Here is a 72,089-nt window from a genome sequence, read left to right on the forward strand (position 1 = left end):
TTGGTGGCGCTCCTACCAGTCGTTTTGCCAAAGTTTGGAAGGCCCGTATTCCCCCTAAGATAAAAATTTTCTTGTGGCATGCCTTTCGAGGCCGGCTGCCCTCGGCTGATCAGATTCGTAAGAGAAACGGGTCGGGTTCCCAGTTTTGTGCTCTGTGTGGTGAGGTAGAGGACTCGGATCATATCTTTTTTCACTGTCACCTGGCTAAGCTTATTTGGAGTTGTGTGCGGGACTGGCTTCATGTGTCCTGGGCCCCTGCCTCCTTTGCTGAGTTGCGCAGACTGGCATCCAACCTTTTCGGTGTTTCTAGACGGATCTTTTGGGTGGGCTTGGGGGCTTTATGCTGGTCTCTGTGGACTACTAGGAACAAATTTACTATCGAGCACGTGTTTCCGGCTAAACCGGCTGACTGCTTATTTAAATCGTGTGCTTTCCTGCAGCAGTGGAAATCATTGACTAAAGCCGATGACCAAGAGGCGCTATCTATGCTGATCGACAAAATCCGGACCACGGCGTCTCAGTTATGCAGACAAGAGCACGTTGATTGAGGGATTCTTTTGGGCCTGAGTCTTTAGCTTAGTTGGTTCTTTCTAATCTGGCCTGCGTGCCGTGTACTAGCGTGGGAGCCATGTACCATGACTTTATTCGCGTTGTCCTGCCCAACGTTGGGGCCTGGGTGTGTTTGATACGTTTCGGTGTTGTTCTTGCTACCTGCCTCATGGCTTTATCTATAAAGTCGGGCGTATGCTTTTCCTCTAAAAAGTGACATAACATATAAGAGAGAAAAAAACTAAAAATAATAATTACACGAATCTTAATGTATGATCTCAGAGATATAGCATCAACTGAGACTTCGTTTATTAGCAATGGACTGTTCAGGATGTGATCAAATCGAACTGAAAACAAGGTCATCCGATGCCTTATCTTAACAAGACAGTGTAGGCCTTAGCAAGAAGATGAGCCCTAATCCCAACAGAATTCCTTATCCAGTCTCTAGTCCGTCGGTGATTAGTTTCTCCGATCCGCATCCACGGGCATCATATGCCTATATATACGCTCTCTTGCTGGTAGTACATCCGAAGTTTCGGTACGTACACATTGTTCTGATCTGTTCAACTCTGTTCCATTCACGATGGCGAGAGCACTCCTGGAGTCCTCGGGCGGCGCGGCGGCAGCGGCGTGGGGCTTCCTGCCGCCGTGGCTCGCGGCGCTCGGCATGGTAGTGGCGTCGGTCTGGGTCGTCTCGTTCGCGGTGTTCCTCTGCGGCCGCAGCAGCTCGCACGACGACGTCGACGTCCCCAAGAGGAAACCCGCCGCTGCTGCCACGGCGGTGAAGGCTAGCAGGCCGGCGAGCGTCGCGCCCACCAAGGTGAGGTCGTCGAGGTCCGGGGGCTCGGCGGTTGGCGCGACGGGGTTGCATGGAGCCGCGTACGCCTCCGGTGGATGCCATGGCCACGGACACGGCCACGGCGGCGGTGGTGGCGGCGGCGGCTGCGGTGGAGGAGGAGGTGGTGGTGGTGGCGGCGGCGGTGGCTGCGGCGGAGGCGGCGGCGGAGGCTGCTGAAGTTGGCGGGTTGATTCATTCGGTCTTGTGTTGGCATGCATGCACGGCGTAGTAATGGCTGCATGCATGCGTGGTCATCTTAGTTAAGTCAGTCTAGTGGTGTTAATTTCAGGATTATGTGTGTTACGACCATGGTGTTCTTTTAGCGATACAACCATTGTGTTGGTTAGCTGCGGATCAGTGTTTCGATTAGTACGTCTTCCTAGATTATCTCCTTCGGAGAGTTATTTGTTCTTGATTTTCTTATTTCAGCGCCTCGAATGTCGACGACAAAATGTAATTCAACAAATGTGTTTGTTGTTATGAATGTTTTTTGTTGCGTGAAAGGTATGTTCGCGGTAGTTGGCCAAGATTCTAGTTTATTTGAATCTTCTACTATAATCTAGTACTCTCTCTGTAAAGAAACATAGTAATCTAAATGCTCTTATATTTATTTACAGTAGTGCTCTAAACGCTCTTATGTTTCTTACAGAGGAAGTAGTAATATTTATTCTTCTCATTCTCAACGCAGATTCATCGGATGATCACATCAACGTAATTAGATGTAGAAAAAATTTCATTTAGATATAGTCTAATCTAATCATTCTTTTTTCATGAATACGCCGAAGTTTACCATTCTATTAATAAAGGGTAGAAAGTACAGGGTGGCGTTGTAGTGATGTGTAAGGTAGAGGGGGAGAGGGGGGGGGGGGGCTCAGCTCCATACAATTAGGGTGTCCAGTTACAGGAATTAATTGTGCCTAGCCTTCTAGCACCGACACCCTAATCTTTCTTCTCGTCATAGAACGGTCATGTCAGACTTAGACATACAAAAACCAACCATAGACAACATAGGAGAACCAAAGTCTTCATGAAGAATAGGCTAGCCCATCTTTTAAAGTGAGATTGACTACCGAAACCAAGCAGAAGTGACCTTGTCAAATGTGTTTGGCGTGCACCGGGTTATCTCAAACCAAACACACCCTGAAACTCTAGAACAACGGTGTTAAGGTGTTCTTTTTGTTAACATACCGTTCAACTTAGAAATGTTTGACCTATTAAAAATGCTAAAAGGACTTGTATTTTGGATTGGAAAAGTGCTAGTCATTTTCTTCTTGTCCGGGGATATCTCACCACCTCTTTTGTAAGCCCTCACAACTGAATATGGCCATTGATTTGATTAACTTCTAGCTCCATCACTAGCAATACGGGATATATAAATCGATACATTCTTTGTGGGTTAAATGTTGAACCTTTTATCTAACCTTCGTCAAGCTAAAGTTTTCATAGATTAGCCATTGGTGTTCTGTATATTATTATACAAAAAGGTCGAGTGCTATGGCAGAGCAATATTTTTACTCCGCTCCAAACATATTATTCTAGCTTGCACATCTTTTTTTCTATGGTGTATTCGGTTGAGGAAATGAGGTGGAATGTAAATGAATGCTTCAAATTTTGGGAATATTTAGGTGTTTGGTTGTGGTAGTACAATTGAACAAGTTCGGATTGGGCGAGTTGTTTCTCTCGAAAGTTCTTATGAAAAGGTATTGCAAAGAACTTTTCAGAGAAATGACTGTACATGGTTGTATGGATTGGAATGAACATCAATTAGGTGTTTTTGGATGACTTGTATAGTTGTGTGCATTGAATATTGATACCTTATGAAAACAACATTGTAAAGTTTCTGATATGTAATATCGTATATTTGTTACGCTTGTGAGTGTACATTATCAATTGTTTTTGTGCTGCAAATGCAAATAGAACGCCGCTGAACATTTGAATAACATGTTGCTAAGAACACAAAGAGCTATGATGATTGAGACTATACACCATATACATATAAGAGGTAATCTCATCATTCATGTGCAACACATGGGCTAAGATATGTTCCATTTCATCTCTCCAACCAAACGCTAAAACAAACCATTTAAATCCCTTATACCGACTCCAACGAAACACAAGCATGTGGTACCAAGCCGGTATGCCTTGAATGGAAAGTCATGGTTCCATTCCAACTTGGTATTGGTTCCGTTCTTGCATCTAGGGAGTCAAAAAAATGGAATGGAATAATTTCGCTTTGGTGTTAGGCTAGAGAGATGGAATCGGACGAATTTGATTCAGATCACCTATAGGAATGGTGAGTTTACCCCCATATACACATGATGGGTAATCTGGACAAGTATAGTTCTTTGCATTTTGTGGAAACATGTTATTCAAATTTTCCACAACATTTCATTTGTATTTGTAGCATAACATGTTTTTCAATACCTTTTCATAAGATAGTAGTAATGAGCATATACAACACACGTCACCCAAAACCAACCAAGTTCATTATAGCCCATACAATCATGAATTGGTGCAACATACAGAGAGAATCTTTACAAAGCTTGTGTTTGGATCGGTTGGATCACCCACTTCTTCCTCGGTGCCGATGCCAGTGATTTTGATGTAGTTTGCAATGTATATATTTCACTTGAGTTACCCGCTCAATTTCAACTAACAATGCATGAGGACGAAGTTTCTCTTCTCCACCTTCAAGAAGAAGTTGCACGCACGGAAGGGCTGCAAATAAAAACATTGTTAACAAGTCGTATATCCGGCCAATTGACCAACACATAGAGCATATCTGGCCAAATCACCAACACATATAACAACTTGCTTTCTCGGTGATTTGCGCACCACTTGGCCACCGACCGATTAGTTGTTTCAAATAGCCGCAATACTTGCTCATGGCCTCTTGGATGGTGTACCATCGATTGTTGAGCAACTTTGTCTCATGATTGCAGATGAGTTAGTTGCCATAGGGCTCGAACTTCTTGTGCTCATGGAACCAAGTACTAATGTTGGCCCCAAATGTTGTGCGCTTTCATTCTCCATGGACCAGATCGATGCTAATGGCCAACCACGCATCGCACAACAACTCGTCCTCCCGCATGTTGAAGCTTTCTCCTCTACCCTCTTCTTTGGATCGGCCGCAAATTCGTCTGGATCAAGGTCGTCGTCGTCGTTGTCCTGCTCCGACTGGCGGTGTACGTGCCAGGCTGCTGGGTGTGCACATCCGGATCCGAGTCATCCACATGCCCGTTCTCGAAGCCCTTCGCCTCCCCCTCCGTCGTGCATCATGTCCATCGATCATCTCCTTGTCCGTGTTGTCGTACAAGGCTCGCCCAGTTGGGACATACCCCTAACAGAGAGCAGGCACCGAGCTGCTCCACGACCGGCGTTCCTGACCGGACATGTTGTGGCGATGGAGACTTGAAGAAAAGGAGCGGTGCCACGTTGACGTCGACACAATAAGGCACGTGCCAGAAGGCGGATGTTGAGGACTATCTGCCGAGCTGCTGGGAGGCGTAGAAGTAGGGAGGCTTGTATTGTCTTGGCCATGACGATGTGTGCATGGATGGCGACGGCGGCAAGGCCCGCGTCCCAGGCCTCAACCGCCCCCTGCACCTCATCCGCCGCCACGCCTGCTTCCCCTCTTTTTGAGCAAGGCCTCCTTTGCTTTCCTTTTGGGGCAGTGGGCTTGCGGTGTCACTGAGTTGATTTTTTGGGCGGCCGCCTTCGTCGGACTTCCACCTCCGCCGTCTCCAGCAGTTTTTCATATGGGTCCATGCGACGGGGGCGAAAAAGGGCGAAAATTGAGGTGGAGAGGGGCGAGATGATAGCTAAGAGGGCTGAGAAAGGAAGGTTTTAAGGATCAGCTTTGGAAATGCTCTAATGTTACGACATGGTTCCACCTTCCACATCTAGAATAGAAAGTCTCCTCCGTGGTGGAACCAACTCGTTCCATTCTACGCTCCAACCAAACACGCGGATGACTGTCAAATGTGGAACCGACACCTCACATTTCACCACGTGGGCTCAACCAAACACGGACCTGATTTGTCAATCAAGCACACCCTTAACCAGGAAGAACATATGAACGTGGACCATCTGTGTTTCTGTACATAGTCCTTCTTATATAGAATTATAAAAATTGCTGTGAGGATTTCTCTACTGCTTTCGCCAAAAAGAAGAATGTGCGTTTCGCCGGCGTCTCACCTCCACTTTTTCTCCTGTTCGAGGTTTTCCGTCCCCCAAGCTTCTCCAGCTGCCTCCCCGTGTTTGATTTTGCCTTTCTCAGGAGAGAATTCGGTGCACCTGCGGAGGGAGACGGACGGCAGCCGGTCAAGGTTGAGGACCGGCGCGAGAAAGTCCAGCCCGCTGGCTGCTGCCGGGCCGATGACCACACTCTCCTCACACAGTCGCGCTCCGTGACAAGCCTTCCGTGACGGCCGCTGCAATGCCATGCGCAAAAACAACCATTCATCTCCCTTGCTTAATTGTTAAGTAAACGGCGCTGATCGCCATCGTTTCACGAGCAAGTAAACCAAAACTAAAACTAGCGCGACGACGACGTCAAAAAAGGACCATCTTTTAAGAGGAACGTACAGTAGTATATATTTTTAGAAGTACCACAGATTATATAGAAGGCAGTAATTTCTTTATATTAGAGGTTAATAATAATCCGGTGGCACGCGGTATGTCAGGTCGGTTAGAGCATCTCTAGCAGACCCCGTATAACGCGCGAACCCGTATAATTCCAGCAAGTATACAGGCTCGGCCCAATTTTCTGGCCAGAACAGAACCCGTATACTCGTCCGGACTGTAATTTTTTTCGCGGCCCGCAAACCTTACCCCTGAAGCCGTATAACTAAGGGTTTGCGGGGCAGATACGGGTCGAAACCATATCCCTCCGCCGCCGCGTTTCCCCGCGATTCCCCACTCTCCTCGTCGCATTTCTCGCCGCCGGTGAGCTCAGTTCCGCCTCCAGACGCCGTGTGGGGCCGTATGTGGAGCTCCGACCGCAGCTCTGGCGGGGGCGACGACCCCGAGCGCCAGCGGTGTGTCCGCGCGGACGGCGTGAGGAAGCGCGCGGCCAAGAAGTACACCAACCAAGGCCTCCAGCCGCCGGTGTCGCTCCTCCGTCGCGAGACGGAGGAGTACGACCGCCGGCACGGGCGGACGCCCTCCTCGGCCGCGGGCTCTTCCTTTGCCGCGGGCTCACCTCCGGCGCGGGGGGGAGGGGGGCCTTCCGACGAGGCGCTTCACCCCGTGAAGAGGGAGCCGACGGAGCTCGTCACCGTCAAGCAGGAGCCGGAGGAGGGCGAGCTCGTCGTCGTCGAGCGGGAGCCGGAGGAGATCCCGCGCCGAGGCGTCATCGGTCCCGAAGATTACGTCGGCGACGATGTCGAGGCGGTCGAGGCCGCGGTTGCCGCACGGAGCTTGCGAGAGGAGGAGGAGCGCCGCCGCCGCCGCCGCGACGAGGAGATCGAGGAGCTCCTTTTCAAGCAGGCGGTCGAGGCCAACCTCGCCGCGAAGGACGAGGATGATGAGTGGCGGCGCGTCCGCGAGGAGCAGAAGAAGAAGTACATCAACCTCGCCAGCTCCGACGAGGAGGACTGGCCAACGACTGAGCTCCTGCACCGCGTCGGCCTCGCCACCGAAAGTTTTTTTTGTAAATTATACAGTTTCATATACGGGGTCTACTCTGCAGCGCACGATTTCGTCCCGCGAGACATATCTTTTTCAAACTGTAAACGCGTTATGCGGGTCGACATTATACAGGGTCTGCCAAAGTTGCTCTTAGCTTAGCCCGAACGCCCAACCACCAGGTACGTACTGCTAGCACCAAAGCAATCTTCGGCGTGTCCACGTCGCCGTACTAAATCGTTGCGGCAAGAGCGTCACGGGGCTTGACTTGGCCAGCAATGGCACACTCGATACTGTGTAAATATAATGGTGCGCCATTGATTAGTCCCGCAGAAACGCGAGGATGGATAGGCCCGCCAGTAGGATACGTGAGGCGACGTGGCCTCGCGCGAAAAACTGGACCGGTTCTTCCACGGGGGCGCCCACAGGTTGGGTTGGCACGTAGCCCAGCCGATCGTACCCCTCCGCGCTAAGCAAAACCACCCCCTCCATCCATCCAGTGGCGGCACGCGACCGCGCTTGGACGTCACGTCGTGGCCCGAACCCAACAAAACCCTCCCAATCCCCACCGCCCCCCCTCCCCGGCACGGGGCTATAAAGCGAGCCGGCGCCACCACGGGCCGGATGATAACTGTGACACGCACACACACACTCCACGCTCGCCCAGGAAAACAAGCGGCAAGAAGCAAGTTCAGTTGAGGTTGGAGGTCGAGTGGGATCGGATGGCGTCGGCGCCGGTGGAGTTCCTGGGCGCGCGGGAGGGCGGGGTCGGCGGGGACGCGCTCTACTGCGCCATCATCCTGTGGCTGTCCGTCATGTCGTGGATCATCTTCACCTGCGTCGGCGGCGACGACGGCGGCAGGCGCCGGAGGGGCCGCCGGGACACCAAGGTCTTCGTCGGCGCCGAGCGCCTCTGCGACGGCACCGGGCCCCACTGCAGCGGCGGGTACGGCCTCTGCGGCTCCTGCGTCGACTAGCCTGGCCCTCCAAATCGTTCGTTTGATTGGTTTGTAATCGAGAGCCGAAAGTACTAGTAGTATCATCTATCTATGGTGTGATGCGATGAAGAACTCCTCTCCTCTTCTTCTCCGGGGAGCTCCGTTCTTGTAGCCTGTACATAGTTTCAGCGATCGATGATGATCGACAAGATGAGCAAGTATGATCTGGTAGTAGCATGAGTATCTCCCCTTTGTGAAGACAATAAGAGGGAGCAAGCGTCTGTGAATTTGATCCTGGTTCCCGTTTTGGCTGCAAGAATCCGTCCCGATTTCTTCCTGTTCTTCTCTTTCTCGCTCGATCATGCGCAAATATCTCAATCAAAAGAAGTGCTTTCTCTTCCGAGAGTGGACGATTTGCGTTTGGTCTAGTGCCGCTGCTTTCTGTTGTGGGGAGCATAATTGATTGAGGATAATGGCAGAGATATCATTTTCAAGTGGACTATCTGCACGGGTTGGTTGGGGGGTTGGCCGGATTTAATTTCGGTTAGCAAGGCAAAGGGCTTCTCTGGTAGTGGTGGATCAGGCGGCAGGAATTAATTGCCGTGCAGTGAAATCCGCGGCCGTGTATAGTAAGCTGTGACTGTGACACCCGGGACATGAGCCTATCGTGAGTGTCCAGTTACTACAGAACGTCAGGATGTATATCTGTCCAAAAGATATAAGATGTTTTATATTTTTTTGACTCGGATGTCCGTAGAGTATATTCTAGTATATACTCCCTCTGTAAACTAATATAAGAGTGTTTAGATTACTAAAGTAGTGATCTAAACGCTTTTATATTAGTTTACGGAGGGAGTATTTTAATATCCAAAACATTTGATATTTTTTTAGAAACAAACATCTGATATTTGTGAACAGAGGGAGTTTTTATTGGCTCTCTATGAAGAAGAATTGAAGATAAGCTTGGGCATTCCATTTCTTTTCCCCACAAAAAAAAAAAAAATTGGGCAATCACACTTCTGGCAGAAACTTATGGAGGTAGTAAAAGACATTTTTGCTAGTTATTCTCGTAAGGTAGTTGGAAATGGATCCAGAACTTGTTTTTTTTTAAAGATATCTGGTTTGGAGATAGACTCGTAAGTTGCCAAAAATAAAAAAGAGGTAGACCCATGTGTAAGTTGTTTCCTAAACTGTACGTATGTGCAACCAACTGCTTACTGTTTGTGATGGGGCAAAGCTCTCAGAGGAAAGTGATAAATGGGGTATGGAGACTTACCAAGGCTGGTACGTTCTAGCTGAAATTCTTTATCATTTCTTAAAATATAGATCAATGATTTTTCCATATGCACAAATGTGGTTCCGCTTAAAGATTGGAAGTCTTTATTGGTCGATTATTGGAAAGAGTGTTCGCATGAGAGGTGATTTTTGGAAAATGTGGTTGGGACGGTTCAATAGATTGTTTTTTTATTTGAAACAAAAATAAAAAGTTTGTCTCATTCATTAAACGCCGATATCTACCTAACGTTCGGTGTCGGGATCTCCTAGACCGAACGAATCGCTCGCGCTCGATGGGGGAGCGGATCGAACGATTGTGTTCGATGGGGAAAGAAGCTCCAATGCGAGGCCCCATCCCCCTGCGCCCCGTACCCTCGTCACGATAAAAGTCCTTTGCACAAAAACACGTCCCAGTAACAAAAGTGGGTGAAAAAAGGCCCAGCTTGAACATAGTAAAAAACAGGCCTTAAAGAAAGATAATATACTATGCACAACCTATTTCGGCTAAGAAAACATACAAAACTTGCCGTCCCTTTACAATAAAACAGAATCCATGGTTAAAAAAGATTCAAAATTAATTTGTATATATGAAAAAAGATATAAGTTTGGGCAACCTCACTTCTGGCATAAACTTATGCGGGTACTAAAAGACATTTTTGCTAGTTGTTGTTGTAAGGTAGTTGGGAATGGACGCGGAACTTGTTTTTGGAAGATATCTGGATTGGAGATAGACCCATAAGCTGCCAAAATAAAAAGAGATAGAGCCATGTGTAAGTTGTTTCCAAAATTGTACGTATGTGCAACCATCTGCATGCTGTTTGTGATGGTGCAAGGCTGTCATAAGAAAGTGATAAATGCCTGTGGAGACTGGAGACATAGCAAGCCTGGTGTGTTCTTGGTGAAATTCTTTACCGTTTCTCAAAATATAGATCAATGATTGTTCCATATGTGGATGTTGGATTTCCGCTTCAAGGTGGAAGTCATTATTGGTTGATTATTGAAAAGAGTGTTCGCACGAGAGATAATTTTTAGAAAGTGTGGTTGTGCAGTTCAATAGAACAAGAGTTATACCATGGCATTTTTATTTGGTTACACCATGATAGTTCTGTTGTATGTACCATGAAAAAACAATTATTTAGACCATAGTTATTTTTTCTGTAGGTGGCATGGCAGTTTCAATATTTAGACCATGGCAATTTTTTTGTAGGTAGCATGGCAACTTCAATATTTAGACCATGAGAAAATTTTCAGTTAGACCATGGCAAGTTTTTTATAGGTAGCACGGCAAGTTTCAATATTTATAGAAAATTTTCAATGAGACCTTGGCAAGATTTTTGTAGGTAGCATGGCAATTTCGTTACTTACACCATGGCAAAAAAAATTAGTTAGAGCATGGCGATTTTATTATATACGCCATGGCAATTCTTACTTTTTAAAGTATGAATGACATATTTCTGCCATGTGTCCATGGCAAATTGTAGATAATTTTTTCCCGTGCCACAGTAATTATAAACAATTTATTTTTACTTCTTGATGTGGCAAAATTAGGCATTTTTGCTCCTTCAAAATCATGACAAATTTGTAATCGTATCTTCTTGGTTACATGACAATTATAATGTTTTAATATGGTTTCATACAGTCTCATGGCAATTTCACAATTTTTTGGTTACCAAAACATACATTTTTTGGCCACTTACCGTGCATCTATTATTTTAACATGGAAAATTTGTTTTATTTTTTATTCTAAACACATTTTATTTAATGATCATAGTCCAAATACATTGGGATACAGTTAAGGTCTGAAGGTTCAAGGAGCCCTTTGACGTAAGAGGACTTCTTGAACAACACCTAACCATTTCCTTTACCTCTATCTTCACCCGTGGTTCGTAGAAGTGTTCAAAAATTCTGCATTTAGGCATGAAATAAAAATAGGTAAAGTATTTTTGTTCCAATAACATAAATAATTTATTGCATAATTTCTATAAGAAATCACCTCACAAATATGCATGTATGCAATATTTTTGGTCGTATCCAAGGTAGTCATGTCCTCATCAACTAGAGTGTGCTTAGCGAGGCTATGTGTCTCAATATTAGATTCGCGTCCCTCGAAAATGAAAGTACAAGATGCGAACTGAGCTAAAGTTGATTTGATCTTTCACGATGCTGCCATACAAGCCTCCTGCATCGATTTTGATATTTGTAACAACCTCTTTGGCAGTCTGATGCTATTAACATGGGAAATTTGTTAATGGCATTTTTTTTTGCAAAAAAGTTAACTGGGCCCTGGGCCAACTGGGGTCACGGTAGAATCTATTGGAGCGAACGCTCGAGAAAGGGAGATCCATTCCCCTGATGAAATGTCCCTTTACAAACGTTTCGTTCACTACCCACCTTCCCATCTAACGGTCAAACCCAGTTAGGGTCCTAAATATTTCTCCCTTGCCCTCGAAGAAAAAAAAATCTCCCCACTATGACCCAAAGATTATCCTCGATATTGACGGAGTCGAGGGGAAGGCTAGGAGGCATGAATTTGTTGCGAAAAGCCCTTGCATTTCTAAGAAAAGCTAATAATCAAAATGCACAAACTCTACACAAAAACTACAAAGAAATGAAATGCATAAAATTCCCAAGAAATGTCTTTGAGATAAACATGCCTTAAAACATCTTTGAAAGTAATTTTTTTCATTTGATGGAATTAAACAAACGGAGGTCATGTAAGGATCCAGACCAACGCGACATTATAGTACCGTGTTTCAATATTTCGGTGTCTTTACAATTCTACTAATCAAATATGCCCTCAAACATGCACGTTGGGTTGTAAATTCATCGGACCAATTTTGCACCATGTCAAGCAATTTGATCCTTGTTTAGGGAAAAAACGTTAAAAAAATTACTCTATCTCTGAAACTGAAACAATGTTATTCCTTCGCACTTTTAAAGTGTGATGAAAATTCAGTAAGTATCTAACACCACACACACACGCGCCCAAAATTAATAGCACTAACAAAACCACCATTTCTCCAGAGAAGGGATAATAGCCACCAGCACCCACAAATCCCAACACTAAAACCAGCTCCAGCTGAAACGCATCGTCCCCTTCCTCCCCCCCAATCCCCAATCCCCAGTCCCCTTCCGCTTCCCACCCACAACCCTAGCTCCCCCGAATCCATGGATCCCACCAAATCCAGCACCCCGCCGCCGCCCCCCGTCCTGGGCGCGCCCGTCGGCTACCCGCCGGGGGCGTACCCTCCTCCGCCGGGCGCCCCCGCGGCCGCCTACCCGCCGCAGCTCTACGCGCCGCCGGGCGCCGCCGCCGCCCAGCAGGCCGCGGCGCAGCAGCAGCAGCAGCTGCAGGTGTTCTGGGCGGAGCAGTACCGCGAGATCGAGGCCACCACCGACTTCAAGAACCACAACCTCCCGCTGGCCCGGATCAAGAAGATCATGAAGGCCGACGAGGACGTCCGCATGATCGCCGCCGAGGCCCCCGTCGTCTTCGCCCGCGCCTGCGAGATGTTCATCCTCGAGCTCACCCACCGCGGCTGGGCGCACGCCGAGGAGAACAAGCGCCGCACGCTCCAGAAGTCCGACATTGCGGCCGCCATCGCCCGCACCGAGGTCTTCGACTTCCTCGTGGACATCGTGCCCCGGGACGACGCCAAGGACGCCGAGGCGGCCGCCGCCGCGGCCATGGCCACGGCGGCGGCCGGGATCCCGCGCCCTGCCGCCGGCGTGCCCACCACCGACCCGAGTATGGCGTACTACTATGTCCCCCAGCAGTAATGTATCATCGCTCTAAACTTGCGCATTTCTAGGCGGAGAATGTGTTGTTGTTCTGTGACTGCCCTTGATGCTGTTGTTGCTGCGGCGTAATAAGATTTATGGGCCTCCCCTGAGCTTATGAATTGAGCTGTTTGGTTCTATTATGTATTATGGTAGGATTGTTGTAATGGGGGAGGCCGTATGATTGCTCCAGTAGTGCATGACTAACTGGCCACCCAGTGTAATCTGATAACTATTATCCGGTGCCTCCCATGATTACTATGATAGTGTTTTCGCCGTGCATTAGCATTTTGTTGTTCTATGATAGTGTTGTGCTGTGATTAATCCATATTAGGTTGCAAGGTTCCCCCATGCATGCTTTCAAGCAAGGCTTGTTGTAATTAGGCCTTTGAAGCAATAAGCGGAAGCTTTGAATAAACTGATTGTAATATTTGACTGACATAGAATCTTGCTTCATATTGGTGTGGTAGTAAGATGGTGTGGATAGCTAGTGTTCTCTCATGTTTATTTTCAAGCAAGATTTACTATGAAACATTGAACTAAAAATGCATGGGAGTATGGCTTCCTGCATGCTTTGTATAATATTCGATGACAGGTCTTCAGCTATTTTTCATTTCCTTTTTCTTTTTCATAATCCAGTTGATCAGCTTTGCAAACAACATATTTATTGAAAGGTCATATTTTATACTCCATCCGTCCCAAAATAAGTGTCTCAACTTTATACTAACTTTAGTACAAAAGTTGTACTAAAGTTGAGACACTTATTTTGGGACGGAGGGAGTAACAAGTAGCTTTGCGATATGTTCGCAATTCTAACTGTAAATCTTCAGGGGCACTATTAGTGCAAATAACTGTTTGCTGCAATGGAGAAATTTATAATTGGAAATACATTCTGTATTATCTGAGTTCAAAATCAACTGTTGTAATGTGCTAGTGTGGATATTTTTTGGCATATGGACCACTGAATACTTCACCATTACTTCGGCATCGTTCCATTTTCAGTAAATTAGAGTAGCATGTCCTGTTCCACCAAGTTTGTGCAATCTTGTATGCATAGTATGTTCATATACTGGAGCAATCAAAGTTTGTAATGGGGGAGTAAGCATTACACAATATGCATAGTATGTGACCAACAGTTGTTCAGCTATTTTTGTTTTTGAGAATTTATTTGATTTGTTTTGCGGCTTGATGACCAACATGTTTATCAAAGGTCATATGTTTAACGAGTAGCTTTGCAGTCTGTTTGCAATTCTAGTTGTACATCCTTAGTAGAACATAAGGAACGCAAATAACTGGAGGCTGCAATGGAGGAATTTACAACTGGATATATGATCCTAGATTTCTGAGTTCAAAGTTAACTGTTGTAATGTACTCCCTCCGGTTTTATTTACTCTGCATATTAGGTTTGTCTAAAGTCAAACCTTATATACTTTCAACAAGTTTGTAGAAAAATATTTATACACCACCAAATATATGTCATTGGATTCATCATTACATATATTTTCACATTATATAAATTTATTATTGTAAATATTCATATATTTTCTCTACAAACTTCGTCAAACTTTATAAAGTTTGACATCAGTAAAAGCTAATATGCGAAGTAAATAAAAACGGAGGGAGTACTAGTATTAGTGTGGAGCTTTTGTGGCATATGGCTATGGACCACTACTTTGGTATTGCTCCATTATCACTAAATTGGAGGAGTAGCATGTGTCCTCTTCCACCAAATTTGTGCAAGCTTGTACTTAGTTGCCGATATAATATGACTAGTAGTATTAATTATAACGGACAGTACTCATGTTGCATCGTGCTAAAATACATCGTGTGTGAAGTAGTTTCGTTTTTGAACCGCTTTACTCAGCACACTTGCCTGCCACATTCAGTTCGACTTCGGTCCTCAAGCCCGGGTTGTTCTCAGCATAGCCGCCTCTCGTGCATGACCTACACATCAGTTGAACGTGAAGAACACTTTTATCCACGGACCATGCTGCTGGTAGTGGTCGGGTTTTGTCAGCCCTTGGAGAATCTTCGACAGATGACGAAAAACTGCGGCTGTGCCCAAATAACTGATGTTTAGAGCATTTTGATCAAAAAACCAGCTCCAGCAGATGATGTATCACTGTTTGATGATGATTTTTTTTAGGCAGCCTCGAATTTTAAAGCCAAGTGTTGCATATTTGTAGCACCACTAGCGGCTGCCCAATTTTTTTTACAGCTGTGGCACAAGCCCAAACGCCGGTGTGAAGTTTCACCGCCGCTGTGCCAGTCGATCTTGGCCATCAACCACCGCCGCCACCACTCCGACGATGACCATGAACCCCGCCACCACATCCTGCCCCTCGGCGACCTCCGCTGAGCTCACAACATGGCTGCCCCATCTTGTTGACGCCGATTTCCCAATCCCGCTCCTTCGATGTTGTCTGTCCGTCCCGCCGAGCTCGCGCATTGCCGCCCTTTCCCGCTGTCGTCCCTGAGCTCCCGCCGCCATCCTTCTTAGTTGGCTTATGCGGTGTGCCTCTCCGTGCATAGTTTCCCGAGCTCCCGCCGCCGTCCTTAGTTGGCTTATGCGGTGTGCCTCTCCGTGCATAGTTTCGGAAGATCCCACAATAGGATGACATGGATTTTCCACGGCCTCCGGTATTCGCACAAACACACTAGTTGACAAGTAGGATAATTTCAATTCAACATTGACAAAGAGCACAGAGAACAAGGAAAAGTTCATAGCATTGGAAAAAAAATTGTTACATGGTGCACTACCTGATAGCTAGTTTTTTTAACATAGTACAGACACAAGCGCTCATATACACACGTATACACTCATCCCTATGAACGCGCACACGCACGTGAGCATCTCCGAAAGACACTAGGATTTGAACCTGGTGGGCTGAGGATACCACAGTCCCTCTAACTGTAACACCCCGATAATCATGCTACAGTAAACTCCTGCTAATGACTGCCAAGTCATCACAATTATTTTGCTAATCATCACTTTGTTCCAAATCAAATCCATATCCATATTCAAATTGCATGTCAAATTATTTTCTTCAAAAATAAAACAAAAATGTTGGTTGGGTTGCAAATATTCACTATGGAATTATCATGTACTCCCTCCGTAAACTAATATAAGAGCGTTTAGAATACTAAAGTAGTGATCTAAACGCTCTTATATTAGTTTACAGAGGGAGTAGAAACCAACATCATTTGACTCATAGATAAATTCCTAGGATTTAATAAATGGTCCAACAACAATAAAACAAGCCATTTTGATTTTAAACAATTGGTCTAACTTTTCCGAATGCTCTCATACTTTTTGTGCAGCCTGAGGATAACACCGGGTATTTATGTGCCAAGCTTCATCTACAATTAAAATCATTTGCTACTAAAAGTAAATGCCACCTAAATAAATACCTAATTGCTTAAAAGTGCAGCTGCGCTATCTCATCGTTCCGAGCGCACCCGTCGCTGTCGCCAGATCAAACATCAGCGCGATGGTAGCTAATGACCTGCGCATGTCACGACAGGAGCGTGGTCCCACATTTGGGCAGTGCACCATGCGAGGAGTGATCCAGTTGGAAAGTGTAGGTCTGTATGCATTTATTTTGCATTTTCAAAATTTTAAAAAGCTATAACTTTTGAACCGAGCATCGAAATCAAGATCTGTTTTCACCCCTAGGTTTCTCGCGACGAGCTCTTCAAAACTAGATCCCATATGAGTATGTTTCGACTAACTTTTTTCACGAGCAACTTTGGGTGATTTGGAGGCAACTTTAGTACTATAGAAAAGCAACTTTTTGTTAGTTTGCGTAGCAGGACTACATATCATCGAAAATTTCGTTCAAGTGGGCTTCACCTCTAACTTACCTATCATAACTAGCAAGTATTCTATCATAGCTAAGAGGGTGTTTGTTTCCAGGGACTTATTGGTTTAGGGACTTAAAAAAGTCCCTATAAGTCCCATCTAAACCAAACAGGAGGGACTTATAGGGACTTAGAGTGGACATTTGGGACTTATGAAATAAGACTCTCAAATAGAGTCTTATAGGGACTTATAGTTGTAATATGGTCTTATAGAGACTTATAAGTCCCGGGTACCAAACAGGTAGGGACTTTTTAGGGACTTGGGACTTATAAGTTGGGACTAAAAAAAGTCCTAGGACTTATGAACCAAACAGGGCCTAAGATTCACCTCCAAGTTGATAATATTATAGGCAACTTAGTTTCGGAGGTAGGCAAACATTATCATGAGCTGCCAGGCATGACTAACGAGTAGCTTAACATCATCATCAATTGCAGGCAATACTTTTTGGTATGTAAGAAACTTAGTTTCATAGATAGGCAACTTAGCACCGGTGGGCGGCCTCTTAATGTATTGTAGGCAATTGAAATAGTAATCACAGGCAACTAACCATCACCGGTGGGCAACTTGATAGTGTTTGTAGGCAATTTAGAAAAACAATGATGAACAACTTCACAATATTGTAGGCAACTAATGTTTAAAATTAGGCAACTGAGCAGCAATGGTAGGCAACTAATTACCAATAGCGGACAACTAGACATCAATGGTAGGCAATTTTATAGTATTTGTAGGCAACTGAGCATCGACCGTAGGCAACTGACCATCAATGATAGGCAACTGAGCATCAATCGTAGGCAACTGAGCATCAATGTTAGGCAATTTCATAGCATTTGTAGGCAACTGAACATCAATCATAGGCAACTAACCATCAATGATAGGAAATTGACCATCAATGTTAGGCAATTTCATAGTATTTGTAGGCTACTGAACATCAATCGTAGGCAACTGAGTATCAATGATAGGCAACTGAGCAGCCATGATAGGCAAGTTGGGATAAAGTTAGCAAGGTTCATAGGTACACTTAGTGTAGTGAATTTGCTTGTATGTCGCACTAAAGGCCCCTCATGTTTTGTGTGATTTTCTTGTTTTAACACAAATCAACCTAATAGGAAGTCATACTAGGTCAAAAATAAGAAGTTGCTTTCCTATAGCACTAAAGTTGCCTCCATTCCACCCGAAGTTGCTCATAAAAAAAGTTCATCGAAACATACTCTTATGGGATCTAGTTTTGAAGAATTCATCACTAGGAACCCAACGGTCATAACGAATCTGAATTGGAGGGTTTGGAGGATAATAAATGCTCATTAACTTGATTTTAGCCTTTTTAGTATTTGGATCCAAGCATGGGTGAGGCTAGCATGTTTTAGTCCCACTACTTTTAGTCATGGGACTAAAACGTATGCAAGCACCCTCTTAGTTTTATTTGAGGGGTGGGTTGTGCTGGACACCATTATTGTGACTAGCCTTTTTAATAGTACTATATGCATAATTTGGCGACGAGCGCTCTCTATATGTACCATCTTTTTTTTTAATTTCAAGTTTTGCTCCATGGCGCAATCCATCGATACTACTGCTGTATAAAAGTATACATTTTTTAAAAGGCTAGAGGGCGGGGCAGTCTAGCTTGGTCGGTTTCACGAGAGGCGAGGGCCTTTGTGATTTGACGGCTCATTACTGCTGGAAGGCGGGGCCTTGTGATTTGACTACTCGTATAAATGCGCCGACGACCTGATCGAGGAGGAGCAAAGAATCGTGCGGTATACTCAAGTTTTCCACTGGAGTAGTACTGCGACGGAGGAGCACGAAACACGGCAGCCCAGTGCCATATGGCGATAAAAATGATCTAATTTGCTAGTCATCTCATTGTTAGCATTGTTCTATTCATTCCTTCAAAAAAAACCATTGTTCTATTCATGCCTCGCAGAGAACGTGACACGTGCGGCGAAACACCCGAAGCAAAAGATGAAACACAGGAGCAAAAGAAGAAGGAAGATTATCACCCCAAATGATCTAATTCGCTGCGGAGTCGTAACTGCTTCTTCATCGCCTCCACGGCCTCCATCTCCTTGCGTGTCTCCTCCGCCATCTTCTTCATTCTGTCCATGACGCGGGATTTCTCGACGCGAGCCTTCATCATCTGTTCCACGACCGCATTACGTACCTTGACAGCAGCCGGGTGCTCGATGCGGAGCTTCGCCAACTCCTCCTTCTGTTCCATGACGAGGGCCTGCAGCATCTTCATCAAGGAACTACTATTCTCATGCAGCTTCTTCCAGCCGGCGTTCTTCTCCTTCAACAGGTCGATCTCGTGGCAGAGCTTTGCCTTGTCCTCCTGAAGTCGCAGGATTTCGCCGGTCGCCTTCTTCTCCGAGGCAATGCTCTTCTTCAGCAGCATCACCAAGCCGGCGGTCAACTCCCCCTGCTGATTGAGCTCAGCGGGCATGTCGTCGAGGCTCTCCTTCAGCAACTCCAACAAGCCTTGGATGAACTCCTTCTGCTTATTGAGCTGATCAGGCATGCCGTCGAGGGATAACGACTCCAGCTCCGCCATCTCGGCATGTTCGCCTCCGCGGCTAGGGCGCTCCTGGGAGCCATCGCCTGCCCGTGAGAGATCTTTCGAGGTCTCTGCGTGGCGGCGAGCCCTCTTTTTTTTTCCGCAGCCTTGGTTGCCGCTCCCTTGTTACGAGTAGTTCTCGACCTAGAGCTCTGCTCACCGGCCATGGCAACGACGGACAAAGAAGAAGCACTTATGAGGAGGAAAGGTAGAGTAATTTTCGGTTAGGTAGTTCCCCTTTTTATAACCTAAGTACTAGCACTAGTACTAATACCTGCATAGTGTTGGGAATCGTAGCATAATTTAAAATTTTCCTACGCTCACCAAGATGCATCTATGGAGTCTACTAGCAACGAGGGAAAAGGAGTGCATCTACATACCCTTGTAGATCGCGAGCGGAAGCGTTCCAATGAACGTGGATGACGGAGTCGTACTCGCCGTGATCCAAATCACCGATGACCGAGTGCCGAACGGACGACACCTCCGCGTTCAACACACGTACGGTGCAGCGACGTCTCCTCCTTCTTGATCCAGCAAGGGGGAAGGAGAGGTTGATGGAGATCCAGCAGCACGACGGCGTGGTGGTGGATGTAGCGGGTCTCCGGCAGGGCTTCGCCGAGCTTCTGCGAGAGAGAGAGAGGTGTTGCAGGGGAGGAGGGAGGCGCCCAAGGCCTCCCCCCTTTATATAGGCCCCCTGGGGGGGGGGCGCCGGCCCAGGGATATGGGATCTCCAAGGGGGGGCGGCGGCCAAAGGGGGGAAGGGGTGCCTTGCCCCCCAAGGCAAGGGGGAAGCTCCCCCTAGGGTTCCCAACCCTAGGCGCATGGGGGGAGGCCCAAGGGGGGCGCCCCAGCCCACTAAGGGCTGGTTCCCTTCCACTTTCAGCCCACGGGGCCCTTCGGGATAGGTGGCCCCACCCGGTGGACCCCCGGGACCCTTCCGGTGGTCCCGGTACAATACCGGTAACCCCCGAAACTTTCCCGGTGGCCGAAACTTGACTTCCTATATATAATTCTTCACCTCCGGACCATTCCGGAACCTCTCGTGACGTCCGGGATCTCATCCGGGACTCCGAACAACTTTCGGGTTTCCGCATACATATATCTCTACAACCCTAGCGTCACCGAACCTTAAGTGTGTAGACCCTACGGGTTCGGGAGACATGCAGCATGACCGAGACGCCTCTCCGGTCAATAACCAACAGCGGGATCTGGATACCCATGTTGGCTCCCACATGTTCCACGATGATCTCATCGGATGAACCACGGTGTCGAGGATTCAATCAATCCGTATGCAATTCCCTTTGTTAATCGGTATGTTACTTGCCCGAGATTCGATCGTCGGTATCCCAATACCTTGTTCAATCTCGTTACCGGCAAGTCTCTTTACTCGTACCGCAATGCATGATCCCGTGACTAACGCCTTAGTCACATTGAGCTCATTATGATGATGCATTACCGAGTGGGCCCAGAGATACCTCTCCGTCACACGGAGTGACAAATCCCAGTCTCGATCCGTGCCAACCCAACAGACACTTTCGGAGATACCCGTAGTGCACCTTTATAGTCACCCAGTTACGTTGTGACGTTTGGCACACCCAAAGCACTCCTACGGTATCCGGGAGTTGCACGATCTCATGGTCTAAGGAAAAGATACTTGACATTGGAAAAGCTCTAGCAAACGAAACTACACGATCTTTTATGCTATGCTTAGGATTGGGTCTTGTCCATCACATCATTCTCCTAATGATGTGATCCCGTTATCAACGACATCCAATGTCCATAGTCAGGAAACCATGACTATCTGTTGATCAACGAGCTAGTCAATTAGAGGCTTACTAGGGACACGTTGTGGTCTATGTATTCACACATGTATTACGATTTCCGGACAATACAATTATAGCATGAATAATAGACTATTATCATGAACAAAGAAATATAATAATAACCATTTATTATTGCCTCTAGGGCATATTTCCAACAGTCTCCCACTTGCACTAGAGTCAATAATCTAGTTACATAGTGATGAATCGAACACCCATTGCATCCTGGTGTTGATCATGTTTTGCCCTAGGGAGAGGTTTAGTCAACGGATCTGCTACATTCAGGTCCGTATGTACTTTACAAATATCTATGTCTCCATTTTGAATACTTTCACGAATGGAGTTGAAGCGACGCTTGATATGCCTGGTCTTCCTGTGAAACCTGGGCTCCTTCGCAAGGGCAATGGCTCCAGTGTTGTCACAGAAGAGAGTCATCGGGCCCGACGCATTGGGAATCACCCCTAGGTCGGTAATGAACTCCTTCATCCAGACTGCTTCCTGTGCTGCCTCCGAGGTTGCCATGTACTCCGCTTCACATGTAGATCCCGCCACGACGCTTTGCTTGCAACTGCACCAGCTTACTGCTCCTCCATTCAATATATACACGTATCCGGTCTGTGACTTCGAGTCATCCAGATCTGTGTCGAAGCTAGCGTCGACGTAACCCTTTACGACGAGCTCTTCGTCACCTCCATAAACGAGAAACATATCCTTAGTCCTCTTCAGGTACTTCAGGATATTCTTGACCGCTGTCCAGTGTTCCTTGCCGGGATTACTTTGGTACCTTCCTACCAAACTTACGGCAAGGTTTACATCAGGTCTGGTACACAGCATGGCATACATAATAGACCCTATGGCCGAGGCATAGGGGATGACACTCATCTCTTCTATATCTTCTGCCGTGGTCGGGCATTGAGCCGTGCTCAATTGCACACCTTGCAATACAGGCAAGAACCCCTTCTTGGACTGATCCATACTGAACTTCTTCAATATCTTGTCAAGGTATGTACTCTGTGAAAGACCAATGAGGCGTCTTGATCTATCTCTATAGATCTTGATGCCCAATATATAAGCAGCTTCTCCAAGGTCCTTCATTGAAAAACACTTATTCAAATAGGCCTTTATACTTTCCAAGAATTCTATATCATTTTCCATCAATAGTATGTCATCCACATATAATATGAGAAATGCTACAGAGCTCCCACTCACTTTCTTGTAAACACAGGCTTCTCCATAAGTCTGTGTAAACCCAAACGCTTTGATCATCTCATCAAAGCGAATGTTCCAACTCCGAGATGCTTGCACCAGCCCATAGATTGAGCGCTGGAGCTTGCATACTTTGTTAGCATTCTTAGGATCGACAAAACCTTCCGGCTGCATCATATACAACTCTTCCTTAAGGAAGCCGTTAAGGAATGCCGTTTTGACGTCCATCTGCCATATCTCATAATCATAGTATGCGGCAATTGCTAACATGATTCGGACGGACTTCAGCTTCGCTACGGGTGAGAAAGTCTCATCGTAGTCAACCCCTTGAACTTGTCGATAACCCTTAGCGACAAGTCAAGCTTTGTAGATGGTCACATTACCATCTGCGCCCGTCTTCTTCTTAAAGATCCATTTGTTTTCTATGGCTCGCCGCTCTTCGGGCAAGTCAGTCAAAGTCCATACTTTGTTTTCATACATGGATTCTATCTCGGATTTCATGGCTTCTAGCCATTTGTCGGAATCCGGGCCCGCCATCGCTTCTTCATAGTTCGAAGGTTCACCGTTGTCTAACAACATGATTTCCAGGACAGGGTTGCCGTACCACTCTGGTGCGGAACGTGTCCTTGTGGACCTACGAAGTTCAGTAACTTGATCCGAAGCTTCATGATCATCATCATTAACTTCCTCCCCAGTCGGTGTAGGCACCACAGGAAAATTTTCCCGCGCTGCGCTACTTTCCGGTTCGGAGGGGGTGACTATCACCTCATCAAGTTCCACTTTCCTCCCACTCAATTCTTTCGAGAGAAACTCCTTCTCTAGAAAGGACCCGTTCTTGGCAACGAAGATCTTGCCCTCGGATCTGAGGTAGAAGGTATACCCAATAGTTTCCTTAGGGTATCCTATAAAGACGCATTTTTCCGACTTGGATTCGAGCTTTTCAGGTTGAAGTTTCTTGACATAAGCATCGCATCCCCAAACTTTTAGAAACGACAGCTTAGGTTTCTTCCCAAACCATAATTCATACGGTGTCGTCTCAACGGATTTCGACGGAGCCCTATTTAAAGTGAATGCGACAGTCTCTAAAGCATAGCCCCAAAATGAGAGCGGTAAATCGGTAAGAGACATCATAGATCGCACCATATCCAATAGAGTGCGATTACGACGTTCGGACACACCGTTTCTCTGAGGTGTTCCAGGCGGCGTGAGTTGTGAAACTATTCCACATTTCCTTAAGTGTGTTCCAAATTCGTGACTTAAATATTCTCCACCACGATCTGATCGTAAGAATTTTATTTTCCTGTCACGTTGATTCTCGACTTCACTCTGAAATTCCTTGAACTTTTCAAAGGTTTCAGACTTGTGTTTCATTAGGTAGACATACCCATATCTACTTAAATCATCAGTGAGTGAGAACATAACGATATCCTCCGCGAGCCTCAACACTCATTGGACCACACACATCGGTATGTTGATTTCCAATAAGTTGGTTGCTCGCTCCATTGTTCCGGAGAACGGAGTCTTGGTCATGTTACCCATGAGGCATGGTTCGCACGTGTCAAATGATTCGTAATCAAGAGACTCCAAAAGTCCATCTGCATGGAGCTTCTTCATGCGCTTGACACCAATGTGACCAAGGCGGCAGTGCCACAAGTATGTGGGACTATCGTTATCAACTTTACATCTTTTGGTATTCACACTATGAACATGTGTAACATCACGTTCGAGATTCATCAAAAATAAACCATTGACCAGCGGGGCATGACCATAAAACATATCTCTCAAATAAATAGAACAACCATTATTCTCGGATTTAAATGAGTAGCCATCTCGAATTAAACGAGATCCAGATACAATGTTCATGCTTAAAGCTGGCACTAAATAACAATTATTGAGGTTTAAAACTAATCCCGTGGGTAGATGCAGAGGTAGCGTGCCGACGGCGATCACATCGACCTTGGAACCATTCCCGACACGCATCGTCACCTCGTCCTTCGCCAGTCTCCGTTTATTCCGTAGTTCCTGCTTTGAGTTACAAATATGAGCAACCGCACCGGTATCAAATACCCAGGAGCTACTACGAGTACTGGTAAGGTACACATCAATTACATGTATATCACATATACCTTTGGTGTTGCCGGCCTTCTTCTTGTCCGCTAAGTATTTGGGGCAGTTTCGCTTCCAGTGACCACTTCCCTTGCAATAAAAGCACTCAGTCCCGGGCTTGGGTCCATTCTTTGACTTCTTCCCAGTAACTGGTTTACCGGGCGCGGCAACTCCCTTGCCGTCCTTCTTGAAGTTCTTCTTACCCTTGCCCTTCTTGAACTTGGTGGTTTTATTCACCATCAACACTTGATGTTCTTTTCTGATCTCCCCTTCCGCTGATTTCAGCATTGAATATACCTCGGGAATGGTCTTTTCCATCCCCTGCATATTGTAGTTCATCACAAAGCTCTTGTAGCTTGGTGGAAGCGACTAGAGGATTCTGTCAATGACCGCGTCATCCGGGAGATTAACTCCCAGCTGAGACAAGCGGTTGTGCAACCCAGACATTCTGAGTATGTGCTCACTAACAGAACTGTTCTCCTCCATTTTACAGCTGAAGAACTTGTCGGAGACATCATATCTCTCGACCCGGGCATGAGCTTGAAAAACCAGTTTCAGCTCCTCGAACATCTCATATGCTCCATGTTTCTCAAAACGCTTTTGGAGACCCGGCTCTAAGCTGTAAAGCATGCCGCACTGAACAAGGGAGTAATCATCAGCACGTGATTGCCAAGCGTTCATAACGTCTTGGTTCTGTGGGATTGGTGCATCACCTAGCGGTGCTTCTAAGACATAATCTTTCTTGGCTACTATAAGGATGAGCCTCAGGTTCCGGACCCAGTCCGTATAGTTGCTGCCATCATCTTTCAGCTTGGTTTTCTCTAGGAACGCGTTGAAATTGAGGACAACGTTGGCCATTTGATCTACAAGACATAGTGTAAAGATTTTAGACTAAGTTCATGATAATTGAGTTCATCTAATCAAATTATTTAATGAACTCCCACTCAGATAGACATCCCTCTCGTCATCTAAGTGAAACATGATCCGAGTTTAACTAGGCCGTGTCCGATCATCACGTGAGACGAACTAGTCAAAATCGGTGAACATCTCCATGTTGATCGTATCTTCTATACGACTCATGCTCGACCTTTCGGTCCTCCGTGTTCCGAGGCCATGTCTGTACATGCTAGGCTCGTCAAGTCAACCTAAGTGTATTGCGTGTGTTCCGAGGCCATGTCTGTACATGCTAGGCTCGTCAACACCCGTTGTATTCGAACGTTAGAATCTATCACACCCGATCATCACGTGGTGCTTCGAAACAACGAACCTTCGCAACGGTGCATAGTTAGGGTGAACACTTTCTTGAAATTATTATAAGGGATCATCCTACTTGCTACCGTCGTTCTAAGCAAATAAGATGCAAAAACATGATAAACATCACATGCAATCAAATAGTGACATGATATGGCCAATATCATTATGCTCCTTTGATCTCCATCTTCGGGGCACCATGATCATCTTCGTCACCGGCATGACACCATGATCTCCATCATCATAATCTCCATCATTGTGTCTTCATGAAGTCGTCACGCCAACGATTACTTCTACTTCTATGGCTAACGCGTTTAGCAACAAAGTAAAGTAATTTACATGGCGTTATTCAATGACACGCAGGTCATACAAAATAATAAAGACAACTCCAATGGCTCCTGCCGGTTGTCATACTCATCGACATGCAAGTCGTGATTCCTATTACAAGAATATGGTCAATCTCATACATCACATATATCATTCATCACATCTTCTGGCCATATCACATCACATAGCACTTGCTGCAAAAACAAGTTAGACGTCCTCTAATTGTTGTTGCAAGTTTTTACGTGGTTTGTAGGTTTCTAGCAAGAACGTTTTCTTACCTACGTATGACCACAACGTGATTTGCCAATTTCTATTTACCCTTCATAAGGACCCTTTTCATCGAATCCGTTCCGACTAAAGTAGGAGAGACAGACACCCGCTAGCCACCTTATGCAACTAGTGCATGTCAATCGGTGGAACCTGTCTCACGTAAGCGTACGTGTAAGGTCGGTCCGGGCCGCTTCATCCTACAATGCCGCCGAAACAAGAAAAGACTAGTAGCGGCAAGAAGAATTGGGAAACTCAACGCCCACAACTGCTTTGTGTTCTACTCGTGCATAGTAACTACGCATAGGCCTGGCTCATGATGCCACTGTTGGGAATCGTAGCATAATTTAAAATTTTCCTATGCTCACCAAGATGCATCTATGGAGTCTACTAGCAACGAGGGGAAAGGAGTGCATCTACATACCCTTGTAGATCGCGAGCGGAAGCGTTCCAATGAACGTGGATGACGGAGTCGTACTCGCCGTGATCCAAATCACCGATGACCGAGTGCCGAACGGACGGCACCTCCGCGTTCAACACACGTACGGTGCAGCGACGTCTCCTCCTTCTTGATCCAGCAAGGGGGAAGGAGAGGTTGATGGAGATCTAGCAGCACGACGGCGTGGTGGTGGATGTAGCGGGTCTCCGGCAGGGCTTCGCCGAGCTTCTTCGAGAGAGAGAGAGGTGTTGCAGGGGAGGAGGGAGGCGCCCAAGGCTGTAGGTTGCTGCCCTCCCTCCCCCCTTTATATAGGCCCCCTTGGGGGGCGCCGGCCCAGGGAGATGGGATCTCCAAGGGGGGGCGGCGGCCAAAGGGGGGAAGGGGTGCCTTGCCCCCAAGGCACGGGGGAAGCTCCCCCTAGGGTTCCCAACCCTAGGCGCATGGGGGAAGGCCCAAGGGGGGCGCCCCAGCCCACTAAGGGCTGGTTCCCTTCCACTTTCAGCCCACGGGGCCCTCCGGGATAGGTGGCCCCACCCGGTGGACCCCCGGGACCCTTCCGGTGGTCCCGGTGCAATACCGGTAACCCCGAAACTTTCCCGGTGGCCGAAACTGGACTTCCTATATATAATTCTTCACCTCCGGACCATTCCGGAACCTCTCATGACGTCCGGGATCTCATCCGGGACTCCGAACAACTTTCGGGTTTTCGCATACATATATCTCTACAACCCTAGCGTCACCGAACCTTAAGTGTGTAGACCCTACGGGTTCGGGAGACATGCAGACATGACCGAGACGCCTTTCCGGTCAATAACCAACAGCGGGATCTGGATACCCATGTTGGCTCCCACATGTTCCACGATGATCTCATCGGATGAACCACGGTGTCGAGGATTCAATCAATCCGTATGCAATTCCCTTTGTCAATCGGTATGTTACTTGCCCGAGATTCGATCGTCGGTATCCCAATACCTTGTTCAATCTCGTTACCGGCAAGTCTCTTTACTCGTACCGCAATGCATGATCCCGTGACTAACGCCTTAGTCACATTGAGCTCATTATGATGATGCATTACCGAGTGGGCCCAGAGATACCTTTCCGTCACACGGAGTGACAAATCCCAGTCTCGATCCGTGCCAACCCAACAGACACTTTCGGAGATACCCGTAGTGCACCTTTATAGTCACCCAGTTACGTTGTGACGTTTGGCACACCCAAAGCACTCCTACGGTATCCGGGAGTTGCACGATCTCATGGTCTAAGGAAAAGATACTTGACATTGGAAAAGCTCTAGCAAACGAAACTACACGATCTTTTATGCTATGCTTAGGATTGGGTCTTGTCCATCACATCATTCTCCTAATGATGTGATCCCGTTATCAATGACATCCAATGTCCATAGTCAGGAAACCATGACTATCTGTTGATCAACGAGCTAGTCAATTAGAGGCTTACTAGGGACACGTTGTGGTCTATGTATTCACACATGTATTACGATTTCCGGACAATACAATTATAGCATGAATAATAGACTATTATCATGAACAAAGAAATATAATAATAACCATTTATTATTGCCTCTAGGGCATATTTCCAACACATAGTGGGAACACGTTCAGGTTTGGTACGTACTAGTAGGTGTGAGCAGGCTTTCGAATGTGATGGGAACAAGGTAAAGATTAATTGATGGTTTTGGTTTCGAGGCCCGAAACGGCTCCCGATGAGTTTAGCGGAACATAAATTTCAAGTACTACACTGCTCAAATGCGTAAATATTATGTTACTGTCAAAAATTGGCACAAAATACGACGGAGACCAATGGAAGTACTACTAGCAACCCATGATTTAACTACTCGCATGCGCGCAGTGGAGTAATAATGTCTTTCTTCCGCCCTCACGTCCACTCAATTTGCATGCGCTGTATTAATTGACCATCAATGAAGTGAACGACTTTACACGCGTCAAATTATCACATGGGGTGGATCTTGGTACAAAATTGCGTCCGCCCGTGTACCCGCGTGTGCGTGCGAGGGAATGAGTGCATGCGTGGCGTGCGTGCACATCTTCGCTTCATGCATGTACCGCCAGTATGGCTCAGGGAGGACGAGTACATTCTTCTGGAACCAGCAGCATGTCACTGTAATCAATCCACGCAAGGAGGTCGCGACAACGCCTCCACATGTGCCACGTGGCTTCATGAACTGTAAGAGAGACAGTGTGTAGCGTGCCATTGGTATTCTAATTTACGTGTTTTGCACATACTCGAAGTACTAGTAAGGTACACGTGCATTGCACGCATCAGATTTTGCAACCAAAATATGAATAAATACCACACTATAGCATGTAAGCTCTGAGTCATATATGCCTGATGTAGCCCTTCGTTTAATTCTTATAGTTCATCTCATTCAAAATCAATTAGTTTTTATAAAAAAGCTAAGAACGCAGGAATAGGAAAAACATGGGATTATAGTGGAATGTCGTCTTGAATCCTACAGGATTGTACGAGTGTTTGATTGTGCATAGAAAAAACGCATAATTCTTTCAAAGAGGTTTGAGTGGATGGGATGTTTCCTATGAAATCTAGTGCAAATGAATCATATGGAAAAATTCCTATGGTTTACAATCCTACGAATCAAACAACCAAGATAGGAAAAATTCCTAATGATTAGAATCCTCCAAAATTCCTTTGAGAATCCTTTGAATCAAAGAAGCCCTTAATCTATTTTATGATTCATGGAATTGTGCATTGTAAAGCATAAAGTAAAAACAAATAATGGCAATTCAACTAGAAAAAAAGTTTGGGCAGTTATGATATGGAAGATTCTAGAACAAAAGAGAACCACTGTTGTTTTGAGGTTTGTGCATTATGCTTAAGTTCAACCATGGAGTCTGCTAGATTGTACATGTGGCAAAATCCGGCGGGGGGCTAGAAGATGGTGCGAGGGGCCGAGTGGAGGGACACTATGAAGGAATGCACAAGTGCGAGATCGATATTTAGAGAGAGGGGGCGAACACGTGCGCTGTTGCGCGCAGTGGCGAAGCCATGAAAAATAAATGAGCTAGGGGGCCAAGCATTGCTAATCCTTTACGAGGAGGGTCAATTCATGAACTTAAACCATTTTTAGCAGCAATTGTCTAATGATCACATTCATATTAGCCTCGATATATAGTGATGTTAGGGGGGAGGGGGGCAGGGCCCTTACTGCCCCTGTCTTCGCCATTGTGCACGCGTCTGAGAGATGAAGCGGAAGACATGGATGATGAGAGGGGGAAGTTGGATATATAATTAATGTGGGTGTATTAACTATATATGTTAATCCTATATAGAGAGGTATAGATTGATCGATGTGGACGTGGGAAAGAGGGTGAGACCTCATATCGATTGATCGGTTTGTGTGGAAAACTATGAAAGACCTAGCTATATACACACATACATAGAGGAACATCGATCGGTGCGCATGTACGCGTGAGAGATAAAGAATGCCCGATATGATGGAGAGGGGGATGTGTGTGTGGGTGTGTGCCTTCATGGGAGACCGGCCTGAAGAAAAAGATTGCATGCGTGCGATGGATAATGCCGACTGGTAGTGTGTGTGCATGCATGCACGAGAGAAAGTTAGTGGTACAATTATAAAGAGAAGACTACTGTGTGGGTGTAAAAGAATAGGTGAGGTCATAATCAATGTAAAGTTGAATTCAAATATTTGAATAAGAGATCCTGATGTTTGAAACCCATGCATGCATGAATATAACGGAGATCTGCGCGGTGTGGTTTGGAAACGAGCATGTTGTAATGTATACACATTGAACAAGGTCAGACTGATTTGAATTTGAGATACCGATGGCACACATCATTTGGCCACGTCGCATCCGTGCATGGACACACTATTCTAATTAGAGATGATGGGCGGCTTTCGCATCACATATCTATATCTATACCCCTATATATATTTTATATTTTATATTTTTTTATATGGTGTGCGGGTAACTTTAACTTTGAAAGATGGTCGTTGCATGAGGCGAATCCGATGGTCCAAAGATGGCAAATTTGAGCACTACTGGCCGTTGGATATCATCTAGATTCCACCAGATTTCACCACATGTGTAATCTAGAAGACTCCACGGTTGAACTTAAGCATAATGCACAAACATCAAAACACAAGCACTTCTTATTTGTTCTAGAATCTTCCGCATCAGAATTGCCCAAATGTTTTTCTACATGATTTGCCATTATTTGTTTTTACTTTATGTCTTACGACGCACAATTCCATGAATCTTAAAATAGATTAGCTTTCTTATAAAAACTAGATGATTTTGAATAAAATGAACTATAAGAATTAAACGAACATCTACATCATGCATATATGACTCAAAGCTTGCATGCTATAATGTGGTATTTATTCATAATTTGGTTGCCAAATCTCATGCGTGCAATGCACGTGTACCTTACTCTAGTCTAAATGGTGTGTGTGTGTGGTGTGCGTGTTGAGGTGCAAATTGTCTTTTTTTTGGGTACACGTTAAGCTTGTTCTTCCGAAATTTCAAGCCGCGCCTTGTTATGCCGAAAATTCAAGCTAGCGTCTCTGTCTATCGTGCTGCGAAACTCCCGCCTCTTCAACTCGCGCCTTGTTTGCCCCAAATATTTAAGATATATCTTTGTCTCGTTGTGCTCCGACAACACCCTCCATCTCAACCCGCGCCTTGCTATTCCGAAATTACAACGCGCGCAAAAACTCCCACCTCCTGTGAAATCCCGACACGCGAAATGCCCGTGGTACCCCTGAACCGAAAGAACCGCCTTAAATCGGTGGGGGTACTTTCATAACTTACCCCACATTTCGGACAAGCGCGTCTCTAAGCCATGGTTCCCCACTGCCATCCCATCCGCCCACCCATTCGTACACCGAGGCCGCGAAAACCCGCGATGAAACCCCACACCCTGCTCCGTCCGCCACCCAGCCGGAGCCTCTTCCCCGACGACGTTGTCCACAGCAACACCTCGACGTCCCTCATCCACCGTACCGGATGAGGATCCGTCGTCGATCTCATCGTCCCACCGGTTCAGCCAACTCGTCCTCCACCTCCAAGGAGCTGCCCCGACGTTCCCCTTGTCTTTCGCGCCACCTCCATTCCCACACCGCCGTCTTCACCTGCACCACCGGAAGAGCATCATCATCACCGTTTCCTCGGATGAAGCTGCGGCCTAATCAGCGCCACCAAAGAGGTTGTACACTAATCGCCGCATTTTCTTCTTGATTCGATCTCACGGTGCTGCCGGCGCTCGGTCCCGAGCCGACACGGCGCGGCTCCATCCACGGCGGCGTCGCCGGCCACTTCCTCCACGACGTCGCTCCCTCGGCGGTGACGTCCACATCAGTAGGAGCTGCTGCTGCTTTAGCTCTCGCTCGCGCTGCTGCTCTGCTCTTGCTCTCGGTCCCCTGCCTGGTCTGCTCTTGCTATTGCTCTTGCTCGCGCTGCTGCTCTCGCTCTTGCTCTTGCTTGCGATGCTGCTCCGATTTAGCTACACTTCAGTCGACTGAATCGACTTTTGGGTCAGTCGATTTTCAGGGGGTGGGGGGGGGGGGCTCGCCGGGGTGAAGGAAGAACCAGCCGCAGCGGGAAGGGGGGCTCGCCGGAGAGGTACCCCACTATCTATCTTAGGGTTCAGGATGGGGGCGGTGGCGGGGCGTTGGCGGGGCGGTGGCGTGGGGATCGCCGGAGAAAAAGCTCGGCACGGGGGGCCTAGAGGGATGGCTGGGGCGGCGGCGGACCGGCGGTGGGGAGTGTTTTCGGGGCGGGCGGGGTGGCGCACCGTCAGCCGTGGGCGGCGGGGGGCTGCTGTTTGGCCGGTGGTGGCTGGCGGCTTAGGGGGGTGGAGGTTGAAGATGAACCGCAGGCCCTTGATTTCGTATCCAACGGCTGCAAAATCGACTGACCAGAGATGAAAAAGTCAGTCGACCGACGTGTAGCCTCACCTTGCTAGTGCGTTCAGTTTCGACAGTTAAGTTCAGTTTCGACAGTTAAATTCAGTTTCGACAGTTAAGTTCAGAGATGAGCGGCTGATGTATTTTACATCTAGCACTTTGTGGTTATGTATTTTACGTCATATATTGGAGATGCTATTAGAATTCCACTCAGGTTAACGTTGTTCGTTGTCTCTCTTGTCCTGCTTCAGCCTCGGCGTCGTACAACTCACCGGAGCTACTCCAACGATGAAACCCTCCATCACAATGGAGTAGTACCTCGGGCTCCATCTCCAGACGCCTAAGATCTTCTTCCCCTCCTCCGACAGCCAAGTCAGCCGGAGCATCCTCACAGGCCAACCCAATCACGCTGAGATCGACATGGCTTCACCAAAGAGGTTGTACACTTGTTGCATCTCTTTTTTTACTCTACATGTTATATATATTGTCCACTGAGCACTCGTAGTAACGGGAAATACGATTATTTTATCCTACTATATGACAAGCAGTGAGGTACCAGGCAACTTAGCTATCCGTGATGGACTCTCTTGAACGCCATCATTATTTATCTCTGCGCGTTTGAGCTGTGCATTTGTCGATGGGCCTGGGAGTTGAGCTAGTATGGCAGTGGCCTGGGTCCAAAGTAATAGAAGTAGCACAAAAACATTTTTTTAGTGTAGGATTCTCCTTGCTCAAGCCTGCCTACTAGAATCGCCAGTGCTTGAAAGGAAAAGTGAATGAAAAACATCGGAATTGGAAAGTTTCCTATGGTACTACTTTTCATGAATTTGGTGCAAAGGAATGGAGCAAAGGAAAACTGTAGGATTTGTTCCTTTAGTGTCTCCTTGAAAGAAAAACCGTAGGAATTCTAATTTCCACTTCTCCTCCTTTTCATATTCCTATTCATCAAGCACAAGACTAAGAGATAGTAGCATAATAGAATTATAACAGTACATTTTCTTGTGGTTTGACTTAATCTCACCATGCTTTTTTGCATCCCGTGATCTTCTAATTGTTGTGAATCAAACACCCAGACTGGCAGAAATCCTGTGTTTTTAAATTCTCTGTTTTGCACGTGCATTCCTATCCTATTCCTGTCTATTTCCTATCCCTACATTGTTAGAATCCTCAAATTCAAACAAGCCCTTACTCAATTACTTCTGTTACAGATATGCGTCAAAGAAAACCTTGTGTGGTTTGTCCTGCTCCTGCGGCGCTGTGTTCCACCCCAGCTCAGCTGCTCCAACGACGGAAGGGTTCACCACAGTAGGGATCCGCTCTCCAGACTGTCTTTCGCCGCCTCAGATCTTCTTCTCCGCCGCCGGCAGCCACGGCAACTGCATTACCATCATCAACTGAGCAGATGACCTTGAGGACTACACGGGTTCGCAAGAGAGGTCGCACTCTTCCGTGTCTGCTTACGTTATGGTTGCTTAATATGATGACATGCTACATTATCGTCGTGTTCATCTATTAGACTCCGAGTCAGGTCCAAACTAATGCTGAAACTTGAGTTTTTAAATGGTTGTGGGGTACATATTGGGGCAGAAATCAGTACTATTTGTCTACTATCTGGTTAATCTCCGGTGTCTACTATGAGTTTCATGTTGGGTGCAAACAAACATTAAAGGAGCCATTATCTGTATTTTTTAACTAAAGCTATTATCTGCCTGCTATCATTGGTTTTGGGTCTATCCACAGTTTGCTACCATCATTCTGGATTTGTGCATGCACTCCTTACATAATCTCACTATGTTTTATTCCTATGCATGCCAGTTATTGTACACAATGGAACTGATCATGTAGAGCAAAAGAGACGAGCATTGCGTGGCAATAAAATTTCATGCGGACGTCGTTTCATGGTGGGCGCAAAGGCAGCCCCCCCTCCACCCATTTCGGATCGTAATCAAGAGGAAGATAACTGTTCTGAGGGGGATTCAGAAGGAGAAGACCACTCCTATTTACCCCATGAGGTCTTCGCTCTAACTTGGCATGCTGATGTTGGTAATATCATGCATATGGTGCCTTGCATTGCTTACTGTATACATTAAAGATGTCATCTGCTTAGTTTAGACATGCTTTGTGTCAATGGCATCTGTTTAGTTTCTTTATCGTATATGTGAATCATGCAATGCCATCTTGTCTAGCCAGGCATCATATATGTGAATTTTGCAATGCCACCCTGGTTAGCCAGTCATCTTATATGTGAATTATATCATGCCATCATTTTTTTATTACGTGTTAAATTTGTCAACAATTTTAGTACATTCAATTACTCTTCCTGTGCATCAGCCATTCGGCACGGTCATGGAAAAATCTGGAGTGGAAACAAGGTCTTCAGAGCAGACAATGCTATCTGACGAAGCGCATGTCTTGCTGGTTACCGATAGCTCCTCAGAGGAGGATTCAGAGACAGATGACCAGTCATATTCCCCCCGAGGTGCATGCCCTAACTTGGCAGGGTTATGTTGCTCATATCGTGCGTATGGTATCTTGCATTGCTATGTCATTTGCTTAGTTTAGACATGCTTTGTGTGAATGCCACATGTTTAGTGTCTAATTACCATATATGTGAATTATGCAATGCCATCTTGTTGCAAGACATTATATATGTGAATTATGCAATGTTATCTTGTTGCAAGGCATTATGTATGTGAATTATGCAATGCCATGCTGTTTAGGCAAGCGCCATATATGTGAATTATATCATGCCATCCTTTTTTTGTATTTCTCATTGCTTTTATCGACAATGTTTGTATATTCAACTGCTCTTCCTGTGCATCAGCCATTTGAATTGGTGATGGAGAAATCTGGAGTGAAAACAAGGTCTTCAGAGCAGACAATGCTACCTGCTGAAGCAGATATCTTGCTGGTTACAGATAGCTCTTCAGAGTAGGATACAGAGGCAGATGACCAGTCCTATTATCCCCCTGAGGTGTATGCTCAAACTTGGTAGGGTTATATTACTCATATAATGCACATGTTGTATTGCAATGCTTAGTTTTTACATCATATACACAATATTGAATGCCATCTCCTTAGTTGACACATCATATATGCGATTGCCCTCTGCTCACTTCCTTAGTATATAAATCATATATTTGAATTATGTCATGCCATGATGTTTACATAGACAGCATGTATCTGAATTATGGCATGCCAACCCATTTTCTAAAGACATAATATAGTTATATCATCTCATCCTGTTTACATAGTCATCATATTTTAAATTATGTCATTCTATCCGTGAATTATATCATGCCATCATGTTTCCATCGACGGCATGTTTGTGATTTATGGCATGCCAACCACTTTAATAGACACATCGTATAGTTATATCATGTCATCCTGTTTACATAGTCATCATATTTTGAAGTATGTCATTCTATCCTGTTTAGTTAGCCATCATACATGTGAAATTGTGTCATGCTATCCTGTTTAATTAGCCATCATATATGTGAAATTATGTCCTGCTATTCTGTTTGCTTAGACAACATAAATGTGAATTATTTCATGCCCTGTTTTCTTCCCTACTATCCATTGCACCTATCTATCTTACAATGTCTGTACATTCAATTACTTTTCTTGTTTATCAGCCATTTCAATTGGAGGGAGTGATGGCAGTATCTGTGGGAGTAAAAACACGGTTTTCAGTAAATATCGTGCTACCTGTCGATGCAGATAGAACCACGGTTGTACTTGCCCAAGAACCAGCCCCACCACACATAACCCACACTCATTCAAATTGTACCCCTACCAAGTTGGACAGAGATCCAGCTACACCCCTTCTAACCCCAACCCCAGCAGATAGACACCCAGTTCCCGTTGACACAACACCATCTCCACCACAGAGCACCCAAACACGAGCAGTTAGTAAGGCAACTGCAGTGCCCAAATCATGAGGACCACCACTCCGAACCCGAAGTCAACGCTTAAAGCAGAAGAAGAATTGTTCTCAGGTCAGGTTCCGTAGCTATGGTTCATACTACTTTGCTCTTGCATCACTGTATTTACTGATACCAACTAATTTCAAATTTGAAGGATGCAATTGAAACTCCAATGGCGCAACAGGTATGTTTTAAACCTGTTTCTTCAATGTGTTTGGCTGTTTGCTGTTGTAACTTGCTCTATGTTGTTTCCAGTTTCAATTGAATAAACAGTTATGTTCTCATGCCATGCACATTACAAGTGTTGTTATTGCTGTGTAGTTTCCCACACTCATATTCTGTCTATGCTGCTTTGTCTTAAATAGATATGATTCGAACTGTATCTATCTTGATTTGGCAACATAAACTAGAATGATATAGACCATACAGTGACCATACTACATAGATATATGTTTGTTTCATGCTGTTATCCTGTCCACCGTACTACTGAACTGGTTTACCAAAATGAGTTTCATATACTACATTGTAAACCTGAGATGTGTTTGTTTGTTTCTCTTTTAGAACGCGGATAAAATATTGGAGAAGAGTACCCTGTTATGCAATGGTAAAGGAAGTAATGCAGATAAGGTTCAAGATAGTGAGACATCCCTATTGGTCTCCAAGAAAGCTGATAAAAACTATATTGAAGACACTGAGACAACCCCAAAGTCCTGTCTTGATGTAGTGTTCGAGTTACTGGCTACCACTATTGGCACCAGCTCTTCGAACTCGTTGCCTGAATCAGTTCGGCTTCTTGAGTCTCAACTTCAAGTTGAAAGACATCGATCAGATGTTATGCGACAGGAAGCCGAAGGACTGAGGAAGTCCCTGCAGAATTCAGATGCATACTTTCTGGTGCAACAGCAAGCGTGGGAGGACTTAAGCGCCAAACAAGAGAAAGTTAATAAGCTTGCTAAGCATCTTGCCAGCATTATGGGTACCCAGGATATTGTTGCTTGAGCTCTTCTGAAGTGGTTTCAGTTCTAGACTTGTTTTGCTACGGCGTTTATATGCTGCCGTGTTCCCTATATTTGCACTGGTGGCGAACTTTGATGCCCAGTGGATGTAATATGTGTAATAGCTGTGATAGCCTAGTGTAAGTTGCTTGCTTATTTATTTCCTTGTTGTCTTGTTTATTTGTTTGCTTGTAGTCAGTGCAGTTCTTTTTCTGCGGTTTGCTAGTGGCTGCAATAACCTATTTTTTTAAAACTAGGCCACAATAACTATGGGCTAATATTTACTGTAGTGACACTGGGCCTCCTACGAGCCATAGAAACAGTGGGCCTTCTACGGGCCGTATAAACAGTGGGCCTTCTACGGGCCGTAGAAACAGTGGGCCTTCTACGGGCCGTAGAAACAATGGGCCTTCTACGGGCCGTATCATCAATGGGCCTTATACGGGCCGTATGATTGATTGGCCAAACATGGGCCAAACAGACCGCATTCTGGCCGTAAACGGGCTAGAGTTGGAATCGTCCGTTCATGGGCCGACCATAACGGGCCATCGTTAATAGGCCATATTTGATGACGCTATGAAAACGGCCCAACGTATTAACGGACCACAAACGGGCCGACTGTAACGACGGGCTGAATTTGGCCCACAAGCAGAAAATGACAGTAACGGGCCGTAAGTAAACGAATGCTGGAAAATAGCCCAAGAATAAATGGGCTCTGAGAAGGCCGAAAGATAACATGGGCTGGAAACGGCCCAACGGAATAACGGGTCGTTAATGGGTATAAAGTGATACACTGTTCATTACGGGCCAGTTTCACCACGGGCCGTTAATGGGTGTAAAGTAATACACTGTTCATTACGGGCCAGTTTCAGCACGGGCCGTTAATAGGCCAAGAGTTACATAGGGCCTCATATGGGCCGAAAGACGTCATGGGCCATACATGGGCCAGAAGTGAAAACGGGCTGGAATCATATTGGATGGCCCAGATGAGGCTACTGGGCCTAATTCGAATAGGGCGTAACGGGCCTTGGGTTAGCGGGCTGTAAATGGGCTATATGCGAACAGGCCGTTAACAGGCTTTCCATGGGCTGCCCCGCCAGCTTTTGACCAAGTCAAACGGGCCGGCCTTTTGACAGGAATGGGCCACTGTTGGGCCGTGCCACGTGTCGACGTATCATAGGCGCCTTCTGTCCAATGAGTGGATGACATCTGTCCCAGCGATGAGCCGACACGTGTTTCCTCAAGCCAATGATGATTTTACACGTGGAAAATCCCCATTGGTCGGGGCTATTAACGGGTTATCGGATCCAAAACCCGACCCGATAGCTTAACGGCGTTCCGTTACGGTGGATGCCACCTGTCGGTCACCCTTGACGAAAGCACTTCTGTGACGCGCGATTTATCGTCATGACTTCTGTGATGATAATTTTGGTAATGTCATGGAACACTTCTACGACAGCACATGTATGACTATCTTGATTCTGTCATAAATTTGTCATGGATGTACATGCATGACAAAAAACGCGATCTACTGTGACAAACATGTATCATCACGAAAGTGTATTTTTTTTGTAGTGTAGTTTCTGGCGCGTTCGCCCCTGATTTCACTAAAGGCCGGATTCCCACCCGCCGCTACTGCTTCTTTGTCCTCCTGGTCCCATATCAGTTTCATGCTATAATATCCTGCCACACCCATACGGTGGGGGTGTATGTTCTTCTTCTGAAGTTCCGATTGCTTGAAACTCTTCTCCGCAAACTCTTTAGTTGCCCTGACCCTTTTGAATTCTGCCCAGTCTGCCTTTGTAATTTGGGGGTATGCGGGGATTGGGTCCTTGCCTTCACTCAAGTACTTCTTGTACAACACGTGCTTCCAGTTTCTCCAAGCATCCCTAGCCTTCTTCAGTCCAGCGTGTTCCACGTGCATTGTCCACTGCTCTGGAACGTTGAAGTGATCCATGATCTCCCGGACTATCCTTCGCCGTGTTTCTGTGTCAGCCTTCCGAAACCCCGGCAGATTAATGTTGAGCCTTGCCCTGCCAACAAATCCACACACACTCCTGAACCTCGTGCGTGCTTTATCTGGTTTAGTTGGAGCCCAAGACTTTAAATCAATATCGGTTACTTCATATACACCTTTAGGCTGGTGTGTGGGCTTCCTTGGAGCGTTCTTTCGTGTCTTGACCGGAAGGGTAATTGCTGCAGCTCTATCCCGTTCAAGATTACTTGATCCCTCACAATATGCTGAAGACCTAGGGTTGTCCGAATCAGATGAAGATACATTGCCTGAAGCATGAGTGCTGTCGCTGCTACTCGGCATCTACAGAGAACACATGCGAAACTCAGGAAAAGAGGATAAGCATAAAACTAACAACTTGGTATCAAGCTTTCTAAACATGCCATGCAATAATTTAGAAAATGTACGACTAATTTGTTAAGTTTGTGTGACTCGGGCGCCCGCGATCTGTAAATAGGCAGTAACTTATTGGAACAAATACAACTTATATGTAGTAAGGAAGGTAGATAATGAACATATATACGCTCTTCGTTATTTTATAGCCAATTTGGGAACATACGGAATGAAATTGGAAGAGGCATTGCGAGGAAATATGCCTCACTGCGATGGAGAGTAGTAACTAACATGCTTCTTAATGCAAACCCGGCCGGACCACAGGAGAAGCGACGGTTACTGCATCGATATGCTCGAGGGTGGATGGTGAGCAAACGAAGACGGTGAGGCGTGGGCCGCCGCGTGTTGGGAACGGCAGTGGAGGTAGGCTTGACGCCGAAGAGCGGGCACACGGTCGGGGTGAGCACGGCAGCGCCGGAGAGGGTTCTGCTATGGATCTGGGGGAGGGGGGAGCTGGCGATGGAGATTGGGAGGACTAGTTGAGTGAAACACGGGCGGACGGTGGGGGGTGTTGGGGACTCCGGGTGTTGGCGGTCTAGGTGAAAAGGGTGAAAGATGTCCCCGGTCGCCGCGCGCGCGGAAAGGCCTATGCAAACGATTGCCTCTAAGCGCTCATGTGCACAAACAGAATAATTTCGTTTGAAATGAGGACGTACTAATTTTGAAATGATGACGTGAGTTCATCGTTTCGCCTCTAAATTTTTCCCACGTAAAGCAATCACAATTATACCACGGGTTTGATTTGCTGGCGCATTTCAGGTCTCGTGTGCTATATGTAAGACATTTTTTGGCATTTACCGTGCATTTTGGCATATAAATCAATTCCTAGCCGGACTGCATTTCCTGTCGAAAGGGATGAGGATTGCCGTTCGATCTGGGAGCATCCAACGGTTTGGGTTCTGTCCAATCAGAACGCACGACTCAGATCACGCGCGCAACAAAGAGGAGGGGGCATCGGCCACGGTTTGGTAGACATACGGCTTTCGTGAGTGAACCATGTGCTATTTGAAAACATTTTTTGGAGGGGCTATTTGAAAATATGTACATGTGCTGTCGAAAGGGATGAGGATCGCCGTTCGATCAAGGAGAATCCATCGGTGCAGACGTACAATCCGTGGGGTTTGGGTTGTGGCCAATCAGAACGCACGACTCAAATCGCGCGCGTGGCAGAGGCGGGGGGGGGGGCATCGGCCACGGTTTAGTGGACACACGACTTTCATGAGTGAACCGTGTGCTATTTGAAAACATTTACATTACCTAACATCATATTTTTGTTCGAATGAAAACATGAGTTCATCGTTTCGCCTCCAATTTTTTCCACGGTAAGAAATCACGATTGTACCCTATGGTTTGATTTTCTGGTACATTTTACCAAGCGACAGGCCTCGCTAGCAATCTTAAACTTTGAATATGCCAAAAAAGAGATCTCGTTTGTATGTATGTATATATATAGTCGCAACTACACATGCGTGTTAGCAAGATCTTTTGTGTGTCGCTTTGCGAGTTTTCATTCATTGTGCGAGAAACGGGAAAAACTTCAAACAGTTCGGCCGGAGGGTGCGGCCAGAGGCGTAGGCCTTGTTGGTATTTTAATTTCAGGAAATGCATATATAGTCCAGAAAATAACGAAAATCATTGTGTCACTGTCGCGTGCTCTCATGATCGCATGGAAAAAATTTGGTAAAGTTTGGCACAAGTTTTGGTGCTCGCACCTTCCATACCGGAACATCTCATTAGAAGGATCATAGTTTCCAAAAGGAGATGCGGCACTTCGGACTAAAATCGTCAGTTACTAGCTACATCGTTCCGACCCATTTCAGGTCGTCTGCTATGTTTAAATCATTCTTTGCACTTACCTTGCATTGCATTTTAGTGCATATAATTAATTAAAGTCAAAAACCCTACTACAACTACATATGGGTGTTTTAGTTAGGCTATATATACTTAGGCTACTCATAGTGGAGAGTGTCATATACTAGTATCATGCATATATATATATATATATATATATATATATATATATATATATATATATATATATATATATATATGATACTAGTGTATGATACTACCTTTAATTAATTATAACGCATAGTATAATACATAGAGTATAGTATCATAGACCATATTTATTGCCATGCATGACACAAATTAGCATCGCATTTAACATGATACGGTATCTACCTATATGTTACTCTAACCCTATATATATATATATATATTTAATTCTTTGCCACATCAGCATACTCGCTATTTCCGAGTGCATGACATCGTCGGCTATGATACCACCACTATGGCCAGCCTTATATAGTGGGGAGTATCATATACTATATATAGTATCATGCATATGATACTAGATTATGATACTACGTATGTACCTTCATAGTTCATATATAGTATCATAAAGTAGTATATATCATAGATGACCGTATTTATGGCCATGCATGACACAAAGTAGTATAGCATTTTTTATTATATATATATATATATGTTATGGTATCTACCTATGTTACTGCTTCTTTGCCACATCATCATATTTAGTATTCCCGAGTGCATGATACCGGCTATGATACCCCCACTATGGCCACCCTAAGGCTGGTCGTAATATGGGAGTATCAAGCAGTATCATGCATGCCAACTAGACTTTTTGGATGATGTGGCACACAGTTAAATGAGGAAAGAGAGGGTGTGATATCATATCATGATACCGTATCATATTAAATATTGTACTATTTTGTGTCATGCATGGAAATTAATAAGGCAACCTAAGATACTAACTTATGATACTATGCATGCGCGCATTACAGAGGTATTACCGATCATATACTAGTATCATGCATATATACTCCCTCCTTTCCGGTTTATAGGCTTATCTCAAAATTTTAGTTTTTCCATTTTATAAGGCTCAATTTGGTTGTTCCCCATCACATGTTCAGATTCCAAGGTGCATTAAATCATTGCATGCAAGTATTAAGAGAAAATTGACCAATGCATGTACTTTATGCATGCATGTATTGCAATTAATACATTGGTAAACGTGATTATTTGAGGAAAACAAAAGCATTAATTGGGTGTTTTTGCAAACTACAAAAAGTATTCCACCACTCACCATCTACCTTGGTTGGTGAGATTTTTGAATTGAGCCCTATAAACCGGAAAGGAGGGAGTATGATACTAGCTAGTCTATGATATACTAGCTACCTCACTAAGAGCACGGTTAATAATACAGCCAACGGTCGGCTATAAGAAGTTGTCATGTCATATACAGCCAACCTCTTAGCCGGCATGTACAATAATAAATTTTACATACGTACTAGTTTATCAATAGTTGGCCCACCTTACATCCCCACAAAGTGTCTTGGGTCTCGTGTTGCAGCTGGCTCTACTAACCAAGAGCCCGCTTCTCTTCTCTCTCCTCTTCTCTTTCCTCCAAATAATAAGCACATATATATTATTCTATTCCTTATAGCCTGCTTATGTCACTCTATTGTACTTTCTCTAAGACTAGCCACAATGGAGAGTAACATACACTAGTAACATACACATATCCCTAGACTATGTTACTACCTTTCATAGTGGGTACTAACATAAGTATGGTAAAATGCAAAGCCTCATTTATTAGGTTATAGACTCATATTGCATTGGGACATGTGATGTTACAGTAACTAGCTAAGTTACTCAAACTAACTCTCTCCTCATTAACTCATTGCCACATAAGCAAATTTGTTGAGTTGGACTTGATGTTACTGCTGAAGTTACTCCCACTGTGGCTAGTCCAATGCATAGTATCATAGAGTAGTATCATATGTAGTACTTTATTTATTGTCATGCATGACACATAGTAGCATAGCATTTATTATGATACGGTTTCATGATATGATACTTAATCCTCTCTTTCTTCATTTAATTCTATGACAGCTCATCAAAATTGCCTAGTTGGCATGCATGATACTAGCTATGATACCCCCTTACTATCAGCCAAGCAAAGAAGGTGTACAGATCATTTGTGCATCACTTTGTGAGTCTTCATCCGTTTGTTCGAGAAGCGGGGAGAAGTTTCAAACATTTCGGCCGCGAGGTGCGGCCACTGGCGTAGGCCTAGTTGGTATTTTAATTACAAGAAATTCAGATGGAGTTCGGACATCATCAAAATGGATGTGTGCCCGTGGCGTGCTCTCACGACCCCGTGGGAAAAAAATTGGTAAAGTTTGGCACAAGTTTTGATGACCGCTCCTTCCAAACCGGAGCATCTCACATGAAGGATCATGGTTTCCAAAAGGAGAAGTGTCAATTCAAAGTCCTGTGGCCGGTGACTTCATCGTTTGGCCTCATAAAATTTTCCACGGTACGCAATCACCATTATATCACGGGCTTGATTTTCTGGCGCATTTCAGGTATCGTTAGCTATATCTAAGACATTTCTTTGAGATTAACGTGCATTTTGTGCATAAAAATAAAATTACAACCGGAAATGCACGTGCTGTCGAAAGGGATGAGGATCGCCGTTCGATCTGGGAGCATCCAACGGTGCAGACGTACAATCCATGGGGTTTGGGTTCTGACCAATCAGAAAGCACGACTCAGATCGTGGGCGGGGTTTGGTCGGCACAGGGCTTTCATCAACGAACCGTGTGCTATTCGCAGACCAGATTGCATACTTTTGTTCACACATACTGTAGTGAGATCAATTGAGTGTGCTACCTCTATGATATAATAATAATAATAACAAAAAACAGTTCATATTCATTGCCTGAGCTGACAACATATCAAGGTCAACATATTAACGGTTCTTACATCAACAGAAAACCGGGCATAACTCACAAATTCAGTACACGCGACAGTTCTAAATTGAACGAATTAAGTTGCAGGGTAGGCATAAAGACTAGTCTTACGGCTTAATTCCCATGTACATGGGGGAACTGGGATCATTATGTTGACCCCGAATGAACTTGGGTTTTATGATGATTTTACGCTTCTCTGTTACACGGGTGCGTGATCCCTTGGATGGCAACTCATCAAATTCATCGTACTCGTCCTCATCGGCAACATCGTCGACACCCAGTACCCTTCTCTTCCCATGCATCACTAAATGGCAGGTCTTATGCAAGGGGTCTTCCACAAAGAAAATCTGGGTAGCATCACTGGCAAGAATGAATGGGTCCGCGTGATATGCCATCGTTGTCCTGTTAACACATGTCTTCTTGTACTTATCAATCCTTACCTGACCAAGAGGGATCCATCCGCACCTGAATAATGCCACCTTAACTTTCACATAGGCAAGCTCCCAAATCTCTTTGATGGTTCCATAGTATACCCTTTTATCATCTTCATTTACAGTCATGCATTCTATTCGAACACATCTGTTCTGATATGAGGTCTTCTGATCATATTCCTCAGTGTAGAACGTGTATCCATTTATGTCATATGCTTGGTACATCAACACCGTAGGTGATGGCTTTTGTGCCAACCACGTAGCAATGTCATTGATGGATCCTTGTGCCAAACGATTCTTCAGCCATTCGGCGTAGTTCTTAGTGTGCTCCTTCATCTACATATCTTATGAAGGCACCATTGGTAAGAAGCTTTGGCGTATCTCCGCCAAATGTTCTTCGGCATAAGCGCTGAGAACTGGGTTGTTAAGCAGTACCGTCAAATGGGCTTTCTCTGTCAATTCTCTGAGTGCAGCCATTTGCGTGCCAGCAAGGATCGGCTTACCTTTCAGCCTTCCCTCGTGGCAAGAGAGGGGCAAACCTATAGGTCTTTGTTTCATGTATTCGGTGCAAAACTCAACCACCTCCTCCACGGTATAACCTTGTAGGATGCTTGCCTCTAGATGGTTTCGGTTTCGACAAAAGCGCTTCAGTATTCCCATGAACCGCTCGAAGGGATACATGTTGCGAAGAAACACAGGACCACAATACGTTATCTCGTCGACAAGGTGCACAGTGAGATGGACCATGACATCAAAGAATGACGGTGGGAAAAACATCTCTAGGTTGGACAATATTCTTGCAATATCATCTTGCATATGATCCAACTCTTCAGGATCTACAACTTTCTGCCATAGTTGGTTGAAGAAATCACAGAGGTCAATGAGTGTGTTTCTTATATCTTTGTCCATCAGATTCCTAATGGCCACCGGGAGGATTTGTGTCAACATTACGTGGCAATCATGTGACTTCATGTGTCCTAACTTCATTTTACCTGAGCTCACATCCACGAGACTTCTAATGTTTGCGCAGTAGGAAGAGGGTGTCTTAACCGACAACAAATAGGTGAAGAACTGTGTTGCTTCTTTTGTACTGAAATTGTAACTCTGGCGAGCTCTGATGAATTTGTCATCATCTTCTCCATCACTCTTGCGTTTTGATTGATCAGCAAGCATATCGAGCCGTGAACCGTCACCATCCTTTCTTTTACCTTTAATCTTGAGCAGTGTACCAAGGATGCTTTCACATACGTTCTTCTCTACGTGCATGACATCGATGCAGTGACGTACACGTAGAATATCCCAGTAAGGTAATTTCAAGAACACCGATTTCTTCTTAAACACTTGACCCTTGGGTGTTTGTTTGAACGTCAAAGGGTGGTTCTTGCCAAGCACAACATTAATTTTTTTAGCCATGTTGTGGACCACCTCCCCTTCGTAGGGTCTTGGGCCCACACCTGCCTCTGCCGTACCATCAAATTCAGCTTTCATCTTTTGGTATGGGTGAGTTTTTCGTAAGAACCTACGATGACGCAAATACACGGTTTTGTGCAAGTTGGGAAGTCTTCTGCTAGCTGTCCTATCCATGCATGTGACACACCCTACATCTCCCTTTGTTTTCTGCCCCGATGTGTTGCCTAATGCCGACATATCTTGAATGGTGTGCACCAGCATTGCATGTAGATAGAAAATCCCCTTTCTGTAAGCATCATAGCATTTTACAGCAGGCGCATCTATCCACACTGTCAGCAGTTCTTCTACCAGTAGCTGAAAGTAAATGTCGATGTCATTTCCAGGTTGCTTCGGGCCTTGGATAATCATTGACATCATAATGTATTTTTCTTCATACACAACCAAGGAGCTAGGTTATATATGCACAGAAGCACCGGCCATGTGCTGTGATTGGTGCTCATATCGCCAAAAGGATTCATCCCGTCAGTACACTCCCCGAGCCTTATACTTCTAGGATCCTTTGCATTTTTTTCAAACTTGTTGTCGATTAATTCCCACCGAGCCCCATCTTTCGGGTGCCTCGTAAACTTATCCGTAATTCGCTCATCATGATGCCACCGCAACCTCTTTGCCTCTCTAGGGTTTGCAAACAAACGCCTCAACCTTGGAATTAAAGGCAAGTACCAAACAACCTTGAACGGGATTCCTGTCTTGATGTCGTCGTCCAATTTGTACTTGTCCTTTTCTCTCCTGCGCTTGTATCGTGCATGCTTGCATGTGGGACATGCACGCAAATCTTTGTACTCACCACGATACAATATACAATCATTCACACAAGCCTGTATCTTCTGTACTTCAAGGTCCAATGGGCAAACCATTTTCTTTGCTTCATTCGTGCTTCTGGGGAGCACATTATCTTCCGGAAGAATTTCTTTCAAAACACCTAACATCTCCGTGAAGCCCATGTTTGATGGACCGTTTGCTGCTTTAAATCTGAGAAGCGCCAGGGTGGCACTCAACTTGGAATATTTCTTTTTGCAACCTAGATACAATTCTTTCTTGGAGTCCACATCAATGGTTGGCAGATCCTTATACCCAATCATATCCTTTTTGGGCCCTCGAAATCTGCAATCATAGCAGCAAAATCTGGCATATCAAGATCGTCGTCATCTGCGTCGACGTCTTGGTATTCCAGTGGGCGTTTCGGCTTTCTGGTGTTCCATTGGTAGCTTGACGCCTCTGCCCCGATGTTAGATTCAACATCCATGTGACACTGATCGGGGTTTGGCACCTCGCTGCCCTGCGTATCTTCATCCATGACCTCCTCTTCACCGTGTATGGTCCAACGTGTATATCCATCCATGAATCCCCTAGAGACTAAGTGCAACTGGTCATCTGCAACTTTATGTGACTCTGTATTGGCACAATCAGTACATGGACACAGGATGTAATCTACATCACCAATTCACCTCTTTGTACTTTCAGCCAAATTCATGAACTCTGTCACGCCACTAATAAAATCTGCGGTTTTCCGATTCTTCATCCATCGAGATCGTTCCATCTACACCACACGAATGGTAATTAAAAATAAAACAACAACATTAATACACAGATTAACTGCTGCCCAAAGATGCGTGCATAAATCACAAGGTTTTATTTTCATAATTACCGAGGGCGCTCCATGTTGTTATCCAGACGTGCAATGACAAAAATTAATGGCCAGTCAATTTACACGCAGAGTACTAGTACAACACTACCCTTAGGAATTGAATACCCTAATTAAGCCACTCACAAAAAGAATACCTTAATTAATTAGTCGTGCGGCGACCTCCACCCAGCAGACAGAGAAGCGCGATGCGGCGGCACGCCGAGACAGCAGGGTCGAGGAGCAAAGCTTAGTGCGGCTGCTGCCTGAAGTTCGACCTCCACTATCCCGCCATCGACCGCGATGGATGTGCTCGAATCACGCCGCCGCCGACCTCGATGGTTGAGCTGCTCCTGTCTCCCGCTTCAGACCGAGGATTGATCTCCTATGACGCCGCCACCGCCCACCGACCGAGAATTGACTTCTTCTCCGGTAGCCGCTGCCTAGGCGGCCGCCGCCATCTCTATATGCAGAGCGGCTATTTTTTTACGGATATCCACAGAGCGGCTGTTTACACGTTATCAATTTAACTCAATTATATGGACAACATCACATACGGTTATGTAACGGCAACCGTGTCTAACCTACGTTGTCTTCTCACACGGTTTGGTGCAGAAATCGTGTGTGACGTTGTAATACCTAACTCAAATGACATGTATAAATAGTGTGCCGTATACAACATATAGTGCCATAAGTAGTTCCCAACCGTTAGCTTATCTCCACAGTTTCCCCATTTCCCCCAAATCCCTACATAGCCTCCAAATTCCCTCGCATGGCGCTAACATTGGGGGAATGCGGACGAGTGGTGCTGATGGTTTTGGTGCGGCTACTCCTGCTCGTGTCACCGCCGGGCACTTGCCTAAGGTCATCAGAAGGCAGGTGTACTACGGATCCGAATCATCCTGTCAGGTTCCAATCTATCCCGATCTTTTTTAGCATGTCCAAAGTATAGCTCCTTGCTGAATCTGTCCCGAATGACACCCCTCCCCCCCAGGAAAGCGATCTGCCACCGGATCCAAAGCATGACTCCAGACTCCCGCAACACGAGTTCGACTCCGAGTTTTGCGCCACTGAGAAGTACCAAAAGCTGAGTTGTGTGCACAGGCACACTCCCGCTTGACGTCTTTGCACGGAGGGATTCGACATTGGCAAGCGGTTTCTCAGTTGCCCCTTAGAGGTTAGTGCTAAGTTCATCGATTTACTTCAGTTAATGCCACCGCTCATCCTGAATACTATTTAACATTGGCAGGGATATGAGGCTTGTGCCTTTGTTAACTGGCTGGATGAAGAATGGCATGGTAGGGCTCGGAGTGTTATCACCAAGCTCGCAGAAGATAATGTAAAGCTGAAGAACAAACTGGCTGATCTGGAATGTACAATCAGTACGATGAAGCAAGAAAGAATCAATCACAGGCAACAGATGAAAGCAAGATACAAGAAGGAACTAGCATGTGTAGTTCTGGTTGTCGCATTAGCCATGTTCTATGCGCTGTTTGCAATGATGATTAGGGGTTTTGTTTGACAGTATTTCTAAAGCACATCTAGATGTGCTCTAAGTAATGCACATCTAGGTCCTATGCCATTGATGTACACGAAGATTCGTGTAGATATTTTCCTTTGTCTTTTTTCTTTTCCTTTGTAGTTTGATTATTACTGGCTTTATCAATAAGAAGAGCTCAATGTATTGCTTGCCAACTGTCCTACTCCGTTCATACCGGTGCATAACCCCAAAACTCGTTCCTTCTTTTTGTCCCGAAAAAATAAACCAGCCAATAGTAGTCCCGCGCAACCCCGGGAATTTGGAGCGACTTGGTACAAATAATTGCGGTTGATTATATCAGCGGTTAGATAATACGTCAACCCCCTCTTCAATTGGCATTTCCTCTTCTCTGCATACCCCGCTTAAGTGTCCACCATCTTCATCGTCCCCGGCAGGCCGCGCTACACACTGGCACACACTCTGCAGCCATGTCGAGCGACAACGAGGACGACAGTTCGGCCAGCAGTCTGGCGCCCGATGATAGGGTCAACATCGGAATCATCCCGCTCGTCTTCCATGAGTCCGGCGTCGAGCCCAGACCTCGATTTTATCCGGATCATGGAAGGGATGCTGCCTCCGGAGTCGTCAGACGACAACCAGACGAACGAGGAGTCGTCGGAGGACAGAGAAGAGGACGCCGATGATGATGAGGAGGAATGGTCGAACAAGGAGGAGGAGGACGACGACAGCAACGACGAGGACGACGGCGGAGGCGATGAAAAGCCAACCGTCAGCGGCAAGAAGCGTCCTCGCCAAGACGATGTCGCTGGGCCATCCATATCTCTGTTTCCGTTCGCTCGTGTTAATTTGTTATCTATGTTTATCCTGTCAATCTCATCGCAGACGGTTAGTAATAAGTATTCGACAGAGATCTTCTACATTATCACCTACAGGTTAGTTTGTTGAACTGTGTGCCCTGACAAGCACACAATTCACAAAAAGTCCGTATGGGCTGTCTATAATGATCGCACACAATTCTGATTACCGACCTATTTGCCGGGTATCACACACATCTTGTTACGCTGAATCGTTTGTGTTCACCTCGATCATCGCAAACAGTTCATCGGAGCGAACTGTATGCCGTATATCGCACACACATTGATATGGCTGCCCGTTTCTGTTGTTCTGTCTAATCGCAAACAATTTGTATGGATCAACCGTATGCCCTGCATCGCACACGCAACTAAAATCTGAACCGTGTTTGATGCATCCTCCATCGCAAATGGTTTGCACCTTTTTGATGGTTATTTTACACCACCGTTTGCGATTATTGCATCGCACACAGTTTTGTCGAAGGGTCTCTTATCGTAGTGTCGCGTTAGCAACATCCTGCAGTAGTGATTTTAGTTAATTATGAACTCCGTCGGCCCTTTTATATGAACTATATCTATGTCGGATTGCCTATCTATGTTTGACTGCTATGTTAGGGCATCTCCAACGCTGACCCTTAACCCTTTTGGGGAACGTAGTATTTCAAAAAAAAAATCTTACGATCACGCAAGATCTATCTAGGAGAAGCATAGCAACTAGTAGGGAGAGTGTGTCCACGTATCCTCATAGACCGAAAGTGGAAGCGTTTAGTAATGCGGTTGATGTAGTCGAACGTCTTCGCGATCCAACCAATCCAAGCACCGAACGTCCGACATCTCCGCGTTCAGCACACGTTCAGTTCGATGGCATCCCTTGAGCTCTTGATCCAGTTGAGGACGAGGGAGAGTTCCGTCAGCACGACGGCGTGGCGACGGTGATGATGAAATTACCGCCGCAGGGCTTCGCCTAAGCACTACGACGATATGACCGAGGTGTGTAACTGTGGAGGGGGGCATCGCACACGGCTAAGAGAAACTTTTGTGTGTCTTCGGGGTGCCCCCCTCCCACGTATATAAAGGGGGGAGGAGGAGGAGGCCGTCCCTAGAGGGGGCGCGCCAAGGGGGGAGTCCTACTTGGACTCCTAGTCCAAGTAGGATTCGGCCCCCCTCCTTCCTTCCACCGGAGAGGGAAAATGGGAAGGGAGAGAGAGGGAGAAGGAAAGAGGGGGGCCGACCCCCTCCCCTAGTCCAATTCGGTTTGGGAAAGGGGGGGTGCCCCTTTCACGTGGTCTCTCTCCTCTCCTCCAATAAGGCCTAATAGGCCCAATACTTCTCCCGGGGGGTTCCGGTAACCTTCCGGTACTCCGGAAAAATGCCCGAATCACTCGGAACAATTCTGATGTCTGAATGCGACCTTCCAATATATGAATCTTCACCTCTTGACCATTTCGAGACTCATCATCATGTCTGTGATCTCATCTGGGACTCTGAACAAACTTTGGTACATCAAATCACATAACTCATAATACAAATCGTCATCGAACGTTAAGCGTGCAGACCCTACGGGTTCGAGAACTATGTAGACATGACCGAGACACATCTCCGGTCAATAACCAATAGCGGAACCTAGATGCTCATATTGGTTCCTACATATTCTACGAAGATCTTTATCGGTCAAGCCGCATAACAACATACGTCATTCCCTTTGTCATCGGTATGTTACTTGCCCGAGATTCGATCGTCGGTATCATCATACCTAGTTCAATCTCGTTACCGGCAAGTCTCTTTACTCATTCGGTAATGCATCATCCCGTAACTAACTCATTAGTCACATTTCTTGCAAGGCTTATAGTGATGTGCATTACCGAGAGGGCCCAGAGATACCTCTCTGATACCCGGAGTGACAAATCCTAATCTCGATCTATGCCAACCCAACAAACACCTTCGGAGACACCTGTAGAGCATCTTTATAATCACCCAGTTACGTTGTGACATTTGATAGCACACAAGGTGTTCCTCCGGTATTCGGGAGTTGCATAATCTCATAGTCAGAGGAATATGTATAAGTCATGAAGAAAGCAATATAAATAAAACTTAACGATCATTATGCTAAGCTAATGGATCGGTCTTGTCCATCACATCATTCTTTAATGATGTGATCCCGTTCATCAAATGACAACACATGTTTATGGTCAGGAAACTTAACTATCTTTGATTAACGAGCTAGTCAAGTAGAGGCATACTAGGGACACTCTGTTTTGTCTATGTATTCACACATGTACTAAGTTTCCGGTTAATACAATTCTAGCATGAATAATAAACATTTATCATTATATAAGGAAATATAAATAACAACTTTATTATTGCCTCTAGGGCATATTTCCTTCAGTCTTCCACTTGCACTAGAGTCAATAATCTAGTTCACATCGTCATGTGATTTAACACCAATAGTTCACATCTTTATGTGATTAGTTCACGTCGCCATGTTACTAACACCTAAAGGGTTTACTAGAGTCAATAATCTGGTTCACATTGCTATGTGATTAACACCCAAAGAGTACTAAGGTGTGATCATGTTTTGCTTGTGAGAGAAGTTTAGTCAAAGGGTCTGTCACATTCAGAGCCGTATGTATTTTGCAAATTTTCTATGTCTACAATGCTCTGCATGGAGCTACTCTAGCTAATTGCTCACACTTTCAATATGTATCCAGATTGAGATTCAGAGTCATCCGGATCGGTGTGAAAGCTTGCATCGACGTAACTCTTTACGACGAACTATTTATTACCTCCATAACCGAGAAATATTTCCTTAGTCCTCTTAGGTAACTAAGGATAACTTTGACCGCTGTCCAGTGATCCACTCCTGGATCCCTATCATACCCCTTTGCCAAACTCATGGCAAGGTACACAATAGGTCTGGTACACAGCATAGCATACTTTATAGAACCTGTGGCTGAGGCATAGGGAATGACTTTCATTCTCTTGCTATTTTCTGCCGTGGTCGGGTTTTGAGTCTTACTCAACTTCATACCTTACAACTCAGGCAAGAACTTCTTCTTTGACTGATTCATTTTGAACTCCTTCAAAATCTTATCAAGGTATGTATTCATCAAAAGTCTTATCAAGCGTCTTGATCTATCTTTATAGATCTTGATGCCCAATATGTAAGTAGCTTCACGGAGGTCTTGCATTAAAAAAATTCTTATTCAAGTATCCTTTGATGCTATCCAGAAATTCTGTATTATTTCCAATCAACAATATGTCATCCACATATAATATCAGAAATGCTACAGAGCTCACACTCACTTTCTTGTAAATACAGGCTTCTCCAAAAGTATGTATAAAACCATACGCTTTGATAACACTATCAAAGCGTATATTCCAACTCCGAGATGCTTGCACCAGTCCATAAATGGATCGCTGGAGCTTACACACTTTGTTAGCACCTTTAGGATCGACAAAACCTTCTGGTTGCATCATATACAACTCTTCTTTAAGAAATTTATTAAGGAATGCAGTTTTGACATCCATTTGCCAAATTTCATAATCATAAAATGCGGCAATTGCTAACATGATTCGGAAAGACTTTAAGCATAGATACGAGCGAGAAACTCGCATCGTAATCAACACCTTGAACTCGTCGAAAACATTTTGCGACAATTTGAGCTTTGTAGATAGTAACACTACTATCAGCGTCCGTCTTCCTCTTGAAGATCCATTTAATCTTAATGGCTCACCAATCATCGGGCAAGTCAATCAAAGTCCAAACTTTGTTCTCATACATGGATCCCATCTCAGATTTCATGGCCTCAAGCCATTTCGCGGAATCTGGGCTCATCATCGCTTCCTCATAGTTCGTAGGTTCGTCATGGTCTAGTAACATGACTTCCAGAACAGGATTACCGTACCACTCTGGTGCGGACCGTAGTCTGGTTGACCTACGAGGTTCGGTAGTAACTTGATCAGAAGTTTCATGGTCATCATCATTAGCTTCCTCACTAATTGGTGTAGGAATCACTGGAACTGATTTCTGTGATGAACTACTTTCCAATTCGGGAGAAGGTACAATTACCTCATCAAGTTCTACTTTCCTCCCACTCACTTCTTTCGAGAGAAACTCTTTCTCTAGAAAGGATCCATTCTTAGCAATGAATATCTTGCCTTCGGATCTGTGATAGAAGGTGTACCCAACAGTTTCCTTTGGGTATCCTATGAAGACACATTTCTCCGATTTGGGTTCGAGCTTATCAGGTTGAAGCTTTTTCACATAAGCATCGCAGCCCCAAACTTTAAGAAACGATAGCTTAGGTTTCTTGCCAAACCACAGTTCATATGGTGTCGTCTCAATGGATTTAGATGGTGCCCTATTTAACGTGAATGCAGCTGTCTCTAATGCATAACCCCAAAACGATAGTGGTAAATTGGTAAGAGACATCATAGATCGCACCATATCCAATAAAGTACGCTTACAACGTTCGGACACACCATTACGCTGTGGTGTTCCAGGTGGCGTGAGTTGTGAAACTTATTCCACATTGTTTTAGATGAAGGCCAAACTCGTAACTCAAATATTCGCCTCCGCGATCAAATTGTAGAAACTTTATTTTCTTATTACGATGATTCTCCACTTCACTCTGAAATTCTTTGAACTTTTCAAATGTTTCAGACTTGTGTTTCATTAAGTAGATATACCCATATCTGCGCAAATCATCTGTGAAGGTCAGAAAATAATGATACCCGCCGCGAGCCTCAACACTCATTGGACCGCATACATCGGTATGTATTATTTCCAATAAGTCATTGGCTCGCTCCATTGTTCCGGAGAACGGAGTTTTAGTCATCTTGCCCATGAGGCATGGTTCGCAAGTATCAAATGATTCATAATCAAGTGATTCCAAAAATCCATCTGCATGGAGTTTCTTCATGCGCTTTACACCAATATGACCTAAACGGCAGTGCCACAAATATGTTGCACTATCATTATCAACTTGGCATCTTTTGGCATCAATATTATGTGTATCACTGCGATCGAGATTCAGTAAACCATTTACATTGGATGTAAGACCATAGAAGGTTTTATTCATGTAAACAGAACAAAAATTATTCTCTGACTTAAATGAATAACCGTATCGCAATAAACATGATCCAATCATATTCATGCTCAACGCAAACACCAAATAACATTTATTTAGTTCCAATACTAATCCAGAAGGTAGAGGGAGTATGCGATGGTGATCTTTATCAACCTTGGAATAATTTCCAACACACATCGTCACCTCGCCCTCAACTAGTCTCTGTTCATTTTGTAACTCCTGTTTCGAGTTACTAATCATAGCAACTGAACCAATATCAAATACCCAGGGGATACTATGAACACTAGTAAAGTACACATTAATAACATGTATATCATATATACTTTTGTTTACTTTGCCATCCTTCTTATCCGCCAAGTATTTGGGGCAGTTCCGCTTCTAGTGACCATTTCCTTTGCAGTAGAAGCACTCAGTTTCAGGCTTGGGTCTATCTTTGGGATCCTTCATGGGAGTGGCAACTTGCTTGCCATTCTTCTTGAAGTTCCCATTCTTTCCCTAGCCCTTTTACTTGAAACTAGTGGTCTTGTCAACCATCAACACTTGATGCTTTTCTTGATTTCTACCTTCACCGAATTCAGCATCGCGAAGAGCTCGGGAATCGTTTTCGTCATCCCTTGCATATTATAGTTCATCACGAAGTTCGAGTAACTTGGTGATAGTGGCTAGAGAACTCTGTCAATCACTATCTTATCTAGAAGATTAACTCCCACTTGATTCAAGCGATTGTAGTACTTAGACATTCTGAGCACATGCTCACTGGTTGAGCTATTCTCCTCCATCTTGTAGGAAAAATACTTGTCAGAGGTATCATATCTCTCGACTCGGGCATGAGTCTGAAATACCAATTTCATCTCTTGGAACATCTTATATGCTCCGTGGCGTTCAAAACGTTTTTGAAGTCCCGGTTCTAAGCCGTAAAGCATGGCGCACTAAACTATCAAGTAGTCATCATACTGAGCTTGCCAAACGTTCATAACATCTTCATCCCCTCCTGCAATAGTTCTGTCACCTAGCGGTGCATCAAGGACAGAATTCCTCTGTGCAGCAATGAGGATAATCCTCAGATCATGGACCCAGTCCGAATCATTGCTACTATCATCTTTCAACTTGTTTTTCTCTAGGAACATATCAAAAAATAAACGGGGAGCTACATCGCAAGCTATTGATATACAACATAGATACGCAAATACTATCAGGACTAAGTTCATGATAAATTAAAGTTCAATTAATCATATTACTTAAGAACTCCCCCTTAAATAGACATCCCTCTAGTCATCTAAATGATCACGTGATCCATATCAACTAAACCATGTCCGATCATCACGTGAGATGGAGTAGTTTTCAATGCTGAACATCTCTATGTTGATCATGTCTACTATATGATTCATGTTTGATCTTTTGATCTCAGTGTTCCGAGGCCATATCTGCATATGCTAGGCTCGTCAAGTTTAACCCGAGTATTCCACATGTGCAAAACTTGCTTGCACCCGTTGTATGTGAACGTAGAGCTTATCACACCCGATCATCACGTGGTGTCTCGGTACGATGAACTGTAGCAATGGTGCATACTCAGGGAGAACACTTATACCTTGAAATTTAGTGAGGGATCATCTTATAATGCTACCGCCGTACTAAGCAAAATAAGATGCATAAAAGATAAACATCACATGCAATCAAAATAAGTGATCTGATATGGCCATCATCATCTTGTGCCTTTGATCCACATCTCCAAAGCACCGTCATGATCACCATTGTCACCGGCTTGACACCTTGATCTCCATCGAAGCATCGTTGTCTTCTTGCCAACTATTGCTTCTACGACTATTGCTACCGCTTACTGATAAAGTAAAGCAATTACATGACGATTTCATTTCATACAATAAAGCAACAAGCATAAGGCTCCTGCCAGTTGCCGATAACCGTTACAAAACATGATCATCTCATACAACAATTTATATCTCATCACGTCTTGACCATATCACATCACAACATGCCCTGCAAAAACAAGTTAGACATCCTCTACTTTGTTGTTGCAAGTTTTACGTGGCTGCTATGGGCTTCTTAGCAAGAACCGTTCTTACCTACGCATCAAAACCACAATGATTTTTCGTCAAGTGTTCTGTTTTAACCTTCAACAAGCACCGGGCGTAGTCAAACTCGATTCAACTAAAGTTGGAGAAACAGACACCCGCTAGCCACCTGTGTGCGAAGCATGTCGGTAGAACCAGTCTCATGAACGTGGTCATGTAATGTCGGTCCGGGCCACTTCATCCAACAATACCGCCGAATCAAAGTAAGACGTTGCTGGTAAGCAGTATGACTATTATCGCCCACAACTCTTTGTGTTCTACTCGTGCATATAACATCTACGCATAGACCTGGCTCGGATGCCACTGTTGGGGAATGTAGTATTTAAAAAAAAATCCTACGATCACGCCAGATCTATCTAGGAGAAGCATAGCAACGAGCGGGGAGAGTGTGTCCACGTACCGTCGTAGACCGAAAGCAGAAGCGTTTAGTAACACGGTTGATGTAGTCGAACGTGTTCGCGATCCAACCAATCCAAGCACCGAACGTACGACACCTCCGCATTCAGTTCGATGACGTCCCTCGAGCTCTTGATCCAGTTGAGGATGAGGGAGAGTTCCGTCAGCACGACGGCGTGGCGACCGTGATGACGAAGTTACCGGCGCAGGGCTTCGCCTAAGCACTACGATGATATGACCGAGGTGTGTAACTGTGGAGGGGGGCACCACACACGGCTAAGAGAAACTTTTGTGTGTCTTTGGGGTGCCCCCTCCCACGTATATAAAGGGGGGAGGAGGAGGAGGCCGGCCCTAAAGGGGGCGCGCCAAGGGGGGAGTTCTACTTGGACTCCTAGTCCAAGTAGGATTCACCCCCACTACAGGAATCAGCTACTTTGCCGTCTGCCACGGCAGACGGCAAAGGCAAGGATGGCGGACGGCAAAGGCCTTTGCCGTCTACCGCGGACGGCAAAAGGCTCCGGCAAAGTAGGGTACGGTAAAGAGCTTCTTTGCCGTCTGCTTTCTGAAGCGGACGGCAAAGGGGCCTTTGCCATCAGCGGCGGACGACAAAGAAAGCCGACGGCAATAAATTCGCTATTAGTCAGTTAGGCGTCTAACGGCAGCCTTTGTCGTCCGCCACTGACGGCAAAGAGCATCAAGCCTTTGCCGTCTGCCACTATAGGCAAACTGACCAAATGGGTCAGCTGCCAGGAAGCACAGGTGGTTGCCACGTGGCTTCTTTGCCGTCCGCGGCGGACGGCAAAGAGCCCGTTGCCGTCGGTGGCAGACGGCAAAGAGCCTGCATTGCCTCTTTCTTCTGTTTTTTCTTATACCCAACCATTTTCACAGCAAATAGATGATACATATATATTTTTCACATGGCAAGTTCACAGCAAACATATGAGATATCCAACACATATAATTTTATCATACATGCATAGTTCCATCAACCATACATAGCAAGTTCCACATACATGCATCCAACCATACATATTACGATAGTGTCATCCTACCATACATGCATAGTTCATCGATACAAAAGAAACATAGTTCATCCAAACAAGCACTCCATCTATAAAAGCACAAATGGAAAATAAGCACTCCATCCATGCAAGCTTCCGTGAATTAAATCAAATCTGCAAAATGATAAACAAGATGTTAGAAAAAGAAGAAGAAAAAGAAGAAGAAGAAGAAGACTATAAGAAGTAAGCATACTTAAGTAAAATGGAGCTAACCTAGAAGAAAATGAAGAAGAAGAAGAAGAAGACTAGAAGAATACTAGAAGAAGACTAGAAGAATACTAGAAGAAGAAGAAGACTATAATTAAGCTTGTTATGTAAACTTGGTCATTTTGTGCTAACATAAGTAATTTTGGAGTTAACCTATAGGAAACTAAGCATATTAGAGATAACTTAGCATATTATAGCCAACTTAGATAAAATGGAGCCAACCTAGCTAATTATGCCATCTTTGAGTGAACTAAGCATATTAGAGCTAACTTATAGCTAACTTATGTCATTTTGGAGAAGAAGAAGAAGACTATAATTAAGCTTATTATGTAAACTTGGTCATTTTGTGCTAACATAAGTAATTTTGGAGCTAACCTATAGGAAACTAAGCATAGTAGAGATAACTTAGCATATTAGAGCCAACTTAGGTAAAATGGAGCCAACCTAGCTAATTATGCCATCTTTGAGTGAACTAAGCATATTAGAGCTAACTAATACCTAACTTATGTCATTTTGGAGAAGAAGAAGAAGAAAATGAAGAAGAAGAAGAATATATGACATTTATGAGCTAATTTAGGTGAAATTGATCGTTTGTGAGCTAACCTAGGTGAAATGGACCGTTTATGAGCTAATCTAGGTAAAATGGGTCATTTTAGAGCTAACTTGGGTAAAATGCATCATTTTGGAGCTAACCTTTGTAAGATGGGTCATTTTGGAGCTAACCTAGGTAAAATGGGTCATTTTAGAGCTAACATAGGTAAAATGGATCATTTTGGAGCTAGTCTAGGTAAAATGGGTCATTTTAGAGCTAACTTGGGTAAAATTGATCATTTATGAGCTAACTAAGGTAAAATGGGTCATTTTAGAGCTAACTTGGGTAAAATGGATTGTTTATGAGCTAACTAAGCTAATTATGCTAAGTCTAGGTCATTGTCGTAAGCATATTGGAGGAAATAAGGCTAAGTCTAGGTCTTTATGCATTTGTTAAGCAAAACACTAGAGAAACTTGCCATGATCATGGAGGTGTAGGAGCGGGCAGGCTCGTGCCGGTAGTTGGAGAAGGATCGTGCGATGCTTGTCTGGAGTTACGCTGCACCAAAGATAATTTCCAATGTCTCGTTAGCATGATGACACTCAAATGTTAAGACTAGCAAGTAATGTCCATTCAAATTAAACTCACCGTGGTCCCAGGAGCAATCACTGGCATCGGCGGAGCGGTCTGACCGGTCTTCTCGCACATAGACTGCACATTTGGTTTTGACGACTCAGTCATACTAGTTAGTAATGAGACAAAAACTACATGAATGTTTTGGCTAATCTGCAGAAGAAACTTACCACAAGGAGCTCGTACATGGCCCTTGCCTGCATGTCATTCCGTGCCCTCTCCTCCTCCAACATCTTTGTCGTCCTCTCCTCCAACTCCCGCTGCCTCTCCGCCGCCTCCGCCAGAAGATTCTCCGTTCTATCTCTCTCACTCTGTATAGCAGCCTACAACACCACTCCTCGTTACCATTTGTAATCATTGATGGAAGCACACACAATGTAATGGAGAAAGATAGCTGAGTACGTATTACTAACCTTGATGGCGAGTTGGACCGGCCGTTCACGAGGCCTTATCTCAGGAGCGGAGCTCGACTGGCACGCCTTGATCTCTGGGAGAGTGCTAGGACAACGAATAAGTCCATCTCCAATGGCTATGGAGCCATGGGACCTCCCGCCACCAGATATCATCACCAGCTCTGGATCAATGGGACCCTGGCTCGGGTTAAAGTCCTCCCCTTTCCTCGCCTTCCCCTCATCTCTATATTTAATGAGCTTGTCGTGGGAGGAGATGTTGGTGAAGCTGTTTGCATCATCGAGGTCAGACGGAGAGAATGCCTTGACTTTCTTGAAAGAGGCAGTGTGGGCCATGGCATACAGGCCGTACACCTCTGGCAGCTTACCCGCCTTATTGTAGCGTGCCTGAAGGAGAGAAACAAAGTAAATTAGTAATTAAAGGGCTCAAGCTAGCATGATGAATGAATTGCATGAATCATGAAGCAAACCACATACCCAGTTCCGCCCGAACTGATATAAGTTGGAGCTGCCTTGATGGTGTGGCACACCTTCCATTTGGGCACGTTTGTCCTTGGCCGCGTTGTGGACGGCTAGCCATTCTTTTGAGCACCACTCATTGACCAACACCTCCCAACAATCCATCCGATCCGCACACCATCTCGGAGGCGCCTAAGTTAGCAAATAGAAACTTGAGCGCTACGGCTATGAATTACTAAATGAAGGAAGTAAGTACAAGGCCTTAAGAATTACCTTCATGTACTGCTCCTTACTTAGGAACTTATTGCGGCACGCCGGCTTGGGCTTCTTGATACCACGCAAGGCGTAGTAGTCTCGAACAGCCTGCACCCGAGCCTCGTGCCGTAAGTTCTGTAGTAGGGGCTTGCAGACGTTCTCGATAACATTTGCCGCCTCCTCCTCGTATCCCTCCTCACACCTGTAGAATGTCTGCAATCAAATGAGACAATATTGATTAGTACAATTAATAACTAGCTAGTTGAAGATTTTTAAATGTGTAAAGGAGAAATTACCCAGAACTTTCTGATCACCACGTCTGCCCTCGTGTCGCACAAGACACCGTCGATAATCTCACCCGGCGGGGCCGGGGCAGCCAAGTAGTGCTCCCAGGTCAATCAAAGCTCTGGAAGCCGACCCTCACCAGGCAACGTGACAAACCCCGGGAAGTTTTGCCGGCAAAGCACTCCAAGGATGGAGTTGGGCCGGCGGACACTATGATGGTGGTCCCAACCCCTACAGCATGACAAGGCCAACCTATTAGATATTTGAAGAAACGTGAATGCAGAAGGTACAAAAAGATTAAATGCACTTACCTCTCCCCATCAGGGTAAATGAACCACCTCTGCTCGCGGGTCGCCAGCACGGACGGGAGCCGTGTACAACCACGCTGGTAGACGGTGCCCCCTCCTCCTCAATATCAGTCGGCTCCCCGCCATCATCAGCATGGCCACTCGGCCCCTCAGGCTCATTCGGCCAGGTACCCCATCCAGACGTGTGCTCCTCCGGGGTCTTGTGGGCCGAAGGCCCGTCGACCGAGGCTCGTGGACCAGAGTCCGTGTAGCCTCCTCCTCGGACGAGTCCACCCTAGCAGTCACGTGCTCGGGTGAAACAGTTGGGGGTGGCGGCGAGGAAGGCGCCCTAGCAGTCACCCTACCTCCTCTCCCGCGACCACGTGCTCCTCTCTTCTTCCCTCCCTTACCTCGTCCCCTGCTGGGCACCGCTGTCGATGAAGAAGGGCCCGGCGGTGTCGCCATACTGTCCAGCAACGCTCGGCGGAGAGGTGTGTGTCGAATGGAAGACCTCCCACCACGCGCCGACGAAGAAGGGGCCTCGGAGCGCTCCCGACCAGCACCCACCATCTTTCAACACCTGCCATGACAAAGAGTAAACGAAATTAGTACAACATAAAAAATACCGACATGAATAATAATATATGATGTTTTTCATAACAAAATCAAAAAATATATATGATGTTTAAATCTACCCGATCAACACAATTATATATGATGTTTCTCATAACAAAATCGAAAAATATATGATGTTAGGGTGTCGGGGGTCGGGGTCGGCGTGTCGTGCCGGGGTGTCGGGGTGGCGTGTCGGGGTCGGGGTGCCGTGTCGGGGTCGGGGTGCTGTTTCGGGGTCTGGGTGTCGGGGGTCGGGGTGTCGTGTCGGTGTCGGGGTGCCGTGTCAGGGTCGGGGTGCTGTTTCGGGGTCGGGGTGTCGTGTCGGGGTCGGGGTTTCGGGGTGTGGTCTCGGGGTCGGGGTGTCGGCGTCAGGGGGTCGGGGTGTCGGGGTGTGGTGTCGGGGTCAGGGTGTCGGGGTCAGGGGGTCGGGGTGTCGGGTGTGGTGTCGGGGTCGGGGTCAGGGGGTCACGGGGTCGGGGTGTTTCCTTCTCTCCTTCTTCTTTCCTTCTCTTCTTCTTCTTCTTCTTCTTCTTCTTCTTCTTCTTCTTCTTCTTCTTCTTCTTCTTTCCTTTCTTCTTTCTTCTTTTTTCCTTCTCTTCTTCTTCTTTTATTTCTTCCTTATTTTCCTTTTTCCTCTTCTTCTCATCTTCTCCTCTTTTTCTTCTTCTTCTTCTTCTTCTCCTCCTCCTCCTCTTCTTCTTCTTCCCCCTTCTACATATTCTTCTTTTCTTCTTCTTCTTCTTCTTCTCCTCCTCCTCCTCTTCTTCTTCTTCCCCCTTCTACATATTCTTCTTTTCTTCTTCTTCTTCTTCTTCTTCTTCTTTTTTCATCTTTCTTCTACTTCTTATAATTATATATCTAATTAACTAAAACCCATGCACTAGTCTAATCTAATATAATCTAGCACTAAATCTAACACTAACACATATCTAGTCTAATCTAACAATTAAACAGCAAAAAAGAAAAAACAGAAAAAAAACTCATCGAAGATGGCGTTGGCTGGGGCTTCGCAGCGGAAGGGTGGCGGTGGCGCCGGGGCGCTGGGCAGGTGGTGAGGGCGGCGGGGCGCCGCGGCGGTGGGGCGGCGGGGCGCCACGGCTGTGGGTCGTTCGGGCGGCGGGGCGACGGGGCAAGGGCGCGGCGGCGGGTGGTGGGGCAAGGGGGGCGGCGGGTGGTCGGGGCGACGGAGCGAGGGGCGATGGGTGGGCGGATGGCGGGGCAAGGGGGGCGGCGGGTGGGCGGGTGGCGGGGCAAGGGGGCGGCGGCGGGTGCTAGGGGCGGCGGCGGGGGCGACGGCGGGTGGCGGTGGTTGTCGGGGAGGAGACAGAAACAGAGAGATGGAGGGGCGGGGTGGGGCTCGGCCGTTAGTTAGGTTAGCTCTTTGTCGTCCGCCCCACCTTTGCCGTCCGCTTTTTTTCTCTTTGCCGTCTGCTGGCAGACGGCAAAGAAGGGGGCCCGTTAAGTTTTTTATGATCAGCTCGTTAGCGGGGGCCACCTCTCTCTTTGCCGTCCGCTAGCGGACGGCAAAGAATTGGCTGATGGCAAAGACCTTCTTTGCCATCAGCCAGTTCGTTACCGTCCGTTTTCCTGAAGCGGATGGCAAAGACCTTCTTTGCCGTTAGCCATCAGACGGCAAAGAACTGGCAGACGGCAAATAAGCTAATTCCAGTAGTGCCCCCTCCTTCCTTCCACCAGAGAGGGAAAAGGGGAAGGGAGAGAGAGGGAGAAGGAAAGAGGGGGGGGGCGGCCCCCTCCCCTAGTCCAATTCGGTTTGGGCAAGGGGGGGGGGCGCCCCTCTCATGTGGCCTCTCTCCTCTCCTCCAATAAGGCCCAATAGGCCCAATACTTCTCCCGGGGGGTTCCGGTAACCTCCACGTACTCCGGAAAAATTCCTGAATCACTCGGAACCATTCCGATGTCTGAATGCGACCTTCCAATATATGAATATTTACCTCTCAACCATTTTGAGACTCCTCGTCATGTCCGTGATCTCATCTCGGACTCTGAACAAACTTCGATACATCAAATCACATAACTCATAATACAAATCGTCATCGAACATTAAGCGTGCGGACCCTACGGGTTCGAGAACTATGTAGACATGACCGAGACACATATCTGCACTACAAAAAAAAGACACTTCCGTGATGATACATGTTTGTCACAGTAGGTCACGTTTTCTGTCATCCATGACAATTTTATGACAGAATCAAGATAGTCATACCTGTGATGTCGTAGAAGTGTTCCATGACATTACCAAAATTATCATCACGGAAGTGTCCACTTCCATGACGATAAATCATGCGTCACAGAACTGTTTCGTCAAGGGTGACCGACACGTGGCATCCACCGTAACGGGTCGCCATTAAGCTATCGGGTCTGGTTTTGAAATTTCCACGTGTAAAATTCTGATTGGCCGGAGGAAACACGTGTCAGCTCGTCAGTGGGTCAGATAGGCGCCTATGATATGTCGACACGTGCGACGGCCCACCACTGGCCCATTTTGCTTACAAAGCCGGCCCGTTTTACTTAGTCAAAAGTTAGCGGGCTGGCCCATGAAAAGCATGTTAATGGTCTCTTCACAAATAGCCCATTTTGCAGCCCGGTAACTCACGGCCCGTTAGGGCCTACCCGAAATCAGCCAACAACGTCATGTGGGCCGTCGAATATAACACCAGCCCATTTCACTTTTGGCCCATGTATGGCCCACGACGTCTTTCGGCCCATATGAGGCCTTCATATCTTTAGGCCCTTTAGAGGCCCACGGTGACTTTAGCCCATAATGAACAATAAATTTCTTTGTACCCGTTAACGGCCCATGATTCACATGCGCTGTTTCCAGCCTGTGTTAGCTTTCGGCCTACTGATGGCCCATACGTTCTTGGGCTCCTTTCCGGCCCTCAATTACTTCCGGCCCGTTACTGGCCTGTTCCCCTAATGGGCCAAATTCGGCCCGTGGCAAGAGTCAGCCCGTTTCTGGCCTGTTAACCCGTTGCGCCGTTTCCAGTCCGTCCTATCTTCTGGCCCATTAACGACCCGTTATGCCTGTGACAGAATTAAGCCTTTGTTTTCCTCTGGCCTGTTAACGGCCCGTTACCTTGCTGGGCCGATACCAATTACGCCCGTTTACGGCCCATGTTGACCCATTTATCCGACGGCCCGAGGCCCACCGATTCTACGACCCTATTGGAGGCCCATTTATCGACGGCCCGTAGGAGGCCCATGGATCCTATGGCCCGTAGCAGGGTCAAGGTTACCACGGTCCGTATATGGCCCATGGTTGTTGCGGCCACTAGCAAACCAGGGAAAAAGAAGACTAGGAAATAAATAAGCCCGAAACTAACGCTAGGCTATTAAGGCGATTGCACAGATTACATCCACCGGGCATCAAAGATCGCCACCAGTGCAAATATAGGGAACACCCTAGACTATACAAAAATGGCTTGCTGTTCTCTTCAGCCGGTGGCTGCACGTTAAGAACAAATTTTGTATCGCAACAAAACAAATTGCAACTATAAAACAAAAGGAAGGTTTGCATAAAAGTTAACAGTCTCGCAGATAAATGCACCACCAGAAGTTCGGAAGCTCAGTTCATTTGACCTGACTGTTATGTTTTCATGCTGTATTGTCCGATGGAGCACCATAACCTTCACCTTCATTTCTCCTAGGCTCCTGAACAACATAGCAAATGTCTGATAGTCTGGTTTCAAAACCATGCATATCTTGATGACATCGAACAATGTCTGTCCTTGTTTCACAAAGGGTCTCTGTTAGGGAATGGACTTGTGTCTGGAGCGCAGATATAACATTGTTTTGAGCTTGCATATCTTGATCATGAGGCAGTTTGGAAGAGATTGCCTTAACAACCAACCCAGTATTACGCAGGAACGTGCTTTTGGCACTGTTAGTGGACAGGTACTGACCCACTGCATCAAGAGCTGACATTGCGGTTATAGTTGCCTCACCACCTTCAGAAGGTGGCGGTTACACCATTTTTTCCATAGCTTGCTAAAAAGTTGAGTTTTTACATTAGTAGTACCAGAACTGAAGATATTAAGGAGGCAACAAAACCAAACAAAATAGCTTTGGTCTATATACAAAACTTATTCTGGTGAACCCATGTAATATTAGTTGTATTTTACTACAAAGTACATACTAAAACCAGGTTCCAAACATATGACCATGTACCATGGCTAATGTATTGTCTATTTCTTCACATTGTATTGACAGCTAAGGATAAAGAGGCAATGTTTATAATACGGTAAGAATAGTATGACATCATTCATATCACAAAACAACTGAGAATAGACAAACAGGCAATTGTAACGTTGTGTAGGCAAGTCCAGCATGGAACTAGATTACATGTCAAGATCAAAGCAACATCACTCCTCTCTTTTAAACCTTGTAAGGTGCAATGATACGCTAAGACAACTGTGTATAAAATTGAAAAGTGTAATAGACATTGGCTGCAAACCATGCAGTTCAAGGCACGAGTCAGAGTAAGTAGTAGTTAAAAGGCATGAGGATTAAGGATTTACAACAGCGTCTTTGACTGGTTTAGTCATGCCCTTCGTCTTGCTGGTATGACAGTCCTTGAAGATTTCCACAACATTTGGTTCAGGTACTTTTTGGTCCTTGTGGGCTTTCCTCTGCATTTGGAACAAGTCAATATAGATCTGATAATATGGTAGAGCAAAAAGAGTGTAACAACAGCTAATTACAAGAGCCTCGCAGTGTGTAATATAGCTACGAGATCCTGTCGTTTGCTGGAATTTCACTTTCGTATGGTTGGCCTTGTTCTTTGAACAGTTCACCTACAAGAAGATTGATTTGTGTGGCACATGCGTAAATAGGACTTCAACATGTGATCTGATCACATATATATAATGTACCTGATACTTTGGGTCAGACCAGTGTTTAACGAGGCCTCTCCAGTCTTCATCCGATATATTTTCCACTGGAGATGTTTGGGCAAGTTCACTGTTAGCCTTGCCTTCAAAGTGAGTTTTCCTCAAGTTATACCGATACTGTCGCAGAGCAGACTTGAAAATATGGGTGCAAGCTTGTCTGGTTGCATCATCTTGGCTATCCAACTTGAACCTCATCTGTTGAAAATTATGGGAGTCTCATTATCAGCAACCTAGAAAATATGGGACAGAGCAAGACGATATTACTAGTTTCCATACATAACCATACTTACAGATAAATGGTCGAGGAAGGTGTTGAATTGGGTTTCGTCTTTGTCATTCCTGTACTGAATCCATGTTGGGAGGATACATACATGACACCTAACGGCAACCGCTGCCTCTGATACTAACTTGGCTGACTCTGTAGCATCACGTGGCCTTTTTAAACCCGCCTCAAAACGGATCTCCATTCTTCCTCTAGATTTAGTTAACCTATCGAGCATTATCCCTGATGTTTGTTTCCTCTTGCGCCTAGGTGCTAGTCCAACAACGAACATAGGAAGTGTTAGTGTACATCAAACTGTGAGACTACATATAAAGAAGCATGCAACTGTAACTTGACTCCAGCAACTACCTTCTTGCTGTTGAAGCTCACAAAGTTCATCTGATCTTGCCAACTCATCTTGTGTCAAGAGTGCTTCGGAAGTAGTGTCAGGTAGCAAGGGATCTTGTGAACGTGCTGCTAGCTGAGTTAATGAAAGGATCGAGATGGACCTAGAGGGAGGGTGAATAGGTACAATTACAAATTTTAATTGTTACTAAGCAATTTTAGGCAATAATGCGGAAACTGAAAGTGAGCCTAACAATTGTAAGTATGATACTAATGAGCTAAGCAAGATAAACAAGTGACACAAATATATGAGTAAGCAAGCACAAGATGATATAAGTAAGTGCTAAGAGACAAGTAACCACAAGTAGAGAGTTAGGGTTAGGAATAACCGCAACTCCGAGAGACGAGGATGTATGCCGATGTTCACTTCCTTGGAGGGAAGCTACGTCACCGTTTAGAGAGGTGGATGTTACCACGAAGGCACACCAACGCCACGAAGGCTCACCCTATTCTCTCCTTGAGACAACACCACAAAGGCGTTTCTCAACCACTAGTGGTAGACCTTGGGGTGGTCTCCAAACCCTCACAAACTTTCCGGGGGAAATCACAATGGTCGATTCCTCGCCGGAGCACTCCTACCGCCTAGGAGTCTCCAACTTCCAAGAGTAACAAGAAGCACCACAAAACAAGGGGGAATCAACTTTTTCTTTGGTGAATGTGTAGATCGAGCACTTCTCCTTCGCTTCTCAAAAGATCAAGAGGTTTGGTTGGCTAAGGAGGGAGATCTCCAAGAAATCGAGGTCTGAAAATGGAGGTGAGAGAAATGGAGTCGTCAACCCCTTCGTGAGGAAGAAGAAGACTATTTATAGGTGGGGATGAAATCTGGCCGTTGGAGGCAGATTTCTGCGTAGCCCGGAAGTTCCGGCTACAGACGGAAGTTCCGGACCCCGAAAGTTCCGGGCAAGTTCCGGACAGGTTCCGGGCTACACAGAGAGTTTGCACCACTCAGTAGTACCCCAAAAGCTGCTGAAACAGGGGACGAAAATTCTGGTGCCCGGAAGTTCCGGCCGCCCCGGAAGTTCCGGCCAGGTTCTGGCGAGGTTTCGGGCTACACAGAAAGATTGCACGAAAAAGTGCAGTTTATTTGGGTACCCGGAAGCTTACCGGACCCCGCCCGGACATTCCGGTCCCCGGAAGTTCCGGCCGTCTGAGAAGTTCCGGCCTGAACAGAAACTTGGCACAAGGATTTTTAGATCAATGTGAGAAGGTAAGTTGATTCCCCGGATGTTTTTATGATGCACCCCCTCTTAATAGTGCGGCTGCCCTAAGGACTCAAGAAATAAGAAAACTTTAAGGTACTCTTCTTTTCTTGAGCGCACCGCTTTTCCTTTTTCCAATAAGAGAGGAAATAACCATCCATGCTTCATTTTTAGCTTAATCGGGGCTGTTAACACTTAGAGCATGTGGTTAGAAACACAAATGAAGTTGTCATCAATGTCAAAAAACACTTTAGTGCAATATTGCACTTTCAGTCTCCCCCTTTTTGACATAGATGACAACAATGCTTGAGAGGGTAAACTCATAAAGTATATACAGAATTAAGCAACTTTAATGACAGGAAGGTACTCCCCCACAACCCATGCCTTATTTTAAGATTTCATTTGAAATGAAATGACATGGTTAGAGGATTCTCCCCCTATCACTGTGCATACCCACACAAGAATGATATATCGACACAGAACACTTTACTAACCTTTGTTCTTCATAGTGAGGGTACAAATATAGATATAATCATAGCCTGATAGATATCTCTTACAATATGAGCAAATAGAATATGCCATGTACCCTCCTTGCCATAAGTTTCTCACACACAGATAGATTAATTAACGGAACATAAACAGGTTCAAATAGCAAGCTAAGATCCAAATGGAGGCAAATAAAAGCAAAGGTTCAAGGATCAACGGTAAATAGGCAGATAAACAAGGATAAACGATATCAAGCACCACGACATCTCCCCCTGTTGTCACCTAGATGGCAAAAAGGAAATATGGAGGAATCCATAAACAACCCCTAGGAGAGGGACGCAGAAGGGTCATCAGACTACTCTCCGAAAGATTCTGAGCCATGAGGGCGGTGAGAAGAGGCTTCATCGCCGGCTTCAACATCAAACCGAGCAAATTTGGACTGGTATTTCTCAAAAGGAGTCACATGAGACTCGGAGCCGTGAGCAATGTCCATACCAGATGCACGCATACCATCCTTAAGAGCCTTCATGCTCTCCTTCCTAGACTTGTGCTCCTCTCACTGCTTCTTATGCATATCTTGCTGAAGACAAAACATGTTCTTGAGAAGACGCCAAATTTTGTTGCTCTTCTTGGACCCGGAGTCACTGGGCTCCCCACGATGAAAAGTATGTGAGCGGGGACGAAGCTCACAGTGGTCTGGATTTCCAGCACGTAGCTCCTCTGCCTCCTCATCTTCACCCTCATGAGCAGTTGCCTTGCCCTTCTTAACAAGCAAGTTAACACTTGAGTGGCCAGTCAGACGCTGACCCGCAAGTGCATCAGGAGAAATCTTAGCAATCAAAGCAGTAATATATGGAGCATAGATAGGAACCTTGCGGTTCATTACCACACTGTACATCTCATGCCACATAAAGTCCATCACATCAATGGGGCCCTGCTTGGAGTTGTGACAAGTGTAGTGAAGAAGGTTGATGAGGTGGCCACGAATCTTGTTCTTGTCACCCACCTTGACCGCAAGGATCTCTCGAAAGATATGGTGCATGATGTCATAGAAAGGCACAAGATCACCAACAGATCCAACCTTTCCGGATGGAGGATACAAATCAGCCAAGTGAATAGCTTGGAAGACCCCTTTGTCGTGAATCTTGTAGCCACGGTCAGCAGTAATGTCAGTATACTCATAGCCGAGAAGACCGGCTAGCATGGAGAACGGAGCAGAGAACTTCTCATTACCACTCATCCAAGTAAGAGTGCACTGCATATCAGTCCCAAAATGCACAGTGGCATAGAATTGAGCCACAAGAGGCGGAGACACATCATGTCGAAAACGCATGAGTGGAAGGAGGTTGAGCTTCACACACATGTTCTGGATCCCCTCAAAGTAAGCAGAGTTTGTTGGAGTCTTGTCAAAGTGAGCAATGTTGATATTCTTCTGAATGACACACTTGTTGACGAACTGAGAAAAAATCTCTTCATAGTTGCGTTGCTGGAAAAGTGTCCAAAACTTGGAATCAGCCACATGATCACGGTCTTGACGATAGGGATTGACACAGCGCAGAGCAATCCACTCCAGTGCGGGCATTTCCTTCCTGGTGACTGGCTCAGGAGGAGGAGGTGGGACATTTTGTGCTCTGGCCTTCTTGGAAGTGGTCTTCCGCTTCTTGGAGTGGGCGGTAGCAGCAGGAGGAGATGCACTGTCTTCAGCCTCAGCATCTTCCTCAGGATGGCAGTCAAACATGTTCTCACGCCCCAAAACAACAT

The 72,089-nt window shown here is 45.6% G+C and overlaps 3 protein-coding genes and 1 long non-coding RNA gene across 4 annotated transcripts; all 4 read left to right on the forward strand.

Annotated features, from left to right (window-relative positions):
* The first annotated feature begins 1,099 nt into the window (after positions 1 to 1,099).
* Positions 1,100 to 1,564, forward strand: LOC109757577 (uncharacterized). The gene is made up of 2 exons (XM_020316400.2): positions 1,100 to 1,320; positions 1,423 to 1,564. The coding sequence occupies exons 1-2, from the start codon at positions 1,133 to 1,135 to the stop codon at positions 1,562 to 1,564; spliced, it is 330 nt and encodes a 109-aa protein (XP_020171989.1). The 5' UTR covers positions 1,100 to 1,132.
* Positions 1,565 to 7,607: 6,043 nt separating this feature from the next.
* On the forward strand, positions 7,608 to 8,240 carry LOC109757586 (uncharacterized). The gene has a single exon (XM_020316412.4). It carries the CDS (start codon positions 7,738 to 7,740, stop codon positions 7,990 to 7,992), a length of 255 nt encoding a protein of 84 aa, XP_020172001.1. The 5' UTR covers positions 7,608 to 7,737; the 3' UTR covers positions 7,993 to 8,240.
* A 4,039-nt stretch (positions 8,241 to 12,279) lies between these two features.
* On the forward strand, positions 12,280 to 13,293 carry LOC109757583 (nuclear transcription factor Y subunit C-6). The gene has a single exon (XM_020316409.4). It carries the CDS (start codon positions 12,397 to 12,399, stop codon positions 13,006 to 13,008), a length of 612 nt encoding a protein of 203 aa, XP_020171998.1. The 5' UTR covers positions 12,280 to 12,396; the 3' UTR covers positions 13,009 to 13,293.
* Positions 13,294 to 34,802: 21,509 nt separating this feature from the next.
* LOC141022401 (uncharacterized) lies at positions 34,803 to 37,919 on the forward strand. The gene is made up of 5 exons (XR_012183699.1): positions 34,803 to 35,239; positions 35,585 to 35,751; positions 36,396 to 36,758; positions 36,841 to 36,870; positions 37,248 to 37,919. It is a non-coding gene; the product is annotated as an uncharacterized lncRNA (long non-coding RNA).
* Positions 37,920 to 72,089: the final 34,170 nt, after the last annotated feature.

The sequence above is a fragment of the Aegilops tauschii genome, chromosome 5 (assembly GCF_002575655.3).
Source record: "Aegilops tauschii subsp. strangulata cultivar AL8/78 chromosome 5, Aet v6.0, whole genome shotgun sequence".
NCBI classification, from domain to species: Eukaryota; Viridiplantae; Streptophyta; class Magnoliopsida; order Poales; family Poaceae; genus Aegilops; species Aegilops tauschii.

Excerpts from the sequence above, each read along its gene's own strand:
- LOC109757586 (XM_020316412.4), top strand. The coding sequence starts at position 7,738 with ATGGCGTCGGCGCCGGTGGAGTTCCTGGGCGCGCGGGAGGGCGGGGTC.
- LOC109757583 (XM_020316409.4), top strand. The coding sequence starts at position 12,397 with ATGGATCCCACCAAATCCAGCACCCCGCCGCCGCCCCCCGTCCTGGGC.
- LOC109757577 (XM_020316400.2), top strand. The coding sequence starts at position 1,133 with ATGGCGAGAGCACTCCTGGAGTCCTCGGGCGGCGCGGCGGCAGCGGCG. Across the intron at positions 1,321-1,422 it reads AAGAGGAAACCCGCCGCTGC|AGCCGCGTACGCCTCCGGTG; the intron begins TGCCACGGCGGT and ends GGGGTTGCATGG.